The sequence below is a fragment of the Canis lupus genome, chromosome 29 (genome assembly GCF_003254725.2).
Source record: "Canis lupus dingo isolate Sandy chromosome 29, ASM325472v2, whole genome shotgun sequence".
Classification (NCBI taxonomy): Eukaryota; Metazoa; Chordata; class Mammalia; order Carnivora; family Canidae; genus Canis; species Canis lupus.
The window spans coordinates 30,630,965-30,703,053 of record NC_064271.1 but is presented as its reverse complement, the minus strand read 5'-3'; the positions used below and the strand labels follow the sequence as shown (position 1 = coordinate 30,703,053).

Below are 72,089 nucleotides of genomic sequence, written 5' to 3'. Positions count from 1 at the left end.
ATATATCTGTTGACAGCCTGCTGTTGTACAATTTCCTTTCACTCCAGAGATTTCTCTGGTTATTACTTAGGAAGAGAAAAAAATTGTTTAGAAAAGTGAAGCACTCCTTCACTATACCAGCTGCCCTTTAGGTAGGAGAGAAAAAGATTGGGCAAGACTGCTATTGAGGGAGGGCAGCAAGAGGAGACAGGTGGACACCGGTCCAGGTGGGCAGAGGTAGTATTGAAGAGTGAGTCTGACCTGCAGCCACTGGTACATAAATCCCAGATGGAAACCTCCACCACCCCTCAGCCCAAACATGGTGCCCGTGCTGAAATCTTAGTATGTGTTTGGTGACTCTTGGTCTTTTCCATTCTTATACAACAATTATGTGGCATCTGCATTACACTTCCAAAGCACATTTCTGGCAATAACATTCACTTTCTGGCATGCAAGTTTTCAAAAAGTTTACATTCTCTTACAAACCACCTGAACTCCTTAGTTTCATACCCAAGATCCAACTCTAATTCGCATTAATACATTCCTTCCTTGTTTCCTTGATGCTTCTTTCTCTTCTGTGTTTTCTCTCCTTTCTCTCTCTCTCTCTCTCTTTTTATGGCTTCCTTTCTCTTCCTGTTTTTCTTGTTCTGTCTTGGAGGCTTAAAATACATTTTAAAAATATCTATATAACTGTTTAAGCCACATAAATGAAGAGATAGATGCTATCTCTAATCCCATTGTATAGATAAAAAGACTGACATTTAACAGGTTTAAATTCAATGTCTGATGTAAATCCAAAGTGAAGCTGTCACCAGTATTCCTACTAGATATTTATGTGTACCCTTAAGAGCCACATTTAAGGACTGATATTTAGTAGATAGTTGGACATACATACCTTGATTTCAAAGGAAATGTTTAAGGTACAAATATAAACTCTAGAGCTAACCATGGAAAAGGAAGGCATCAAGTATAATTAGTGTGGACAGAAAATAAAGGAGATATTAAACCCAGGTGTCAGAATGCTGCTTTTTGAAATTTGGATCTATTTCTTAACCAGTAGTGTAACTTCTGATGTGGTACTTACTTCACTAAAATTTAAACTGTGAGAGCCAACACGTTATAATTCTTAAGAACATAGGTTTCAAGCTTCACATCATCGTCACCACGATGTAAAGATGAGCAAGTTATTAAAATTTCCTAAATATTATTTTCCTCATCCACAAAGTGGAAAAGACTACTTATAGTTACATCAGAAGGTTATTTTGAATTTTTATATATACTAATGTTTCAAAAAATATTTAGTGAATTTATGGCATCTAGTAAGTCTTGTACAAGTTTTAGACTTTTTATGCTTTCTAAAATGTAGTTGGTAATAGTACCTTCTCCATACTCTTAAGAATTAAATGAGATAAAATGCATATAACTACTAAAGAAATATTAACTTTTATATAAAATCTTTAATCATCCAGGTGATCACACTATGCATAATAGATACACTTTAAACATTATATTCTTTTACATAAAAATACATAGCTGTGGGCAGCCTGGGTAGCTCAGCGGTTTAGCGCTGGCTTCAGCCCAGGGTGTGATCCTGGAGACCTGGGATCGAGTTCCACATCAGGCTCCCTCCATGGAGCCTGCTCCTCCCTCTGCCTGTGTCTCTTCCTCTCTCTCTTTGTCTCTCTATGAATAAATAAATAAAATATTTAAAAAAATACATAGCTGTAGTTTTGTGTAGATGAATATTTAATTGTTTTCTTCTTTCAAAATATTCTTTTTATAACTCCTAAAAGGGGTATATACATGGCTTAAATACAAAGCACATAGTTTTTTAAAGCACGCATTTTTAATATCTTTTTACCTTGCTGTGAACTTCAGTACATGTTTATTTTCTTGATTCTTTCAATAGAATCACTCAGATATTGGAATTAAGTTTGTTCTAGTTGATGCATTATTCATTGAAAATGTCCAATATGTGATAAAATATTTAATTTAAAATATTGTAGACCTTTCACTTTTCCTTTTATATATCCAACATTTTTAGAAATAAATATATTTTCCTATAAGTGGTCTCCATTGCCAGGTTACAGATCTGGTTACATTAAATGCTACCCTTCTACAGACTTAAACCTGGTGGTTATAACAATCTTTTCACAAATTGGATAAATGTTTAACTTCTAAACACTTTGGATGTCTTCTCTAAATGTCTTCAAAGTGTATTCTCAATGTTTTTAGTTGGTGTATTTTGTTTTCATTGGAAAGCATTTTCCCTGCAAAGATTTTTTTTTTTTTAAATCCAAACTGTGACTAAAGTCATTAGCCTTAATGGCTCTTACTGGCCTTCCGACCACAGAACAATATCTCTTTACAACTGACAAGGGAAACTATGTAGTTGTCTAGAGACATATCTGAGTTTTCATTACTCAATACTAACCTAAATGCATAGTCTCAGAGTAAAACTCGAGGAAATTTGATTATATTCCTGAATAGTTAACACTGTAATCAAAGGCTGCCAAGAAATTCCAGGGAGATTTTCAAAGAAATACCTTGAAGTGAACAGTACTTTTAAGCAGTACCACTCCATGGATTAGACCAGAGAGTGTGGGCAGGGGGTTGGGGTGACTGGATGATGGGCACTAAGGGGGGCACTTGATGGGATGAGCACTGGGTGTTATGCTATATGTTGGCAAATTGAACTCCAATAAAAACATTAAAAATATAATATAATATAATATAATATAATTAATATAATATAATATAATTTCAAAAAACAAACCAGAGAGTGCCTAATTTCTTTGCAGTTTGAAAAGTATGAGCAGTTCTCCCCTAGCCTAGGCATAGATTGTCAGTGAAGGAATTCACTGGAAGGATATAGGAAGCCAGAGGGGAATTAAAAATATTGGAAATCTAGAGAAAACTGTGATTGCTGCTTTTGTCTACATCTAGGTCTTCCTTGGCAGAGTTAAGAGGCAAATCTGATTCTGCAAATTTACCAATACTTCTAAGAAACAGAGCAGCTGTTGGATTTAAGATACAAACTCTTCCAAAATGTCTGGTGTGGGGTCCTAATACTCCACAGAAGGAATTAGTAAAGAAAAAATAGATTTTCTTTATTATCCACATTTTCTCCCCCAAAGTAGCTTTTGAAAATATGAGTAATAAATGGACTGTGAAAGTTAATGATAAAATATCAGAAGTAATAGAAAGTGGGGAGAGTTTTAGAATAATGGCAAATAAAATTGGATGGGCATATATGGGTTCTCTTGAAGGCAACACTTGGAGAGATAAAAGAGTATAATGGAAAGACCATAGCACAAGGGAAAATCTCTATTTTTGACTCTGTCATTAAGCCAGCTGTATGACACATTTAAACTTTAGTTCCACAGTGGCTTATCTAAAATCAAGATGATTATTAAATGTAGTTCCAACTGTGCTCCTGAAACTTTCAGGGTTAGAGAATATGATTCTGAGGAGATCAGAGTAGGTTAACATTCTGGAAATGGAGGTCACATTTTATTTTTCTACCCATAATATCCCCTTTATAACTGTTATAACTCAAATGAGCAACAGTTTATTAAAGAACTCTTTTTCTCATATTATAATGTCCTCCACAGTGGAAGCATTCCCTTTATTAACATAGCGCCTAGAATATACCAAATGTCCAAAAAAACCACTCCATCTTTACGATATATCATAGTTTAGAATTTAGTGCAAACTAAAATATGTGTACTCATTCCATATACATTTATGCAAAATGCCAAGTGAATTTTCAATCAATATAGATTCTGCAAGATATTGAAGGCAGGATTACTAAATTGGTAATTATAATAATAGTAATAATTATAATGGCAAGAAATAACAGTTGATAGTTATACTTTTATAATATTCCAAACACTAAACTGTTTTATAAGACTAACTTGTCTCTCAAAATAAACTTAGGTTGTTATATAATATATATATATATATATATATATATATGGACACACACACACACTTTTTATTTCTATTTCAAGAAACAAGCTTAGATAAGTAAAATTCCTTCTCCAAGATTACACAGCTAGGAAGTGGTGATACCAAAATATGAACCAGGGTATATGTTTCTAAACCAATGATGTCACCCATATCCCAATTTATCTAATCTACTGGCCTGGTTTAACTAAGAATTTTAATGAATAGGAAACCATTTAGTGCTATATTACATATATATACTTTTTCTTTATTTTTACATATATGGAAACTTTCTAATTTAGGATTACCATACTTATTATCTCTAATTAAACAAATAAAGGTAGCCGGAATTGGACTAATTAATCTAGTGAATGGGACACCTGGGTGGCTCAGCAGTTGAGCATCTGCCTTCACACAGAGCCATGATCCCGGAGTTCTGGGATTGAGTTCCATATCCGGCTCCCTGCATGGAGCCTGCTTCTCCCTCTGCCTGTGTCTCTGACTCTCTCTCTGTCTGTGTCTCTTATGAATAAATAAATAAAATCTTAAAAAATAAAATAATCTAGTGAAACTTGCAGATATATATTTATATATATTTATTATATATATTTATTATATATATATCTTTTTATTTTTAAGAGATGGGGAGAGGGAGAGAGAATTCTAAGCATACTCCATGCTTAGCATGGAGCCAACTGTGGGGCTCGATCCCACAACCCTGAGATTATGACTTAAGCTGAAATTAAGAGTCAGACCCTTAACTGGCTGAACCACCCAGGCGCCCATTTGCAGTTTTATTTTCAATCAGTGATTCCGATAACATAGATTTTCATCTCCTTCTGACAAGTTCAATGACTGAATTTTTGAAAATAGTCTTTAGCTGTGTTTTAGATATTGGCATACTAATTGTTGCTGCATGAAGCTACTATATAGTTTCTGAACACTTACTATGCTAAGTACTTTAAATGTATAGTGTCACTTAATCTAATAAAAAACCTAGGTGATAAATATAATTATTCTTCTGATGATGACTATGCTGAGTCTCAGAGAAGAAAATTAAATTTTGCAAGGTTGCCCAGTTGATAGAAAACTGAGGTACCTCAGCTTCAAACTCATTAATTTTTATTTCTAAAGTTAATTTTCCTTTCTACATATGAAATATCTTTAAAAAACCTCATACATGTAGTTAGTTGTATAAGTAGTATATTAATTGAGTTGTGGTTAAATAGAAGACATATTTAATGGTCCCAATTTATGGTCCATAAATAGATGTTCCATAGGTGGTGGAAAACGTCTGCCATATGTTGCTAAAGATCATGTTCATGATGTTCATATATTATTATTATTATTATTATTACTATTATTTTTGCTTGAGTGATTAATTACTGAGAGGGTTGTTGACAATATTGATACTCATCCAAACTAATACAGACTCCTTAATTATCTTCAAATATCTCAAATTGTGGTGATTTCACTACCAACTGTTTTGATTCATTTTTTATTTAGCCACATAGGTATTGTTCATAGATTATGAGCTCCCATAATATAAGAAATACAATTATATGACTAGTTTTAAAAGCTACTTACATAGTACTCCATGAAAATAATTTATCATTTTTTCTTAATTCTTCTTCTCTAATCTTTCTTGGTTGACAATTTCTTATAATTCAGTTATCTTTTGAAATGCCTCAGATAATTTTAATGACTGTCCAGTCTTATGATTATTCATTCAAAACTCTACTACATCATTCTACTTGAAAGAAAGAAGAAAGAGAAAGAAAGAAAAAGGAAGAAAGAAAGAAAGAAAGAAAGATAGAAAGAAAAAAGAAAGATAAGAGAGAGGGAGAGAGAGAGAGAAAGAAAGGAAATCAATTTTTTTTCCTGAGGACTTATTGTTATCAAATTATTGTGCTTTGCTTTATTTTGTTGGTTTTTACCTGTCTCCTTCCTTTTTAATTTTTTTTAGATTTTTAAAAAAATAATTTATTTATTTGAGACAGAGAGAGACAGCACAAGCAAGGAGAAGAGTCAGAGGGAGAGGGAGAAGCAGACTCTCCACTGAGAAGGGACCCCAACAAGGATCAATCCCAGGACCCTGGAATCATGCCCTGAGCCAGAGGCAGATGCTTAACTCACTGAACCACCCAGGCATCCTGTTATTTCTCTCCTTACACTAGAAGATAAACTATGTCAGAACAGAGACTTTGTCATTCTGTTCATCTTGGTGGCCCTAGAATCTGGAGCAATGACCGACCACAAAAGTGTTCAATAAATTTTTATTGAGCAAAAAATGATGAATAATACTAATAAATCCAATTTTTTTCAGATTTTATTTCAAATTTTAAGGGGAAAATATAGTTTTGTATTTAATTATTTAATTTTAATGATTCCAAGACACATCCTGATTCATCATCACCTTCCTTTTTGCTTTGTATTTCTATTTCTTCCTTTTATTTTGTGCTTTTTTTTTTTTTTTGGCCTTTTTTCCGATTTATTTCTTTCATTTTTCTTTTTCCCATTTTTATGGCAATGGTGGATTTTTCTGAGGTTGGCTGATTAAACTCATTGTCATTTCTAATGCCTGTCAGTGGAGTTTGCAAAGGAAGAAATTAAAATGGCAAATTCAATAGCTCAAGGTCAGATATTAATGTTCATTCATATGTATAGGCACTGTAGATGCAAATGATGGTGTTGGGTTTTTCTGAGAGTATCATCGTGGAGCTTTTATTGTTTTGTTATTATGAAGATAAGTCATCATAGGGATCAACCTACTCTTTGCATTCACTTTAATAAGTTTCTTTATTGTTGCCCAGAAATGTGCATCAGCATAGAATGTAAGCCACTGCTCCCTTAATCTTCCATTCAGGAAATGAGTGTTCCTCAATGAAATATTAATACCTTTTCCTTTCAGCCCTAAAGATAGGGCCTATTTTTATTGGCCCCTTCTGATTACTGCTAATAATGAAAGAGTCTGTTTATTAAAATAAAAAAGACTTGCAAGTAGGGGTTCTGGTTATTAGTAACATGCCAGCATTGTATTTGACATTGTTTTGATTGGTAGAGAAAACATAAAGTAGGATAAAGAAACAACAAATTACAACACAAAAGCAGTGTGTGTGCTAAGACTAAAGTCCAGGACAATTCAACAGAAATTGATGATACATTTAGTCTGACTCCTGAAAACTAAGTGAGATTGTGTCTAGCTATGCCTAGATTGACATAAATTCTGCTTATGCGTATGAATAAATTTCCATAACAATAAATGTTTCAAGTTATGTGGTTACTAATCATAGAGAACTTCTCATTAGCATATAAGATCCTGTCATTAGCAAATTCATTCGTTCAATAGACAGCTATTAATCGCTTATAACAACAACACAATAGGCCATGTTTTAAGCTCTAGAAATATGATGGTAAACTATCCCAAACTCCTGTCCTCGTGGAAGAAGGAAGATGTAATAAAAATGAAAACAAAAATATCATCACTTCAGAGTGCAATAATGGCTTTGCAAAATGAGTATACATGGTGGGTGCTGTTAGAGCTATTTTAGTTACAATGGTCAGGACAAGCTTGTGTGAAGAGGTGACCTTTGAGAACAGATATGAATAATAAGGTAGCTATGCACACCACCAGAGAACAGCATCTGCAGTGAAGGGAATAAGGTACAATGGAAGTGGTATTCCTGGAATAGAAAGAAGACACACATGGCTGGAGTATCTAGATTGCCAAGGGGAAAATAATAAGAATTGAAGCTGATGGGTAAGTAGGCACCAGGCTATGTTGACCCCTGTAGAATAATATTTTAAAAGGTGAATTTTATCATAACTTTAAAACAAGTTAGCGGAATATTTTAATCATGAGAATGAAATGATTTTATGTACTTTTGAAGTTTTGTTTTTTTATTTTTATTTATTTTTTAAAAGATATTATATATTTATTTGAGACACAGAGAAAGCTAGAGAGATCACAGAGGGAGAGGGAGAGGCCGACTTTCCTCTGAGAAGAGAGCTCCATTCAGGACTCCATCCCAGGACTCTGAGCTCATGACCTGACTCGAAGGCAGATGCTTAACCAACTGAACCACCCAGGTGTCCCTGAAGTTTTATTTTAAGATCATGCTGCCTATTGTATGGAGAGTGGACTATAACATGATAAGTATAGAAGTGAATAGACCAGTTAAGAGGAGATATTGGTTGTGCAAGTGAAAAATAATGTTGATCTGGAGTGGTGGGAAGCAGTGTAAATGGTGAAAAGTGGTCAGATGGATAAGAACCAACCGAAATTAATGGTGGATGGCATGTGTGGAGGAAAATGAAAGTAATCAAGAATGACCATAGCCATTACAAAGTAAGAAGACTGATACAGATTTAAATTATATAGCTTAAATTCCTTAGAAATAAATTTGTTGTGTACCTTGTTTTAGGTATTATATATTTTCTTTAAATATTGGTGACCATTGAAACTTGTTTTCTGTGACCCCAGGGATAGATCCTGATGAATACTGTGTGTATTGATTTTTGAAGACAATTTGAAAATATATGGCAGCCCAACTTTTTGTATCCTGTTTTCCATATGTATGTCTATATCTATGTACATATATAGAGAATTTAAGTCTTGAGTAGCTTTTGAGGGTTTTTACCAAAACCCCTTATGTTGAGAATTAATGATAAATGCAAAATATCGAAGAATTATCAGCCTAAATGATTGGTAACAGTTCTGTAATTTTATGTGACATTTTATTTTATAGTGATAAAAGGAAACATACTGGAGCACTGGAAAAAATCAATAATAAACATTAATCGAAGGGCTCTGTAAAAAAAGAGGCTAAGATGTGCTTTTTAAAGTTCATTTATCAGAGGACAAAGAGAAAAAGATTTTATCTTACATAGTAATCTGTGTGGAACATTTCTAATGGGACTAATTCACAGATGATAACATTTGTCCATAATGGTCTGGCTCACTTAAAAAATGACTGACTACATAGTAGGTCCTAACATTTAATGTTTGCATTACACAGTTTTTCCAAGGGCCTATATGTCTCCAGATAATCTTGGAATTTACCTGAGTATTGTCTTATGCTTGTGCAACTGATATTGCCTGATTTTCATTTCCTTTCAATTGTGATAATAATTCACTTTTCTGGAATGAAGTAATATTTTATTTCCCCATTGGTGTTAATAAGAGCAAATCTTTGCAAGAAGCATATTTTGATTAAAGATTCAGCTCTTTGCAGCCCATCTTCATTTTAAAATTCAATGTTGTTAATCTACAATTCTTCCCTGTGGTATTTTTTATTACCACTACAAACTGGTATTCAAATCATTTTTTCTTAAACTGTGAAGACATATGGTGGTTTTAATAAATGGATTTTTTAAAGTGTGTTAATCTTTACAATGTACAATGAAACACAGTTTTTCTATAACTACTTCATTCCTTGTATATTATATTATGCTAATAGCAAGAGTTAGACAAACTCATTTGTATAAATCTAGATTCATATAATTATTTTATATAAAGTATGAATATCTCCATGTTGATATAATGCCAATTATATCAGCAATGAAAAGTCTATGAGGGAAAACCTCAAAATCTCTACAGTAAAACTAATTTGTTTTTAGTATAAGAGCAAAATAGTATTTGTAGACATTTCTTTTTTAATAAAAATTCAGATGAAGCAGATATGTTCTCATATGTCTCCTCTTGCATCTGAAATACAGCTTGGCTTAAATCAAAGGAATGGGAAAGGTAATCCAGCTAATTAGCATAAAGGTAGATTATAACTGTCCAATTTTCAGGAAATGCAATAAGGAGATCTGGAGATAATCCATAATAACAAGGATTAGCTGGGGCTCCTGAGTGGCTCAGTCAGTTAAGCATCAGCCTTTCAGTTTTGGCTCAGGTCATGATCTTAGGGTCCTCAGATCTAGCCCTGCTTGGGTTCCCTGCTCAGAGATATGATCTACTCCAGTGTAGCTTTCCCTCAATTATTATGCAAGTAGTGTGTACTAAACTCTGTGGTAGGTGTTGGAAATACAAAAGTGAACTAGATGGGAATATTTCTAGCCCTCATGGATTTTACATTTTAGTGCACTAGGAAAAGGAAACATGTAACCAATTAAAAATAAAAATGGTAAAGGTTTCTAACTAGAAATGATAAAGATTAATATTGGCTAAGACTACTTGGGATAAATGTTCACAGAAGTTTGGTTTAAGGAAAAGATAGTTAATCTGAGCTCTTCAGGAAAAGAAGGAGCCAGACATGAATTGTTAAGTTCAATTCAGTAAAACATTTTATTAGAAAATGAAAGAATTTGTAAAATTAAAAGCAAAACAAAAAGTTTCATTTGGTCTTAATTACTGTGAGATTCATTTGAAATGATCAGTTTAGAAGAATGTAAACTTATAATTTAGCATTCTTGCAAAAAATGTATATTCCATGTGAACTATTAAGCTAAGAGAAAAGTATGTTTACTGTTTTTAGCCAAATGCACTTGGCTAAGGGAGTCAAATAACTCTTTGTCTTTTCAGTGATTTCACTCTAGAAGTTAACAATGTCTAGGTGACACAGCAATCTGATATTAACACTTTGTGGTCAGTTTGACAAGGTGATATACTGTATTTTACACACAAAAAATTTTTTAAACCATTAGAGATGTCCACTTTTTATAAAATTAAGTTTGAAAATTTTTTCCTAGTTATAGAAATAATATAAATATTGTCAAACAATAAAAAGAAATAGGGAGAAGTGAAAACATCTTTTAGAAACTAATCCAGTGTCATTACTGTTAATAATTTATGTATGAGTATGCTGATTTATTCCTAGTAAAATATGAATATACTGATTTATTTTATAACCTACTACTATTCTCTTAAAAATATAATAATCCACACTTTTTTTTTTTTTAAGAGAGAGAGGGAGAGAGGGGTAGGAGTAGTAGGGGGAGAAAGAGAGAGAGTATCTTAAGTAAGCTGTATGTCCAGCTTGGAGCTCGACATCATGACCTGACATCATGACCTGAGCGGATACAAAGAGTCGGTTGCTTAAAAGACTGAGCCACCCAAGCGTCCCAATTTAATAATCTACACTTTTATTTATTTATTTTTAATTTTTATTTATTTATGATAGGCACACAGTGAGAGAGAGAGAGAGGCAGAGACACAGGCAGAGGGAGAAGCAGGCTCCATGCACCGGGAGCCCGACGTGGGACTCGATCCCGAGTCTCCAGGATCGCGCCCTGGGCCAAAGGCAGGCGCTAAACCGCTGCGCCACCCAGGGATCCCGATAATCTACACTTTTAAGTCAAGCTATATAATACATCACATTGTATCTGCACAATAATTTATTTATCTATTAATCGTCATTTAGCTTTTTATATTTTTTAATGATTGTAAACAATGCAGCATTCAGGATTCTTGTTATATATAAAATTTTGGTATATATCAAATCATTCCTTCTGATAAATTTCTGGACACGATATTTTCATTCAAAACACCCCCATATTATGTTTATATCTATGGCTAACTATCCTTTAGAAAGAAATATTTTTGTTCATTTATTTTTTAACCAAAAGAGAGTATTACTTTGTTTTTAACTAATTAATTAATCTATTTATTTACTTTGCCAATATTTGAAGTGAACTATGTACTTTTTAAAACTGTAATTAATTTCTAAAAAAAATATTGATGAGTAAGCTTAAATATCTTTACCTGGTCTGTCATGAATTACCTCCATATACCTTAAAGCATTTTTCTGTTGAGGTATTTCTTTGAATCAGGACAAATGAGGTTATGTGTAGTAATCCCAAAATCTCTTGATTTTAAAACAAGAAAACTTTATCTCTCTTTCATGTCACAAGGGGATGAACACATGACAGCATCCATTGGCCCTACTACAAATCTAAAAAAGGTCTCTAAACCCCACATTGTTTTCATAATGTAGTGATACAATATGAAACTCATAATTGTGAGGTTGCTAGGGAAGGGGAAGAGAAACCTGGGGTATTCCAAGACTGTTTTTTCAAGAATATGTTTAGAAGTGGTTTATATTTCACATGTCATTGGCCAGAAATAAGTCACTTGATCGTCAAATTTGTCTCAAGGGAGGCTGAGAAAAATGTGATGAGGTATGTCTACACTGCAGTTGTGGTGTTTTTGGTTCTATGCTTGCAAGATCCATCCTGCCTAAAGATTAAAGAACTACTACTACTACTACTGACAATGATAATAATAAGTATTATTACTGTTAGCCTTATAGTTTAATATTTTCTTACTCTTTCTACAAATCAAATGACTTCAGCATGTTCATTAAGAGAAGAACAATTCTGCAGATTTAGTTTTCCTACATACGAATGCAGTTATTTTAATACATTTCATCATAATAATATAAAATATGTCAGTTCACCAGATTCCTTCTTATTAATTTAAAAACTAATGCCCTGTGGCATTGAAATTTGAGCTATACCAAGAGAATAATTTGACACCAATGAAAGTAGTAATTTGTCATTTGTTACAATTTTACTGGAAATGTGATAGTTTATTATGTGCTAACACCTTTCATTGGTGCTCATACTACCTAGGTGAATAAGGCAAAATTTCTGTCTCCTGTATTCATGTGTAGTACATTGAATGGTGGCACCTTAGAAAGAGATGTTCATGTTCTAATTCCCAGAATCTATGCATGTATCCATATTTTGAAAAGAAGGGTTTTTACAGATATAATTAAGTGAACAATCTCCAAATGACACCATCTAGGATTATCAAGGTAGGGCCTAAATCTAATGACAAATGACTATAAGAGAAAGACAGAGGGAGATTTGACATAGACAGAAGATGAGAATATAAACAGAGGAGGAGGGAATATTAAGAAAGAGTCAGAAATTGGAGCTAAGAAGCCATAAACCAAGGATCAGCTGGAGTAACCAGTGCTGGAAAAGCCAAGGAAGGATTCTCCCCTTTAGAAGGAGTAGGGTCCTGCTAACACCTTGATTGTGTATTTTTGTCCTTGAAAATTGTTTGAGAACAATTTTCTGTCGCTTGAAGATATAAAGTTTGTGTTACTTTGTTGCAGCAGTCCTAGACAACGAAAATAGGCACAGTTCATATTCTCATAAAGCTCAGTGTGGTGAAGAATTCAGATATATGTATATATAGACATAGAGATAGAGATATAGAAATATATATGTATATAATATAACATTTATTGAAACTGGAAATATCACTGTGAAGCACTTTAAAAAAAGATTTATTTATTTGAGAGAGAGAGAGAGAGAGAGAGAGCATATGTGAGTGGAGGAGGGGCAGAGGGAGAGGCAGAGAGGGAATCTCAGGCTCCATACCCAGAGAGAACCTACTGTGGCGGGGCATCAACCTGGGATCCCAAGATCACCACCTGAGCCAAAACTAAGAGTCAGATATTTAACCAACTGCACCCACCCTGGTGCCCCTGTTTTTCTTAAATTACAATGAGTCGACAAGACAGTCAGTGCTGAGATTATTCATTAGCATTAAGAGATCCTTTGTTTTCGACCTCTTACTCTCACCTCTGTGTTCTCAGTGGTTGTAGATCCTTTATGATAGGCTTTTTGGATTCTTTTGTTGATAACCTCCATGTGAATCCTTGTTACTTGTTCTCTTTGTGTTTTAGTCTCTGCCATTTCTTAAGTATATTTTACTTATTTATTTATTTGAGAGAGAGAGAGAGAGAGAGAGCATGAGACAGCGAGAAGAGAGCATGAGCAGGGCAGAGGGAGAGGAAGAAGCAGACTCCCCACTGAGATGGAAGACTGATGTGGGGCTTGATCTCAAGACCTCAGGTTCATGACTTGGGCTGAAGGCAGATGCTTAACCAACTGAGACACCCAGGAGCCCCTGTCTGTACCATTTGTTACATGTGCGCACATGCACACACAGTACCTTGTGAAATATATAAAGCAGTTAGTGCAGTGCCTTGCACATAATAAAAGCTTAATGGAAGAGTTTTGTAAAAATATGGTTAGTGAATATTATTTATACAATGTAAACATATTTGAAGTGTGTGACATTTTTAAAGTGATATAAATTGTTTCGCTTGTGAATTTAAGTACAGTTTCAGCCTCCACTTAATCTCCACAATGGATAAATTTCTTGGACTTCTTGTTTGTGGCTTGTATCTTTTTCCAAATATGAGCAATAAATGACTCAAAGTGATGGGACTTCTTTTATCGAAGTTTGAAAAACTGCAGAAATTTTCAAGGAACTTGATTTTGATGCACAAAGTTGATGAAAAACTACTCTGCAGGAAACTCAATTTCAAGATGTAAAAGTGTTGCTAGGCTTATTGATTTGAACTGTATCTTCACCCTGGGATGCCACTTTCTTAACAAACTTTCTACTTTGTTTCTCTGTGTATAGAAGAAACAGAAAAAAATAAAGAATTCATTTTATAAGTTTAATAATATAATATTACTCAAATTATAGCAAGTTGTTAACTTAATGAACCCTTTAAGAAGGTGAAGAGGTAATAAGTTGTCAACTTGATATTAACTAACATAGTAGTAATGATAAGTAAAAGGAGATAAAACATGTTCAATTAGAATAAAACCTAATGCAAGTCAATACTCGAAAGAAGATATTGTTTTAATACAGTATTTAGTATTTAATACAGTATTTAATACAGTATTTAGTACAGTACTTAATATTTACTTATTTATTTAGTATTATTTATATATTAATACAGAATTTAGTACAGTATTTAGTATTTAATACAGTATTTACATAATATTTTATTTAACCTACCTGATTTCATAGAGAGCTTGCTTGACAGTTCAACAAATTGCATGAACAAGATCTGGCTCTACCTAGATTTTGAGTCATTGCATATCAAATATTCAGGAACTCTGTGAAAACGTCTATCACAACACTTCAGGATGTTCTTAAGCCCTTAGGAGTCTCCTGTGTAACTTAATAGTGGAGTGGGTAGAAATTTTAATATCCATAAACTTGGGATGAGTGCAGGGCAAAATATTACCCTCAAAAATAGGGCCAAAAGAAATGGATTCTCCTTCATAGTAAGCAGCCAGGGGAATGGATCTCAGAACATTAGTTTTAATAAGAAGTAAGTGATGAAGGATAAAAATTCCTGGTCACTGTCTTGCCTGGTGCTACTTCAAGTAGAATGAAGGCAGCTCTAGGGCACAATTAGACAAAGTTGCAAAAGGAAAGTAGTAGTGAAACCAAAGTCACAGTTAATCCATATCTTTGGTCTAATAGTTCTGCTTCAATGTACCCTTATGCTTAGTATAAATGACTGTTCTTTTCCAGGTCACAATTTTCATACGGTATGCTAATTCACAATATTAAACTCTTCCTCCCTCTCTTCCTTCCTTCCTTCCTTCCTTTCTTCTTTCTTTCCTTCCTTCCCTCCTTCTTACAACATATTTTTCAAGTACCCACAATGTGACTAGAAGGTCTTTGAGTAAATATCAGTGACACAAAGATAAGTAACACAGTCTTTGCTCTGAAGGAGCCTTTATTCTAGATCAGGAGACATATAAATACAAGTAAACAGATACTTTTTAATGGAATGTGGTCAAGGTTAAAATAAAAGCCTGTTCAGAAAGCTAAGGTACCAGAACTGTGGGGTAGGTATTCTCATGGAAAAAGAGAATTCAATGTCAAGGTAGGTGATCCTTATACAGTGATTTTCATACAAGGTTTTAATGCTTATACATGCTTTCCATTCTTTGGAAACTTATATGAAGAAATACATTGTAAAGGTGAATGGTTATATGTAACTGTAACTGTAGCAGAGCTAAAATGCTAACATTTAATTATTGGAAAACAAACAACCCAAAGGGACTTAGTAGAGTGTTCTATAAGCTTTAAAGTACATTACCACTGAATAAACAATGGGAGTTCCTAAACTGAAGTGAAATATTAAAGGACTTAATATTCAAAATACATTTTTCATTTTATTTTTCCTATTTCATTGGTTCAATACTCAAAGTAAAATTTTTATTTAATAATAGTCAAACATAATGAGAAAAAAAATCAAAGAGAAATATATTCTAAAGTCTATAGTATGCTAAATTGGAAATTTTTATCTTAAAATAAAACAATAATCCATTGTAGAAATAACTGCAATGTAGAATGAAAAATTATTAATGATTTGTTTAGCAAGTAAAATAGTCAATCCTCTGGTCTCATCGGATGATAGTGTTTATTCCAAAATAATCATTGTCATTCCCTAATATCTTTTGAAAATAAAATGGAGTTATGGTAAGATGCTAATAACTGAGCTAAAGCTTACATTCTTCTTAAGATAAAAACCAGCCAAACAAAGCAAAACAAGAAAAAGTGTTGTGTTTAAAATATACTTGTCCAGAGTCTCATGTATTTAATTTGTATAATGAATGATATCAATTTTTTCTAAAATATATTGGGGAGATGTTACGAGAGGATATTTATGATGTATCCCTTGCATGCAGCAGGTGCTCTGTGAATGCAGGAAGCTGATCCTCCTAAACTCCTACTGATTTAGATAGCCACACGTGCCATTCCAATGTTTTCCATAAGTATGGTATGTTTTGCTTGTCCTAATAAATAATGGCTTTGTACAGTTGTTGTAAAGGATGTAACGAGTAATTATGTTTAGTTATTATTAATATTTTGTATTTTCACACTTCATTATTCATTTTTATACCTCTTTACCTATAATTAAGGTAATTATTTAATAATAATAATTTGCAGAGGCTAGTTGGGAGAGTGTCATCCACTAAGACATATCGGCTGGATTTGACTTATTAGCTTGCTGTCACTATGCAGGCCAATGAAAATGAGGCAAGTATCTGTTAAAGAGTTTCAGAACAAGACTTTTTTCTAGTAAAATTTAAGCCTGCTAATCTTAGATTTTAGCCAATCTGTTTTTCTTTTAGGCAAATGAGTTAGATTTTTAGTAGGTATAACTCAATGGATAAACCAGGAAGTCTGGCTTTGGAAGCCTGGGAACCTTACATTCTAGTATAATGTATTATTGCATCACAAGAATATAGTCTAGTTTCCTTGGGTAAGCATGCAATATAATTGCTATTAAAATGCTTCTCAATAAGTTACTCTCTCATTCATGCCTACACATTTCTGTTAGTACATATCTTAAATGGCTCCCTAGGATCTCCAAATTGTTCATGGTCTTCTCTTTAAACTGCAAACTTTGTACAAGGTTTTGAAGTAAGCATGCAAAATCTGGCTCATATGTAACAGTAACGTATTTTACATTACTATTCTAGTCAATATTTTAAATTTGCTAAGAAAATACATATCAAAATATCCTGATGTGTGTGTATGTGTGCATGTGTGTGTGTGTGTGTTAGTGTGCTTTTTGGAGATTCAACAACGGCCTTGACTAAGTGTGAGCATGCATATTTTGACAAGTAATGTACTTTGTGGTAATATTTTCAAGAGCATACTGAGTGGTCAAACAGTGACTTGTAAAAACATGAAGATGTAATAATACTAAGGTATCTTCTTTGCAACTTTACCACAGTTGTGTGCAATTTCTTAATTTTAGCTTTATACTATGAATATTTCCAAGCATACACAAGGGTGGAAAAGTACAATGAACTTCCCTGTACCATCTGTCAGCATGAAGAGATATCAGCATTAGCCATATTTTCATATATGTTTTCAAGACCAGTGATTTCCCTATGAGAATCAATTAAAAGCCCACTTCTTTGATTTTTAAATCAATTATGCTATCCCTAGCTTGGAGCCAATCCTGGCATCCAAAGAAAAATGAATTGGCACAACATAGTCACTATTTGGGACTTCAGGTGTCAGCAAATTAGCCCTACACACTGAATAGTAAATATGCTCCTTTTGGGCATAAAACATCTAAAACTTGTGAACTCTTTTTACATTCAATGAAAATTTGTATCTGCTAACAGTAAGGGCTGTAATTTTCTTTTGGACTAGTTAGATTTTATATAATCATAGTTGTCTAAATCTTTGCAAATATTCTGTTGTCATAATTTTGGTTTACTAACAATGCAGCAGAAAAAAGTCATTACTTCTGTAATTCTTAAGTGTAAAATTTAAGGGTATACCTGGTGAAGCTTTTTTTTTCCTTCTTGTTTGAGGTAATTTTATGATATGTTACTAAGAATAGTTAATGTAAAATATTTAATGTATCAGAATTTTAAAGTCCAAGTAAATGTTTCCTTGAGTGACTATCTGAAGACATAGTATACTTGTGTCAGTAGTGTTGTCATCTTTAAAGATGTAATTGGGGAAAAATAAACATATAATTAAAATTCTCATTTTAGAATAATTTGAAAACTTTATTTTGCCTTCTCTTGAAAAACTTAATGATGTTTTAAGTGTAACAATACTCCTCCATAATTAAACCTATTACGTGCTGAAAGTTATGACTGTCACACTTTTGATGGCAATTATCTACTTCTCCGACTTGGTTTGCCACATAAGATGCTCCTAAATAGTAGACAGAAACCCAGTGGTGGATAACAGAGTTCAGACTTTTCTAATTTGAACAAAAAAGATTTGTTAGGAGAGATGCATAGCTCACGCAAACATTGTATTCACTGACAACGTTGTGTTCAGCACTGCAAAGATGCATAAAGCAGGAAAGGAGGATAGAAAATGCTCTTGGAGTATTTATTAAAACATAATAACTAGTTAAGGCTTCAGTGAGACAACAGCATTTAAGCCAGAACAATAAGGAAATGAACAAACTAGCTATGCAGATATCTGTGGGAAGATTACTGGAGGAAGTACAAGGAGTGGGTAGAGAGTGCCCGAGGGTCTGAACGCTTACAAAGATACCAGTGAGCTACAGTGATGTGAATCAAGCGCATAACTGTTGCACAAGAGGTTTGCAAGCCATTGGGATCAAGACCATGTAGATTATTTTAATTTCTAGTTTCACTGTGTACAAGAAGGGGTGCTATGGAATAGATCGAAAAGAGGGAAGAGAGGAAACAAGGAAACCAACTAGCAAACTACTCATAAGCCAGAAAAAGGATGATGTGTTTAGATAAGTTCTGAGAAGAGATTTGAGTTAGAATACACAACACTGGCTGATTGATTGAATGTGAAGTGTCACAGAAAGAAACAAAGGGTGGCTGAACAGAAGAGGAGAAGTTTGTGGTTTGGGGAAAATATTTGTTTTAACTAAATTTTGCAGAGGACTAGGGTAGAAGATCAAGGATTCTCTTTTGTTGTCCTCTTTGTACTTATATGTCTATGTGCACATTAATGCTTTATATTTATTCATACAGAAATGTTGGTAGACTGTTGGATATATAACCCCAGAATTAAAGGGAGTGGTTAAGGATATAGATGTAATATCGAGATTCATCAGCAAATTACTCATGCCCAGGAGATAAATTGGATGCAATTGCTAAGAGACAAAAACTTATATAGACAGAGAAGAGCTACAAACTCTGCTTTCAGCATTATGGACAAGTGGGCATTCCGAGAGGCTCTTCGGCAGAAAATGAGACCCTGAAAAAAGAAGACTCTGAGATATTACTTACATCATGCAAGTCGATAATAGGCTTACTGTTCTGTGGCAGTTATCCTGCCTTTCTCTCTCTCTCTCTCCCTCTAGCTCTCCCTCTCTGTCTCTCTCACACAAACACACATGCACAGTTAAATGAGAGCAAAGAGAAGAAAAGCTTGAGCCTGGGCAGAGGAGAAGAAACCAGTTTTCAAGAGGAAGGTTGCCTGATGATACATACTGATAGCCCCTGTAAGGAAATAGATCATTGATCCAGGCTCAGTGTGGTGAGAGGCAGCCTGGACTCTGTGTTGAACTCAGATCTGAAGTGGTCCCATGGCAAGGGACATGTGCTACCAACCAGAAGAAGCAGCAATTAATCCTCTGTGGAGAGAGGCATCTCCAAACTCCACTTTATGTCCATTAGACTTTCCCAGTCAAGGTCAAGCATAGATCATTGCAAGCAAAGATCATTAAACATATGAAAAAGCAGATGGATATGTTTAAGATTCAATAGAAAAAAAAAGATAGTGAAGATGAACCCCTAGGATTATAAATTCTAGGACTACCAGGTTCATGATAAGATCTATATGTATAAAATGGGTAAAGAAATAGAAGACCCAAACTCAAATATGACTAGTTAACAAAACCCTATTACACATGAATATGTGTATATATATATATATATATATATATTTATTTATTTATCTCTATATGTATACAATAAAAATAAATGTATATATATATTTCTAGCAATAAAAATTATAATAATTGAAAACTTAATGATAGGTTAATCTTCAAAATAAAAACAGCCCAAAAGTGAATTAATGAAATGGAAAATAAAATTTAAACTGAAGAAATTACCTGGGAACCCCAAAGGAGGCAACAAGGTGAAAAATATGGAATAATAATTAGGACATATTAAAGGTTGAATGAGAAAGCCTAACATATTTTTTTTTCTTTTTTTTTTTCTAACATATTTTTTTAACTAGAATATTAGGAAAGAAAAAACAGAATGAGTTTAGACTTTAACTGACAAATTTCTTCCATAACAATGAAAAGCTTAAATTTATAGAAAGAAAGTAATTCTAGGATAAATACAAATAAATTTAAGCCCAAGCACATCCTTTTGATGTGATAAAATAAGTTTATTTTAAAGCAATCAGAGACAGATGACATCATCTAGACTCAATACAGGTCCCTGCTTTTCAAAACTTCACATTATGCCATTTCTCCTTTAAGAGGACCCAGATTAGCACCTGCTTTTGCTAACCAAGGGAATCTAAGAGGATTTTTGCTTTTATGAAAAAGGCAGCAAAAAGCAAAAATAGCATTCAGTGTTTTTTTTGTTTCATTTTGTGTTGCTTTGTTTTTGCAGCAGGGCGTTATGGAGGCAGCGCACACCCCAAGCAGTGAGAGTGGCTTTCACCCCGTGGTCCTTTCCTGAGAACTACACTCAGCATCTCAGCATCAAGCTGCCATAGTTTAAACTGTGCCCCTAAGCATCTGTGCTGTATCTCGATTTATTTTGTCATTCCCTTAGCAAGATGTTCCTATGATATCAGAAAAGCCTAAGAGAGGATATTTTTTGGGTGTTGGAAAGCTCAAAAATTTTCCCATGTAAATGAATGGTAATTACTTTTTTGCTTTAACCATTTAGGCTTACCAAAATGTCATAGGAATGCTTTGCTCTCAGATATGAGGGGAAACCTGCGTGCCAGCCATTCAATCCCAGATTATTCATTTGAGAATTTGTGCATGCAATCACTTCTGCTGTCAATTATTACGTTGGTTAAATTTCTTAGTTGCAGAGAAGAACATCTAGTCTCATTTGAACAGAAATGGGTTTAAGATATAGAGAGAATTGTGGGCTTGCCTGAGGAAAATGACTCAAAGCTGAGCTTTTGTGGAATTACGCACAGATCCACAATACAGAAAGTTGCTCACCCAAGGGAACTACCGCCTCCTCTGTAATCAAGAATCTGCCAACGCAGAAAGCCTCCACAGCTGCCAGGTCCAAAACCACTTTGCCTCTGTCACAATCTTGCACCAGGAAGAAAAAAAAAAAAAAAAAAAGTCCTCTACTTTGCGTTTTCTTTAGTTCATTCAGTCCTGAAACAAAGTTTCATTCAAGTGCATTAGAGTGCCAGACGCTTATTCCTCTATCTGTACTGCAGGAGCCAAAGAAGCCAGAACACAGAATATATTTCTCTTTTAAATTTTACATTAGGATTTACACTCTGGGAGACTCAGTATCAATACATAAAGCACATTATCAACCAGTCTGAGGTTGTCATTTCCATCCCCTCTTTCTCGGGTCACTCCGTTTGGGACCTGCTGGCTAAAGGCTCAGTGAGGGTGACCTTCCACAAAGGGAGAAGGCCGATCTTCATCACAAGTGTGTGATTAACTAACACCCTCACTAGATTTTTCAACTGTGTAGAATTTTCCAAAACCAGGTCCAAAGCAAGAGAACTGATTATGATTCTGTGGCTTACACATGGGCTTCGAAGGTTGTTATAATAAAAAGAGCTCAAACTTTACAGATATCAAAGAATTAGAAAAGATACTATAATGAGGACGTAATGATATATAACTTGGATGTGCATAATCAGGAGAATATTTTAGAAGTAAGCCCGGTGGGTGGTGAAAAGACCTGGGCTTATTTCCTTGTTCTTCATTTCATGACTTCTAACTTTGGGAATGTGACTTGACTTCAGAAAGGAAAATAATTAAGATGGAAGCATTTTAAAAAAATCTTTTGGAAACTAGACATCCAATAAAAATCAGGAGACAGGTATAAGACTGGCTACTGTTAGTAACAGAAGGTTTTTTTTTTTAAGATTTTATTTATTTATTCATGAAAGACAGAGAGAAACAGAGACATAGGCAGATGGAGAAGCAGCCTTCCTGCAGGGAGCCTGATGTGAGATTCGATCCCAGGACCCTGGGATCATGACCTGAGCCAAAGACAGACGCTCAGCCACTCCACCCATGTGCCCCAGTAATAGAAGTTTCATTCAATTGCAATTTGCTGAATTCCTATTATTTGGCTGCCCTTTTACTAGATGTGGAGGGTAGAATTGAGAATAAGGTAGCTCCTGTGGCTAGTGATGGAAGATATGTTTAGGATAAAGGTATTATCATGAAAAAAAAAAGATTCTGAGATGTCAGGTCATGAGACATGTACTTGCACTATTGATGATGGATGCAGTTCAGTATCTGCATAGGTAATAGCACACACCTGTCTGTACAAGTGGGTTGTGACCATTTTTTTTGGAGGGCAAATGCCAGGTTGAGGAATCTGCACTGAATCTGGAATATTATAGGAGCCTTTGAAGGCTTTTTAAACTGAAGATAATGTGATCTTTACTATTTTGTAAAAAGATTATATTAAGATTTCTTTAATAATATCTGAGAGGCACAAAGGATATTCATTTCTAAAATGTTATAATAGGTATAATCTTATTTTATCTACATAAACTCCTAATGCCAGATAGGAGATTTTTTTTTTTTTTTTTTTTTTTTCCCATTTTACTGTTAGGAGGTTATCAGTTTTCTAAGGTCAGACAGTTCACAACACAAATATGTATTGTAAGGTAACTATGAGATCACATTTTAAAAATATCTTTCATAGGATTTGTTAAAGCCCAAAGAGGTCAAGCTGTATTTTCTTCTGAATAGCTGAAAGCTGCAGATCCTTCTGGTTGAAACATCAATTTAAAATCCACCGCAGGTTGGGGGTCCCTGGGTGGCGCAGCGGTTTGGCGCCTGCCTTTGGCCCAGGGCGCGATCCTGGAGACCCGGGATCGAATCCCACATCGGGCTCCCGGTGCATGGAGCCTGCTTCTCCCTCTGCCTGTTGTGTCTCTGCCTCTCTCTCTCTCTCTCTGTGTGACTATCATAAATAAATAAAAATTTAAAAAAAAAAAAAAAATAAAATCCACCGCAGGTAAACAGTTTTAAATATGTATAGGGGAAGAAAACGCTTCCTTTCTTCCCTTCTTGATTCTTTGGCTGGGCTAATAATTAAATTGACAGGTAGATTAACAGGAGAAAAAAACTAACTTAATTTTGTATGTTATAGGAGTTCATAAAAATATAAGACTCAAAGAAGTGACTAAAGCAGACAGCTTTTATATCTTTTAGACAAAGAAATAATAAATTTGTGAAGAACTGACAAGACAAAGAAGTTTGGGCTTGGGGCAGTAAATTAGTGAAGTAACAAGATTTGTTTATATAGCCTTCCCGGCCCTGAATTTCCTATCTCTGGTGATAAGGATGTCTCCTGATACAGGGAAGGTAGCTCTCCCATGGGAGATTTATTTCCTGCTTTCAGGGGCACAGAAAAGGGTCATGTTGCCCTCTTTGCACTGGCTGTTTCTTAAGAAACTTTAATTTAAAATAATCAATATGCCAAAGTGGCGTATTTTGGGGCAGCCTGCCCTGAACTCTATCTATGTCAACAGAGGCTTACAGATTATATGATCCACAAGCAGTAAAACAGATCCAGTAGTTTGGAGGGTTTCAAAATATGTGAAGGACTCTTCCTCCAAATAACAGTTATTAAAGCTAAATGTGCTGTGTTTACAAACACTTGTTTTTAAATTGGTTTTGCTCATCCATAGTGACTAGATTAGGTTTAAACTACTGTGAAATTATGAAATTAACTTTACTAATCGTATTTGTAGAAAAGATTTTCAATGCAGAAAAGTAAGGTCAAAAGGTTAATTTTTTGGCTTAGATTTCAGTAGTTACTAGTGAAGCATAACTGGATTTCTGTTTACTTGAATTACATTTCCATGAACAGAAATTGCTTTATAACAGAATCATTCATGGAATTATGCAGAAATCAGGAGAACATTAGACAATTGGATCATGAGCAAGACCATTATTTTTTGAGTTCTGCTATCACAGGAAAGGTCAAAAAATGAATTATTCTTCAGGTATGTTATAGTGTGTGCACGCAGGTATATATGTATGTATTTAAATATCTTTGTCGCATCAAGTAGGGGTTGCAACCTATTTGACATTATTCTTTATTTTTATTCTAAATATTAAATGAGTAGGCATATAGGTTAAAAACATTGAGGGATGCCTGGGTGGCTCAGTGGTTGAAAGTCTGCCTTTAGTTCAGGTCACGACCCGGGGTTCTGGGATCGAGTCCCACATCGGGCTCCCAGCAGGGAGCCTGTTTCTCCCTCTGCCTATGTCTCTGCCTCTCTCTGTGTCTCTCATGAATAAATAAAACACACACAAAAAACAATAAAAACAAAACAAACCCAAAGACACTGAAAGGCTCTGAGAGCCTAACTTACGGATACTGTGGAGAAAAATTAATATAATCCTGTTAGTGTTATTTAGAACTACAATCAAGCCCACTTCAATGCTGGTTTATTTTTTTTATTTTTTTATTTTTTTTTTCAATGCTGGTTTAAAACAAACAAACAAACATACAAACCAACCACAAATTTTAGCCCAGAACTCAATCGACCGACTAATAATAGAATCAATCATCTGATGGACCGTGAGGAGAAGCAAAATTCTCTAATTTATAAGCCCTTATTTTGGAATACCACTGGTAGGTATGCCATTGTCCCTGGAGTGCTTATATTTTCATGCCATTTCTTTTTAGAACAAATATACTTAGATAATTATTTGTTTCCTCACCTACTTTATTTTCATCACTTCTTTTTGTTGTTATTGACGTGGGAGAGAAATTATCTTCACTGTATAAGAAAAGAGTGAACATGTCTGATATTTTTTTGTTTTCGACAACATATTTGATTTTGATTACAACAATGGAATATTTTGAATTAATACATATCTTTCTTTTTTAAAAAAAGATTTTATTTGTTTATCCATGAGAGACACAGAGAGAGAGGCAGAGACATAGCAGAGGGAGAAGCAGGCTCCTCAAGGAGAACCCAATGTGGGAGTCGATCCCTGGACCGGGAACATGCCCTGAGCCAAAGGCAGATGCTCAACCACGGAGCCACTCAGGCACCCCTATATCTTTCTTTTTTGGCAAATGCTTTCCTTTATGCTAGCCTTTGGCTATTAATAATTGACCATGGTTGAAGCCTTATTGTCCTAGGGAACAGAGAATCCTAAAGGAATTCAGTTTGAAAATTGTGTGAAATTACTGTCCTTGAGTTCCAAAACTGTGTTGAAATGCAACTTGGATTTTGATTGCAAGACTGATACATTTGTAGGGGCACCTGGGTTAGTCAGTCTGTGGAGCATTGGACTCTTGATTTCTGCTCAGGTCATGGCCTCAGGTGGTGAGATGGAGCCTCAGGTCAAGCCCTGTGTCTGACTCCCTGCTCAGCAGAGAGTCTGTTTAAGATTCTTTCTCTGTCTCTCTTTGCCCCTCCACCGCAAATAAAAAAAAAAGTCTTTTTTATTTTTATTTTTATTTTTATTTTTTTTAAAGAGAGAGAGAGAGAGCTACACATTTGCAATGACTTTGAGAACATTTATTTCCAATAAGCTTAGCTTTGACTACCAAATTGAAGTTTAGTAAACTGTGTTGCCTAAAGCACAAAGTATGGAGAAATGCAAGATGGTACAAAGACATTTCCTTTTTTTTTTTTTTTTTTAAGACATTTCCTTTTGTGCAGAAAAAAAAAGGTATAGAAAATTACTGAACTAGGGCCAGACACGTTGAAGAGTATTGAAAAAGAAAATCATGAGAATTTAACTGTTAGTTTGGGTGGGGAGTACTGTCTCCTGTGTTTCCTTCGTTACAGAATTCTTAAAGAAGATGGTAGAAGTGCTGTAGCAGTAGAAATTCTAGAAGAGTTTAGGAGATCATCAGAAATTAGTGGAGTCATGCCTCACCTTTTAGTGTGCTCAAGGACATTTAAATATGACCAATTATTTAAACATGACACATAAGCCGAAGAATAGTAAAGACTTACATATCTAGAAAGATGAGACTTGGTGCAACTTCACAGAAGAGTGTGCATTATAGGAAATGCTAGAAAAGAATCTAAAAGCCCTTAATCTCTCAGGAAGAATCAGAAATAATCTGGCAAGAATATCTGTGGCCAGTATGAGGAGGAACAGAATGCATGGACCTGCTAACCAAAAGACATATATTGAATATACATGTCAGCAGAGAACGCAAACGCACTACAAAGAGCGCTAAAGGGGGAAAGCTACTTCTAAGCAGCAGAGAAAAGATGTCTAAAGAGGTAGCAAAGCACTTTCAAGGCCATGCCTGCCCCTTCGCAGTTTAGAAAATCACTGAGCAGAAGAAATGGTAAGCAGTGAGGGAAAGAGTTCTGCATTTCGAGCCAGTATTGTCCAAAAGAGGCAGCACGGGCAAGATTAAAGTTTTAACCACAAACACAAAAAGGGATAGAAAACCAGATTATGGTTAGTATGTCATGATAAAGTTAATGTTTGCACTCTTGATTTTTATAAACTATCAAACTGTGATGTGTATTTGCTTCATTAACAACCTCAGAAATGTATTTCTTCATAACATATGTGTGGGGGGAGAATATGGACTTAATGGGAAAATAATGTTTTGTTTGGGTTTGTACAAATACTTATGTCATCGTATTTATTAAACATGAGTTACTATAACACTCTCTGTCTCTATTTCTCCCTCTGTCACACACATACATATAACCCAAATTCAGTTTCCTAAGCAGACATAATTTGTTTACCATAATTTGTTTATTTTTGTCACATCTACCTACCACTGATTTTAATTGATTTAATATTTTATTTATGCTTACATTTAAAACATTTCTTTCGGGGCTCCTGGTGGCTCAGAGGTTTGGTGCCTGCCTTTGGCCCAGGGCATGATCCTGGAGTCCCAGGATTGAATCCTACATCAAGCTCCCTGCAGGGAGCCTGCTTCTCCTCTGCCTATGTCTCTGCCTCTCTCTGTCTCTCATGAATAAATAAATAAAATATTAAAAAAAACACATTTCTTTCCTAATTCCTCTAAGCCAAAGAATTACATAAATCAAATCTTTAGTATGTCTAGGTAGTTAATTTGTATTTATTTGTATTAACTATAAACATTATTATTGAAAGGATAATAAATCCCACATATCCCCCCAAATTATAATTAATATCATCTAGTAGTCACAAAAATTTGGAAAACATTGATCTCATTAATAATGAAGTGGAAAAATCAAATGAAAGTCTATTTAAGGGCCTTATATTCAATATTTCTTTTTTTGTTGTTTTTTGTTTTTTAGATTTTTAAATTTATTTATTCATAACAGAGAGAGAGAGAGAGAGAGAGAGAGAGAGAGAGAGAGAGGCAGAGACCCAGGCAGAGGGAGAAGCAGGTTCCCTGCAGGGAGCACTACTGGGGACTGGATCCCGGGACTCCAGGATCACACTCTGGGCTGAAGGCGGCGCTAAACCGCTCAGCTTGGTTCTTAATGAAGTAATATTTAGCATTTTTTGGTGGGGAAAGGAAACATCATTGCTCTTTAGGATTGTCTCTCCTTACATGACATTTAGCATCCCTGACTTCTAGGTACTAAATGCCAGCGTCATTATGAAATCTACCTCCTGATTTTTTCTAGCCACTTCCTATTAGATTTTGGTGCCAACAGTCTCTATATCAAGGATATGTATTCACTCTTAAAGTAAAAATTATTTAATTAACTCCATTATTATAATATGAGCTTGATGGTTATAAAAATATCAGAATTGGAAAAAAGTGTTTTGAAAAGAAAAAAATTAGTAAGACAGGATGGCAAGTCAGGAATATCTATTTTTAGTTAAGATACAGAAGACATTAAGAAATATGAAACCAACTAACCTGGTAGACTAGGAATTATATTTTTACCTCTTTTAAGTAAGAATATATTGAGGCTTGTTCAAAAGAAATAGAAAGTGCCTTATTTGAATAAAAGAACAAGTCAATTTCTTTCTAGATTCTCACATGCTGTGGCATGGAATTATAAAGAAATTTGAGGACCAATTTCATTCTTTGCATGTAAATCCATTTCTCCTCAACACTATTTATTGAAGAGACTATCCTCTCCTCATTGTGTATTCTTGGAGCCCTGGTTGAAGGTGGGTAGACCATATATGTGTGGGTTTATTTCTGGTCTTTTTTCTGTTCCATTGGCCTATATATTTGTTTTTATACCAGTACCATATTATGTGGATTAATGTAGCTTTTTAATATAGCTTTAAACCAGGAAATGTGATACCTACAGTTTTGTCCTTTTTCTACAAAATTGCTTTCACGAGTTGGAGTCTTTAGGGATTTTAGGATTCTTTTTCTACTTCTGTTATTATTTTGTTAGCTGTGGGCATTTTATATATGGTTTTTGCTGTGTTGAGGTAGAAATTTCTTCTGTGATGTTTGATAGAATTCACCTATAAAGTCATCTAATCCTGGGCTTTTCTTAGTCGAGAAGTTGTTGATTACTGATTCATTCTCCTTATTTGCTATTGGTCTTTTCAAATTTTCCATCTTTTCTTCATTTAGTCTTAGGAGGTTGTAAATTTCTATCTTACACCATGTACAAAAGTCAATTCAAAATGGATTAAAGACTTAAAAGAAAAAAAAAAGACTTAAAAGAAAAACCTGGAACCAAAAAATTCCTAAAAGGAAATATAGGGGGAAACCTTTTGACATTGGCCTTGGCAGTGATTTCTTGGATACAACCCTAAAAGCTAGGCAACAAAAAAGCATAAATAGACAAATAAGATTATATCAAATGAAAAAGCTTTTGCAGATCAAAGCATACAATCAACAAAGTGAAAAGACAACCTTTGGAATGGAAGAAAATATTTGCAAATCATGCATCTGATAAAAGATTAATATCCAAAATAAAAGATTAATATCCAAAATACATAAGGGACATTTAAATCTTACTAACAAAGAAGAAGAAAATATTTTAGAATGGGCAAAGGACATAAATACACACATTTCTCCAAAGAAATACAAATAACTAACAAGTATATAAAAAGATGTTCAACATCACTAATTATTAGGGAAATATCAATTAAAATCATAATAAGATATCACCTAACGCCTGATAGAAGGATACTATTTTTAAAAATCCTCAAAATATAGCATGCGTTAGTGAAAATGCGAAAATGAGAAAACTTGTACACTGTTAGTATAAATTGGTGCAGACACTATAGAAAACAGTATGGAGCTTTCTCAAAAAATTAAAAATAAACTACTATGTGATTCAGCCATGCCCCCTCTGGTATATCCAAAAGAATTGAAAGAAAGGTCTCAACAATGTATCTGATTTTCATGTTCATTTCAGAACAATCACAATAGCTAAGATAGAAAGGGACCTAAATTTCATTAACAGGTGAATAAAGGAAATGTAATATTTATATAATATAGAATATTATTCAGCCTTAAAAAAGAAGGAAATCCTACTATTTGTGGCAACATGGGTGAACCTAGAGGACATTATGTTAAATAGAATTAGCCAGATGGAGAATAACAATTACTACATGATCCCACTTACATGAGAAACCTAAGATAGTCAAACTCATAGAAATAGAGAGTAGAATGGTCGTTACCAGACATTGTGAGGAAAGGGGATGGAGAGATGGAGAAGTTGTCCATCAAAAGGTACAAAGTTTCATTTATGCAGGCTGGATAAGTCTGAGAGATGTACTATACATCATAGGCTACTTTATCGTATACTTAAAAATTTGCTAACAGGATGGTTTTCATATTGTGTTCTCCTCAATAACAAAAAATAATAATAACCCATGGTTGTGATGGATACATGTATGGCATTGATTGCAGTGGTGTTTTCACAGATATATACTTGTATCCAAACTCATCAAGTTGCATACCCTAAGTATATACAACTTTTTATGTCTATTATACATCAATAAAGTGGCTTTAAAAAAAAATCTTGAGATAAACTAAAAATAATGACCTTACATGTTAGGAGAATTTACCCCAGCATATACTGACTATTTCCTATAAGAATATTGATCTCAGAAAGATAAACAAATTTCATCAAAAGCTTTTAGGCCATCAAGTCAAGTTACTCTAATTTTGGAATTATTCTTTGTTCTTGAAATGAGATCCAGGAATCAATAAAGCCCAAATATATTTATTTCTGTGAATTATAACATATAAGAATATACATTCTACTATAGTGTTATGCAGTGGAGCTATTTTTTTAAATATGCACTATTTGAAAGTGATAGGATAAGAACATCTACAGTATCTGGGAAAAAGAAATTTATTGTAAAGTCATATGTTTGAAGTTCTTACCTCTGTTATGTATGGTGATACAGTGAATATTCATACTAATATAATTATTTTGTAAAAACGTATTGAATACTGATATAATGAGTTTGATGTATAGTAATTTCCTTCAATTTACCAGTCCTTAGATTACATTATAATATGAATTTATCAAACACATAACTAATTCTATAAATAATTGAATTCTATAATTTATAATTCTTTGCTTTGTTAGAAATATTTTTTTTGTATATGGTAATAAATATATTGAGAAATCTTATTAAAATATCTGTTTTATGAAAAATATTACTGTAAAAAATAATTACCAAGAGTTCTTTAAGAAATCATTTTCAAAAAAGTATATAACTCACATACATAATTCATTTATAAACCAACAACCAAAGAGTTGATAAAAAATTCCAAAGGGGAAAAATACAATTATTGATGCAGAAGGAATTGGAAAAAAATATTGAATGATACAAATCAGCAGAAAGTGTCCTGGACATATTTAGGTAAGTTCTCTTATTCCTCAAACAACTTCATGAGGTGAGAATTTTTACCTATCTTCATGTTGCATATTTTAACATGCTTTAACTGAGACCCAAAGAGTTTGTGTTGCTTAAAATCAGTTATGCCACTGTCTTTCCTTCCTAATCCAGTAAAATCTGCATATCTTTAATTCCACAGAAGCTCAAGTTAGACTCTGGACCAATTCAACTTGCCTTCATTCTAAAGCACAGAAATAAGTCTTCAATTCTTTTCTAAACTGGTATACAAATAGAATTTAGATACGTTATATTTAGAGTATAATCAAGAAAATTATTATTGTAACTTCTTTGCATCTTATGGTATAGGGCAAGGTTTATATTACCATATATTTAACCTTAAAATTAAAGAGTTGTGTTAAGAAGAGATTGTGCTAAAATTGGCAGAAGCTGTAGGTGGAGAGTCCATTGTAAATTTAATAGGCTTTGATGTACATTAAGGAAGGATAATGCTAATTTTCTGGGAGCACCTTGCAGCAATGTTACTATAATGATACAGATGAACACTATTCACATTTGAGTAGGGGTAAAAAAGGTTATCAAGACATGGATCCTAGCAGACAACATGTTATTTCCTCTTAATTTTTTTTTTTTTTAAAGAATAAGGAGAGAGGAAAAACATGAAAGGATGTTTTGCTTTCACTGGATCATAAAACATAGCCAACAACTGTAAGGTCAAGTAAAGATTATATGAATTAAACAATACAGCAGCTTAATAATTCATAATTGTGTGAATTTTTAATATTGTTTAATAAATATTGTCAGTCAAGTCCATTATCTTCTGCTATTAAAGAATCCATCTGCTCTTTGGATCTTGCCTTCTCCTAATGAGTTTAAAGTTTCTTCCACTTTGGTCATTCCATGATTCTGTGTTTGTTTTCAATTTTTTACAGTTATAGCTTTTAAATGATGAGTAATTATAAACCACGATGCATTTGCAATATTAAAAGTTTATCTGGTCTCACTTTTAAAGATTTATTTATTTATTTAAGCTAGAGATAGAGAGAGAGAGAGAGAGAGAGAGAGCATGACAGGGGGAGGGGCAGAGGGAGAGAGGAGAGAGAATCTTAAGTGGACTCTGTACTGAATGCTGAGTGCAGAGCCCAAGGGGGCCAGATCTCAGGACTCAAGATTACCATCCAAGCCAAAATCAAGAATCGGTTCCTTAACTGACTGATCCAGGAATCCCTTATTTGGTGTTTTTGGAAATAAATATGTGAATACAGCTATTTCCTAATTCTGGATCTCCTTATTTTTTATGTTAGTTTTAAGAAGTCAGTTCCATAAAAGATTATCTAATCAATCAAAGAAATTAACTGCTTTACTATTAAAGTATGAATCTATAAAACTCACACTGCTTAGACTATAAATATAATGACCTTTTTTCTACATTGTGACTATATGAAAACATTAAAATGCATATACTTAAAACTGATCATTTACAGATTCTCTTTTTCCTAACATATGCATTTTTAACTTAGTCATGAAATCTAGTAAGTATAGAGACACTGAAGATGGAACCTTTTAATTTAGTGGAGGAGTTTGCAACATACTAGATTAATATAAAAAAATTTTTATCATAGTATCTTTCAGAATAAAGTAAAACTGAAGTAAAAATATTGTATGCTATATGTTTCTTGCTATTCTATCAACTTAAACAAGTTTGCTTGGGCTAGAAATCAATTTAGTTCAACCATTTCGAGGTTCTTGTTTGAAATTAAAAAAAAACTGTATATATAGCAGACTGATTTGAATGCATATTGGAATCTCTTCTTAAACCTGAGTTGAGTCTCTAAAGCTCTCACTGACATGATAGCCTATGCAATAGCTGTGCTGACTTCATGGTTCCATTATGTAAATAAGGTAATACATCTATTTATGCTCCTCAGAATGTGACTAAAAACTGCAAAGAAATACAGCGGAGTGGAATGTGCTTGGAAAATTTTTATGGAGTTTTTATGTCCAGTTATCAAACTCTGCCAACTAATTACACTGAGAAAGGAAGGAAAAACACCCCTCCCTTACATTATGTCTAGCTTCACAAAATAAAATACAGAAGGAAAATAGCTATTTAGTTTTATAAAATATGTTACTTCATTTTAGTTATGTTTAAAGCAAAAAATGATTATTTTACCATGCATGTTTTCAGGAAAGAGTTGCATCAATCAAATGTCTATTTTTGGTCTATGTAATTCTGCACATTTTCCGTCAAACTATTATAGTGAAATATATGACTTCAGGGACTTAATCATAAGGCAATTTTACTTTGGTTTCCCATTCTTTCTTTACATAGATACAGGGAGCTCATTTTTCCACTGCTACTGGATAAAATATAGAAAACTCTATTCTTATGGCTTCAATTATCACATTTTCCCCCTGTAATGTAAACTGTATTTACTCTTAGAATTCCCAATGCCATGTCAAAATCAAACTTTGAACTTGACTCAAGATCAAAGAGCTTTCCCACTCCCACCTCTCAGTTCAGATGCATGCAGTGGGGAAGTCTGTGATAAAAGAACAGTTGGCTTTTTCTCCTAAGGTGCTACCTTGGAAACAGTTATTTGGAATCCATACCTACCACCAAATTTTGGAGTGGAGGGATGGGAGGAAGGATGAACAGAAATACTTTTATAATTGGTGATGTTGTGAGCTAGCATCACACTCTTAGAGCCTGATAGATTGTTAAAGAGTATTCTCTCATTGGTGTTTTCAAAGGATCCTTGGGTAATCTATGCATATTTTGGGTAGTATCTCACCTGCAATTCTCTTCCTGCTGGTGATGCTCTTTCCTTTGACTTGTTTGTTACCATTTCTTTCTCAGACTCTGCAACTTGGTGATTCCCTTTGCTCTTCCAGGTAGGCTTTTTGGAAAGAAACATGTGCTTCAATTTTCAATCAATGACAACATGTCGCCCAAATCCGGTCTATAGGAAAAACTCACCCACTGATTCCTCTATGGGAGAATGCATACATAAGGAATAGCATCATTCAGTGGGAAAACTATGAAAACTTCAAAATTATACTGAATAGAGAATTAAAAAATAGGTCTATATACAGAGAAAAAATGCTATTGATATGTTGGGGATTCCATTCGTTTTCTATTGCTGTGTAATTATTTAAAAACTCAGTAGATTGAAACAATAAATATTTGTTATTTATCTCATAGATTCTGTGAGTCAGGGATCCAGAAGCAGTTTAGCTGGGTGTTTCTAGTTTGGGTAATTTCATGACACACAGTGTAGAAGCAACCAGGATTGTAGTTATTTGAAGACATGACATTGTGCGAGAGATCCACCTCTAAATGGTAGCATCTCACTTGTGGGGTACTGGCTAATTTTCACCTGTCTCATGACATGCTCTTGTCCTCACACAGAAAGACAAAACCCACATACCTTTTATGTCCTACCCTCAAAAGTCACACTTCATCATTTCTGTAATACCCTATTTGTTACACATGGGAGACGGACTCCTAATGGCTATGAATATCAGCAGACAGAAATCCTCTGGGACCTCTCAGAGGGCAGATACCACAGAAATAAAGTTAAAAATATCCTATTTCATCTGAGGAAAGGAATGAATTGTGACTTGAGGTATATTGCTAAAGCTTTCCATTTCTTATCCTTTTAACCAAATAAATCAACCAACTAAGCAATCAAACAAAATCCTTCAAATAAATTTAAGACAACAAACAAAGAGCAGAGAAAGCCATTTTCCTCTCTCAATTTCTGTTAGGTATGATACACATAAAATAAAATATCCTCAGGTATCAATAAAAGCATTGATATTTTGCTAGAAAATATTGAGATTCAGAACATCAAAATTAAAAGTTAAAAATCAAGCTTGTTGAGAGTAGATCTTCAAAGTTCTCATCACACAAAAATTTTTACGTGTATATAGTGATAGGTATTAACTAGACTTATTGTGTAATCATTTTGCAATACATATAAATACTGAATCATTATATTGTAACCTTAAATTAATATATCATATATCAATTATATCTCAATTTTAAAAAGACTAAAAAATAAAATGTTCAGAATTATATTCTTCCATATAGAAAACCACAGTAAACTGGAAAATTCAATGCAAAAATCCAACTTAATTTACAGACTCCCTTTTTCTATGAAGCTACTATGGAATACAGACTTTACTATTTTGAAATCTCTATCACTACATCTTCATGAGGAACCCAGAAGGAAAGTGAGTTCATCATTTACCCTTCAGTTTATGTCGACAGAAGACTAAGGAAAGCAAAGGTGAAGATTTGAGTTTGCCCAGATCTCACCTCCTCAAGTCTCCTTCCTGAGCACTTGATTTCTGGGACAAACTACTCAGTCTTACCTGTGATTATACAACTAAGTTCTTCCTCATGGAATGTGAGCATAAGTGAATTTCAACCTTATTTTCTTAAAAAAAAATGCACTTGCTATGGATAGATCCCTTTAATTTTCTTCCTGCTGACTGAAAATGTGATGATTGGAACAAACTGGAAGTTGCATGTTGTTGATGATGGAGCTGCCCGACTGGTGATGGTCCCTGAAGTAAATCCCAGAGCAGATATTACCTACCCACAAGGATCTGTTACATGGGTGACATATAAACTTCTACAATGTTTGAGACAGTGCATTTTGGGTATCTTTGCATGGCAACTTAAGATGAACTACAAATAATTCTGGAATGTGAATGGAAAAGGAGGGAAACACCACAAACTGACTCATGTGAAGGAGCAAAACAAAAGAGGTGAAAAAGTAGAGTTCAAATCTAATAATGACTCCTTTTCCATAGTTAAAATTTTAGAATATTTTATTTATTTTAAAGAAAGAGAGAGAACACAGGGGATAGGGAGAGGCAAAGAGACAGGGAGAGAATCTCACACTGACTCCACACTGAGAGCATGGAGCCTAACTCAGGGCTCAATCCCATAACCCCAAGATTATGACCTGAGCCAAAACCAAGAGCTGGATAATTATAATACTGACTGAGCCACCCAGGCACCTCTCCACAGATAATTCTTAACGTTGCTTAAAAGGAGGAACTTGAGTAATTTTGTTTCCATGTTTATTTAAAGACCACCTTTGGATTGAACTTCCTGAATTACTTATTTGATTATGTCACTCCTTATAAATTTTCACAATACACCTTGGACTATATAAAAAAGACCAAATATCTTTGGAGAAGGGTCTTAAACTACTATCTGCAACTTTCTTTTATCAGCACTTTGTCTGAAAAACAGAAAATAAAATGACTGAGGCATTATCACCACAAACTGTATCATTGGTGTTGTCATATGTTGGCTTATTTACACCCTCATATTATATACTTGGTCCAAATATTCACTGAAGCTTGTGGTCTCTCCTAAGTCTTCCTTAATCTCCTCCTGCCAAAATGAAGGATAGACTCTGAATCATCTCACTGGACTGGTCAGTTCATGGTACTCCATCCCTCGGTCTGAATTCCTACCCTTTAAGGACACGTCAGCTTCCTAATTCCTATTCAACTGTTCCAGAAAATTCCTGATTAATAATCTTTCCTTTCAGTGAATTCCTGGAATACTTTATTTCTTCTTACTTATTAGTTGCATATCAGTTAATCATGACTATGACTTAACTCAGCTACTATGCAATGAGATCATAAGGACTTTGCTATTGTACTTCTGCAGGGATCAGGACATGTGATCAATATAGTATAAAATTACTTAATTAATTTTATTAATGAGGGTATTAATTTAATTTAATTTTTTAAAGATTTATTTATTTATTCATGAGAGAAAGAGAGAGAGAGGCAGAGACATAGGCAGAGGGAGAAGCAGGCTCCTTGCAGGAAGCCTGATGTGAGACTTGACCCCCGGACCTGGGATCAGGCCCTGACCCAAAGTAGATGCTAAACTGCTGAGCCACCCAGACATCCCAGTGGGGTATTAAGTTTAAATGTCTCTATTGATCTAAGGTCGTATGAAAGTGTATCAATCAAAGACATTGAAGAAACAGAAATATACTATGGTGGATTAAAGATAACTAGTATTATGTAACTAAGAACCTAGAGAACCAATTTCAAACAATTAAGGTAGAACAAAGGGAAACAAAAGGACAATCTGTTTATGATTTCTTTTTAGGATACCCACAGCAAGAAAGAGGTTTTGCAGTTTCCACAACAAGACAGGATCCCCTTGGGAAATTAAGCTGGTTGTAGCTGACACTCCAGTTCCTGATTCTTTATGGCACTACATATCTTTTTGTCTCTAGTTTTCAATTTAATATCCACGGTGTATGTGTCTACACAGAGTATCTGTTCAAACCAAAGCTGCAAGGGAAGCTGGGAAAGCCATTATCTGAGTTTTTCATCTTTGTAGTAGGATGTAGAATCTACTTTCCTCTAAATCTCACAAAAAGTTAAATGTCCCAGACTAAAACAAGAACCTCAACATAAAACAATAAAAATGGATGAAAAATGTAAACTCTTTGGGCAATTATTTGTTGGTTTTGTTTTTGAAAAGATTAAGGTGTTTAACATATGATGAATAGTTGGAAGAGTTCTTGGCAGGTAGTGCTGTAAATCATAGCTATTATTGTTAGAATAGTCAGTTCTTCAACAAACATTTATTGAATGACTACTGTGTGTCATAGAAATGAATCAAGGTAGCTATGCTGGGCCAAAGTCGAGACAGATATGCAAGAGTGTGGCATTAGGCAACAATGACACCTACCACATCACAATTTCCTCTCAGAGGTTATTCGCGTTATCTGGACAGAAAGAAAGATACTAGTAACTTCTCAGAGGATTTACTGACAGATATTTATATTCATATACTCTGATTCATCTTTGTCTAGGGAGAAGCATGTAAAAGAAATTTGGTTGGTAAATAAGGTTCAAGCATATTCAGAATTTCTGTGGCCCAAAATGGCAACCAATAGAAATATGGTTGCTTTCATGGGTATGCACAGAGAACCAATACCTGCCAGGCCTGCAGATGTCTGGCTTCTTAGAATATTAGTGACAAATTCTAAGAGTTTCAGTAGCATATTTCATTTTCATATTATCAAAATAATAAAAGAGGTTTTCTGTGGAGGAAATTTCAATTTAGGCTTATTAAAAAGAAAACTACAGGCCCAAGGTAGAATTGCTTATGCTAGGCCAAGTCACCAAACCAGGTCTTAATCCCCAATCTAATTCCAGTTTTCATCTTCAGAAATTAAGTTTTAACCTGGTCAGTCAGGTAAATTCTGGTCAACACCAATGAGACAATCTGTCACACAGGCCTTCTCTGTAGAAAAATGAGGTAATCTACCAGATAAGGCACTCTGTTCTTCCCCCCACCAAAGGGAAGTGACCTTGCTTGAAACAATCCTTTCTTTGCTTTGGCTAATAATTTTCTTGCCCTATCCTCCTTCCTATAAAGCCTTCCGTTTTGTACAACTCCTTGGAGTTCCACTCTACTTGCTAGATATGCTGTCCAATTCATGAATCATTGAATAAAGTCTGTTAGAGCTTCTACTCAGTAGAATTTTTCTTTTTTAATAGGTTGTACCACTAATTTTAATTCTTTATTGAATACTACCGTAAGGAACATTTTTCCTCATAACATCTTGTAATAATAGATGAAAAACTTAGTGAACAGGGAAAAGAGGTAATTTTGAAGAAAAGTCTTGAAAATTTTGGATTGAGGGGTTGTATATGGCTAGTCTCAACTAGAATGGAAATCAGTATGTTCCTCAATGGATCCATCAATTAATTAATAATTAATAATTAATTAATTAATAAACAAATATTGATTGAGCAATTTACAAGCCAGGGACTATTACAGGTAGTGGGGATACTAAAAAACAAAAACAAACATACAAAAAAAATAAAAAATAAAAAATAAACAAGAGAATGAACTCCTTGGTTTTATAAACCTGATATTCTACACGGGAGAAACTGATACAAGAAATTATCATCTCTTTGTGTCTTCCTCAATTTCTTTCAGAAATGTTCTATAGTTTTTAGGGTATAGATCCTTTACCTCTTTGGATAGGTTTATTCCTATCTTATGCTTTTGGGTGCAATTGTAAATGGGATTGACTCCTTAATTTCTCTTTCTTCAGTCTCATTGTTAGTGTATAGAAATGCCACTGACTTCTGGGCATTGATTTTGTATCCTGCCACGCTGCCAAATTGCTTTATGAGTTCTAGCAATCTTAGGGTGGAGTCTTTTGGGTTTTCTATGTAGAGTATCATGTCATCGGCGAAGAGGGAGAGTTTGACTTCTTCTTTGCCAATTTGAATTCCTTTAATGGAATATTACTCAGCCATTAAAAATGACAAATACCCACCATTTGCTTCGATGTGGATGGAACTGGAAGGTATTATGCTGAGTGAAATAAGTCAATCGGAGAAGGACAAACATTATATGGTTTCATTCATTTGGGGAATATAAATAATAGTGAAAGGGAATAGAGGGGAAGGGAGAAGAAATAGGTAGGAAATATCAGAAAGGGAGACAGAACATGGAAGACTCCTAACTCTGGGAAACAAACTAGGGGTGGTGGAAGGGGAGGAGGGCTGGGGGTGGACGTGAATGGATGACAGACACTGAGAGGGGCACTTGACAGGATGAGCACTGGGTGTTATTCTGTATGTTGGCAAATTGAACACCAATAAAAAATAAATTTATTATTAAAAAAGAAATAATCAGACTGAATTAAATGGACTGTATCCTTAGTCAGTTCTCCTCCACACAGCTGAAGAAAAACAACTATCACCATGACCAATCTACTTTAAATTCATTTCCATTGACCTCGGTTGGCCTCTCAATGGTATTCTTCCTAAATAAATTTGTTGTCTTTTCATCCTTTGCAATCTGAGCAGCCCAAGTCACCTCCTCAGTCTTGAAACCTTGCATATTATACACCCCACCCTTTGTCATCCTTAGCAGATATCCTTGGCTAGTATTTTCCTGAAGAAAGAGAAGCAATGGGAAAAGAATTTCCACATATTTTTTTCTCACCACATTTACCATTTCAACATGCAAACATGCAACTGTCATCTATTTCTTACTCTCCTTGTGGTACCTATGGGAGAACTGTCCTTTCTATCTAAGCCTAAACTATTCACTTTAGATTCCGTTCTTCTCATATCCTCAAGAACATTCCACTCTAATTGTTTCCTCATTTTCCTGAAACAACATTCCCACATGTCACCTGCATCATTTCTATCAAAAAACAAACTGTAATATCACTTGTCTTACAAATGAAAACTTTTTTATCCTGTGTTTCTCTTCAATTAGTCCAGCCTCTACCATATCTCTGTTATTTTATATAAAGTGTAGGGGAAAAATTTGTCTCATTGGCATAAGGATTATTTTAAGATTATTTTTTAAGAAACAGCAGACATGGGAAAACCTTTGAAAACTGAATAGATGTTACTCATTTGTAAGAGACATTTATATTTATAAGGGAAATTTTCATTTGTAAGGATCTCTCTCTCTTTCTCTCTCTATATATATGCGAGAGAAAATGATGACTTAATCTGTAGAAACCCCTAGCAATGGAGAAAGCAAGGACCTAAATCTACATAATAACCTTAACCTTTTCTGCTGTGCCTTGCTCAGTAGCTCCAAAGACTGGCTCCCCCAACCTTCAACATATTTCGTTTTTAGCTGGATATGATTTTAAGGTGGTGGCTTGGGCCATTTTGAGGAGTTACTCAGTTTTCCTGGTTATTTCCTATGTATACAGGAGGTATACATGTTAGAAAACTTGTTCGTTTTTCTCCTGTTAATTTGTCTTTTATTATAGGAGGGTCTCAGCAAAGAACCTAGGAGTATAGAAAGAAAATTATCTTCCTTCCCCCACAATAGTAAAACTTCTCTACAAATTTACTTTTATTGCCTCCAACCCCTCTCATCCTCTTTTCCCTAATATAGTTTAATCAAGTGCTTATTTTCAATATTCCACTGATACAGCTCTTGTCAATTTCAACACCATATTGCTAATATAGTGGTCAGTTCTCTGTCATTATATTACTCAACTTGTCAGTTGCATTTGGCGTAATTAATCAATCCATTATTCTATAAAACATATTTTTCTCCACTTGGATTCTCAGAATCCCATGGTTCATTTTCCTCTTCACATTTAATTAGTTTCTTCTCAAGTTATTTTTCTAGTTTCTCTTCATTTTCTGTTTTTAAAGATTGGTATGCTCAGTACCAATGCACTAACCAGAAGTTGGATTTGATCTAATAGAACTCTAGGAAGAGTTTATAAACATTGGACTGTTTGACTTTTGAACTCGTCAGCATGCTTGGCTGAATGAAGTTGAGATTCCAGATATTTCTTAGTATAGTATAGGAAAAAATCCAATGTCTTAGGGAGATGGAAATAGTAGAGTAGATTTATCATTTCTTTTTTATAAAGATTTGTTTTTCTTGAGAGAGAGAGTGAGAGCAGGGGGAGGGGCAGAGAGAGGCAGAGAGATAATCCCAAGTAGACCCCTCACTGAGCTCATGAGGAGCTCGATTTCAAGATCCATGAGATCATGACCTGAATGTAAATCACTAGTTAGATGCTAAACCAACTTAGCCACCCAGACACTCCTAGATTTATCATTTCTGATGTTGATCTATTCCCTGTCTATGTCACAGGAGAAGGCTAAAAGATACTTCCTTGATTATGGCATTGATAATACATTAGAGGAGGTAACAATGCAGTGAAAATTCCTTGCAGTGACTTTTGTTTTACATTATTATCTTCCTGAAATCTTCCTGTAATGCTGCTCTATTCAAGAATAGAATTGCTCTATTCAAGAATCTTATTCAAAGATCCCTGCTTTCAGTAGGAGTATGGGCTTCCAGAGTAGTGAGTTCAAGTATAGAAAATATCTGAATTCTTGGTAGGTATGTGTTGTATATTGGTTTGATATAATTTTACATCTGCTTTTTTATAATGTAAATAAAGTTGTCACTTGTTCATGACCAAGACAAAAGAAAAATGTTATTTTTGGAAATAAAGTTGTCGAATGATATAAGAATGAAGAAAGTTGTGTCAAATGTCATCATCTTTTCTGTTCTCCCCAAAAAGAACTCTGTAGCTCAGCTGCTGAGGATTCCTGATGGAGGTTTATCAATAAAAATATGTGGCAAAGAAACGATGGCAAGGAGATATTTAGACTATAAATACTAAGAGCTTGTGGGGATGATCTAAGAGTGTTTGGTTTAAGTAATGAGACTGCTAATCTAAAATAGCTCTCCAAAAGGAGATATTTGCAATTGTCATATCCAATAAAGGATTAGTCTCCAAAATATATAAAGAACTTATGCAACTCGACACCAAAAAACCCAAATAATCCAATTAAAAATGGGCCGAAGACATACACAGACATTTTTCCAAAAAAGACATACAGACGGCCAATAGACACATTAAAAGATGTTTAACATCACTCAACATCAGGGAAATACAAATCAAAATAACAATGAGATATCACCTCAAACCTGTCAGAACAGTTAAAATAAAAAACACAAGAAATAACAAGTATTAGATAGAATGCAGATAGTCCCACCTTATGCACTGTTGGTGGGAATACAAACTGATATAGTCACTATGGAAAACAGTATGGAGGTTCCTCAAAAAATTAAAAACAGAACTACCATATGATCTGGTAATTCCACTCCTGAGTATTTACCCAAAGAATACAAAAACACTAATTTGAAAAGATACGTGGACCCCCATGTTTATTGAAGCATTATTCACAATAGTCAAGATATGGAAGCAGCATAAGTGTCCATCAATAGATGAATGGATAAGAAAAATTCTATGTATATAATGGAATATGACTCATTCATAAAAAAGAATGAAACCTTGCCATTTGCAACAACATGGATGGAGCTAGCCAGTATTATGCTAAGTGAAATAGTCAGAGAAAGACAGATAATCATATCATTTCACTCATATGTGTAAGTTAAGAAACAATACAAAGAAAAAAAGAGACAAACCAAAAAAACAGACTTTTAACTATACAGAACAAACTGATCATTATCAGGTGATTGGAGGGATGGGTGAAATAGAGGGTTCTTATCAAGATGAGCACTGAATAATGTATAGAATTGTTAAATCACTATATTGTACACCTGAAACCAAATATCACTGTATGTCAACTATACTGCAATTAAAATTAAAAACCAATCAATAATAGCTTTATTTTTTTTAAATTTTTATTTATTTATGATAGTCACACACACACACACAGAGGGGCAGAAACATAGGCAGAGGGAGAAGTAGGCTCCATGCACTGGGAGCCCGACATGGGATTTGATCCTGGGTCTCCAGGATGGCGCCCTGGGCCAAAGGCAGGCCCTAAACCGCTGTACCACCCAGGGATCCCTCAATAATAGCTTTATTTGTTTCCAGTCTTTCAGGAATCACAGATCTCATTGACCAATGTCCAGTGTCTTGAGGTACTCGGTTCATAGATTTCATCCTTTTAGTTATTTTAGAGGAAGGTAGTCTCTGTTACTCTATCCTGGTCAGGAGCAGAAATCCTTTACTTAAGATTATTGCAATAGAGATTAAGACTGTTGCAATAGCAGGGAGAGATCTAATTCAACTCCAAATATACAAGGACACCTGGAAATTCAGGGCCGCGAGGAGGATGAAAAGTTATGAAGAATTTGGTTAGGTATCAAGGTTGGGGAAGAGAAACTTGTTTAGAAATCAAGCTTAATTAGATGTCATGGTTGTGGGGGAATCCTTGATCACTTGGCTTACCAGAATTCCTTGTGAAAATGGTTCTGCACACCATGGTTAGGATCAAGGGCAAGACCTAGTAGAAAGGAAGCTCAGATGAGTCTGACTAAAGGTTTAGTCTAGGAGGGAGTCCTTGTCAGAATGTACTGGTGATTTTTGAAGCATGCCATAGACTGCTTTAGAATCTTCTTTTCTTTTGGCAACATTGCAGACCTAGGCACCCTTCCCTAGATTCCATGCGTCAAGCACACTTCCAACTGGATCCCCAAACATACGTTATTATCATCCTCCTCTGAGACTTTCTAATGCACAATAAGATTTGAGAACCACTAGTAGTACAGTAGAAATAAAATTATATTGATAAAACATGCCTAAAAAAGACTGTAAATTGAAACGTCAAAGATCCTAGCAATGCATATATAGCGTGACCTAAATCATCTTATTCAACATTAGGCTCTATTTTTAAAAATCTTTCAGCATTTCTTACATTGGGATACATCATGGAATAGATGTATAGATTTTATGTAGTAGGTTTTATTTGTATTTCAAAAATTTTTTTGAATCAATAGTGTATTTTACAGATGTTACAATTTAATAAAGAAAGTAAGGGGTAAAATATATACAGGAATGTGCATATTTAAATAGAAAAGACATAAGGTGATTTATCACTTACGGCATTTGGGGATGGATGTGCCATTAGAAATGATTTTTCTGTTATTAATAATAAAAGCTCTTCAAAGACCTTGGGGGCAATTAGCTCCTGCCACAATAAAGGTGACTTTATTTATTTATTTGTTTCTCTGAAGCATAGTTGGCATGTAATGCTATATTAGTTTAGTTGTACAACATAGTGATTAGACAATTCTATACATTACCCGGTGCTCACCATGAGTATAGTTACCACCTGTCACCATAAAAAGTTATTACAATATTATCAACTATATCCCTATGCTGTAATTTTCATCCCAGTGACTTAATTGTTTCAAACTGGAAGTTTGTACCTCTTAATCCCCCTTTGCTTATTTTGCTCATCCCTCCAAACCTCTTCCCACTGGCAACCATGAATTTGTTCTTTTTATGAGGATTGTTTCTGTTTGTGAGCATGTATGTGTTAATTTTTTTTGTTTTTTAGATTCCACATGTAAGTAAGATCATTTGGTCTTTGAATTAGTTAATGTAGCATAATAGCCTCCTCTAAGCTCATCTATGTTGTCACAAATGCCAAAATTTCATTTTTTTTTTATGATAGTCATACAGAGAGAGAGAGAGAGAGAGAGGCGCAGAGACACAGGCAGAGGGAGAAGCAGGCTCCATGCACAGGGAGCCCGACGTGGGATTCGATCCCGGGTCTCCAGGATCGCGCCCTGGGCCAAAGGCAGGCGCCAAACCGCTGCGCCACCCAGGGATCCCCAAAATTTCATTTTTAATGCCTGAATAGTATTCCATTGAATACATACATATATATATATATATATATATATATGTGATATATAAATATATCACATATATATATTACATTATTTATCTATTCATCTATTGATGGACACTTAGGTGCCTTCCATATTTTGGCTAATGAGGTAATGTTGCAATAAACAGAGGGATATATATATATATTTTTTTTTTGAATTAGTATTTTCATTTTCTTTGGATAAATATGGAATTACTGGATCATATAGTATTTTTGTTTTTAATTTTTTTGAGGAACCTCCATACTATTTTCCACAGTGGTTGCACCAATTTACATTCCCACCAACCAGTTGACATTGATGAAAGCTGTGTAGAGTCCCCTCAAAGAAGGGCATCTTGTCTGTCAACACTGGTACTCAGTCTCTAGCAATATACTCTAGCAACAGAAGACTTCTACTTTTGTATTGGCAGCTGGACAACAGCACTTAGTTGGCTAAGCAAACTCTCCTGACTACAGACTTGTATAAAAGTACACCTCAACTAAATTTGGACTTTATTCCTTCTGTATCTTGCCTGATACAATAGTATGATTAATCTATCATTGATGTGTAGTGTGTTATTTCTTTTTTTTTGGCTTGTTAAGTTATAATCCTGCATGCTTTTGACATGTGCAATACTTTCCCTGAACCGGTGTTAAATAAATTGTCAGCAGAGACAAACTCAGTCCCAGAGCATTGATGTGGCTCCTGAAACAGAACAGCATGGTTACCGTAACACGGAATGAGGTGAGACAAATGGTCACCTCATTAAAATTAAAACCAAGGGGATCTGTGGCTATGACTAATGATTATGGGTCCTTTAAAGACTTGAGAAGCCAAATAAGATCTTACTTACCCGCAACAACAATAACCACAGCAATACAATTTCTCTTTGCCCAGGTGATCAAGACAGACTTGGCTTGGCATATAGGCATTAATCTGGCCACTGTTTTTTGTTTTTTCCCCTATCTCTTAAAGAAGAAATGTTGGCAACACTTTCCTTTGTTTATTTTTTTAACTGACAGATTTAACAATGCGCCTTTACAAAATAGCTCAGGTTTATATTAGCTATTTAGACTCATGGTGATTTTTTTCATAGAGACTTATCACTTTTACCTCCTACAGGGCATTGCATTAGTTTGCTGTATTGATTACTTAAAATATGTCCAAGCGCATAGGAAGTCACAGGTGCTTTAGATTCCTTGTTAAGTTACTATTGTGCTTGGAGAAAGGAGATACAGCACATGAAAATTCAGGTTCCTGCTGTCTCAATTACTCTCTGAGTAACCCTCCAAAGTACATTCTGCATCTTGTATCTTCTTCAACTTGAAAGAAGCTAAACTTGTAATGATTCTCTCTTTGTTTTAGAGCTCCCATATATCAAACTTGGTCTGTTGTATTTCCTGTGTGAACTGTAGGTTGTAAGCTATAGCAATTTCAAGGTGATCAAGGCTGAAGTTCAAGCAGCAATAGTACTGTATCCTGGGGATATACTGTTAAAATTTAGTGGATGTGCAAATTGTGACATATGCACAGAAGAATCTAGGCTTTTGTTGTGGTTGGTGTTTTTGTTTTAACAAAATAATGTTTTGTTGAGCAACTAACCATTTTTCTATCTATAGGCAATTCCTGGTTCACTATTGTGCCCATATAGAAACCCTAACCTGACTTCAGGTTATTCAACAACTATATGGCTTAAGGGTCTCTGGTCCAGCAAACCATAAAATCAATGTGTTAGTCATGATCTTGTGGCATTATATCTCAAGACTGGATTTGAAAATCTACAAAGAGTTAAACTGCTAATATGGTGATTTCATTGTCTCCTTTCATACAACTCACATCTGTAGTGAATTTTTATGGAAAATTCCTTATGATTTGAAGAAGGTGTAAGTGAACCTGGTTTATTGATGACTGTGCTTGGTATGTTAGGGGCAACAGAAGGGTAGATACTATAGATTTGTAATGACACACACAAGGAAGCGGGTGCTCAAAAATAGTTGAGAATGTAAATCTTTCCTGTCTACCAGCATGCCAAATTTCAATATTGACAGAGAGGAGAGAAGGTCTAAGGTAAGAATATGGGCTGACTCAGAGCAGTGGCTAATGATTCTGTAGTTTATCAGGGACTCGGAAATAAAAAGCCTGCAGGATGTGTAATAAGGAGATTTGGGAAAAGAGTATATGGAACCCTCACTTCTCAACATGGACATAGAATGTAAAGATGTTTTACTCAGCAAAGGATATGTTTCCAAAGGAGGCATTCAAACTCCAGCAGAACAGATGACATGCTCTGTGGTCTTCAACAAAGACTCTTTCCTCATAAACTGAGTGTTTATGATAAAAGGTACAAGGGTTCCATAGCCTTAACTCAGATTACTACCACTCATCAATCTTAACTTGTTATTGTCACTGCTGAGTACCCACATGGTGTGTGTATATGTATATATACACATACACATCTTTTCATTTTCTAGAAAATTTAAAATAAAACCTTTTTTAAAGATATGGTACAGAGGTGGCTGACTTTATACTTTGGTCAAAAATTTCTAAAACTATGAATAAAATTTCCTCTAACCCGAGAGAGAAATTAATATCATTTAGAAATAGTTATTATAATAATGAGCATTGGATCTCCTTTTTGGGGAGATAGTTGAGTATGATTGAATTTATATTTGTATGAGGAATAGTTGCAATACACTAGGCAGATTCAGATCATTATAGCTACGATGTGAACAGCTAAATGGTGTTTATATATAGAATTTGAATAGTCAAAAGGCAAACTGTATACTTAAATTTAGTATTTATTGCAATGCCATCCTAGGCCAGTTTTTTTTCTACCATAGTTTCTGAAAATCCAGCAACTACAGTTTAAGACTTGCATATGATTTAATTTTCATGGGATTGACTCTTCCACAAGACACTCGTCAGGTGAAAGGGGAAAATGTGAAGAGGCAGCCACATACTGAGTTGCTGGTAATCCTTTCAAGCCTTATGGCAGAAACACTAGGAACCTCCAAAGAAATAGTAGTGTAGTTTTAAGCTTTGGCCCCTAATGTTATAGGACCAGAGGTTGGACATTACTGGTAGTGGTATTTCAGTAGAACATGGGTGGTATCGTATTCTCTATGCAGTGCTATCTAGAAACCCTTGTCGGACTTCCAGGTGTGGGTAGCTATCAGCAGACGTCTCTACAGGAAGCCCTCTCCAGGAATCCCATCTATCTGCTGAAGAAAACCACTTCTTCAACATCATGGCCCCCATCCAGGGGCAAACTGCATATATTAATTTAACAATGCAGGGTTGTAGGGGGTCACGATACTTGCAAAGGGTCATCCCAGCTTCATAGCTCCTGCTGGAATTGGCTGAGGTCGTTGTGATGTGTTTATTCCTCTACTTAAGCCATATTCCTTAAACTTCATAAAGATGTTAATCCTAACAACCTTCTCCAATTAGTTAAATGAATGTTAATCTTCATTTTATCCTGGGTAACCTGACCTGTCACTGCTAGGTATTTTCTTGTACTATTTCTGAGTATGTGGTATCCAAACCCAGTTGTTGGGCCCTCTTGGATATTATTTATATTAAATATTTTAATACATAATATGTGATATATCACATGCTTTAATACCTTTTGCTTAAATTTGAAAGTATGGTTTCTATTACATGAAAACATGAACACTAACAGTATACTATCAAAATACATTTCTTCCTTTGACTTTTGAACAGGATATAAATATCCTTTTTATTTGATCTTTTAGAAATATTTAAATTTATATTTAAAAAATATACTGTCCTGAGTTGTAGATGTCTCTATCTACATGTAAGTTGATATATATGATGTGTGCTTATATATAAATATATTATGATATAATGCCTATATTTTTAGTGATGGCAAAAATTGAATATTGCATAGTGCAAATTCAGGCTTTTATGGAAAAAAACAGCCTCCTCTCTATTGCTCTTTACAATTATTTTTTAAAAATCGGCGAACATTATCAGGGTGCCTGGGATGGCTCAGTTGTTTGAGCATCTGACTACTCATTTTGGCTCAGGTCATGATCTCAGGATCATGAGATGGAGCCCCAATTCCAGCTCAGCATGGAATCTGCTTGATATTCTCTCTCTCCCTTTCCTCCTGCCCCTCCCCCAGCTCTCGCATGTGCACACTGTCTAAAATACATAAATAAAATCTTTAAAAATGAATAAAAAGAAAATATCAAATATTATTATTACATGTAGGACTTTTAGAGATGTAGCTATGATGTCTAATTGTAACTGCAATGCTATTAGTCCCCCCAAACAGGCTATTTACATTGGTCCTGGGCAATCCACCAGGTAGACATCACCATGAAGAGTTGTTGTTAATAATGTTTTGTTCTAGGATGGTAACCTGTAAAGGGAAACATCTTTTAATATAGATTTTTAGTTCAAGTTATTTGTCCTTGTTTGTTTTCTCGTTGTATAAATTGGCAATGGGATGTGAAAAAGAAAGGACATTTAAGATAGAAATAAGTGTTTCTATCCAAAAATGTCCTATTTAAAATGATGTTTTTGGCAGTTGTTTCTGAAATTTTAATCCTTTATAAATTACTACTTTAGCTAGACATTAACCTGTGGGTTCAAAATACGAGAGTGAGTGGCTAACAGAAGGAAAACATACAACTAATGAAAATTACAGACACTTTGACCAGCGGATAGCTGGGGACATGTTCTAAGATTTAAAGTGGTTACTTTGATGCAGTTCTTTCATGAGAACATCTGTATATACCCATTTTGATAAGAAGATATTTGCCACATGAAAGTATACAATTTTAGCTACTTTACTTATTTTCATTTCCATTTAATTTGTTAAACATCAAACTCTGAGGATCAGGCTTCGTGTAAAGATAGTGATGAGGAGTGCAGAGAGGAATGCAAATTCAGCACATCTGAAGGATATAGCATTTAGCCTTTGAAGAAAAGGACATCCATTTTGCTAAGCCTACTATCTGCTCAGTTTTAGACATCACATGAATTTGCAATTATTTTTCAAATTCTCAGATTTCTTACTTAAAGTCATATTTTAAATTGATAAACATATCTCTCCACTAAATGATTATATAGGCTTTTTTTTTTTCAATTAATAAATCTAGTGGCTGAGTGTCTTCATTTATTGTCAGCTGTCTACCTGGGTTAATCTTACCAGTCAGGTCAATAATACATGGATATAAGGTTAATGGGGAAGATATTGAGCTATAATATGATTTTTTATTCTCATTTCCACATTGTTGACTAAATCCTATAATATTTTCTAAGACCTAAAGTTATACTCAGTGTTGTGGAGATCTATACTATCTAGATATGTCTTTAATAATAGCCTTAGAGATTAGGTATTTTGGAAGGTAACTCAGTTATAAATAGACTTTACAAATATATTTCTTTTTTTCTTGTTTTCTGCTTTTACAAGTGTAAATGGGTAGTATAACGTTCTGTTCAAGAGCTTCTGATGATCCTAGTTCTTAGGAGTAAATATTCATGATCAAAATAAGAAAAAAAGGGAGGTTCTTTTTTCCTCATTAAAAAAAAATCTAAATTCAAGTTGATTGAGTTAAAATAGTTTCAAATCTGAAAGGAACCACAAGACTATTCAACATCAGATAGCTAGATGAAAATCTGGAATTGAAGAGGGGTCACCTAAAATGTATCAAAAAAGATTGTTTTGTTAAAGGACTGTCCAGTCAAACTCCTGTTGGAAAATAAAAATTCAAACTGAGGTAATTACACAATGATTAAAAGAGGTGAGTTAGATGAAGGAGCTTAATTATTTGTTTATATTCTACTTTTAGCGTCACCTCAGCTGTTTGGATATATGTTTATTTTTGAAATGTTAATTTGAGTTCATCTGTTGTTATAAACAACCTACATATATTGTCAGTAGAACAAATAAAACTATGTGAAAATCATCAGGCAAGATGCCTGGCTAGAGTCTGGCATTTCATATTGCACAAACTGCTATCTGATTTCTTAGTAGGAGTCCCACACCTCTTACTAGTGCGAAGACTGGCACTAATTGTCATCAACATTGACAGACTATGGGGACTGTCCAGTTAAAGTGAGTGGACATGACACCTAGAACTCCCCTTCCCAATTAGAGTCTTTTTCAGAAAGAAGGGGCTGTAGCAAAAGCTTAGAGTTACAGAAAAAAAAAAAAATTCTGTAACTCTGCTGCATATCGAGAACTTCTTATTCCATATTATCAGTATCATACTCAGGCTTAAATAAAAAGCAACAACAACAACAACAAGAAAAAAGCCACAGCAGCAAATTAACTTACTCCCCGCTGTTAAATCTAGACTCAAAAGGGTATTCAAGATTCAACAGGTTCAAATGAAACCACAGTCAAGAGGTCCCATATTAAATACTCGGGCTAACTGGGATACGACTCCTATTTCTATTTCTGATTTTATTTCTGTTACATAAGCCTAAATCCTTTTGTGTATGCATTTTTGCCATTTAGAAATTAGGACAGTGTATAACATGCAGAAATACCACGGAGATTTGAATGTAATTTGATATTGTGAATATCAGTGTTTCCAATTAAAAGAAGACATAACAGAACTCTTCAGAAGTGTTTACAATCTACACTATTTTCATCTTGACTATTCATTGTGCTCAGGCTTAATGCTTATTACTTTATGACACAAATAAATACGCAGGCCCAGTCTTTTACTTTTTTTTTTTAAACATGAAAATATCTTGATTTTAAAGTCATAGTTACTACTGCTTCTGAGTCAAAAAGCCATGACAGGGTAATTACCAGAGTTATAATATTATAGTTTATGACTGAAATAAGAGTAAATATTTGAAACAGCACAAATAAACAATCTTGTTACCTGTAGATTCTTATAACATTGTGAACACAATTCTAGAGAAACTGTAATACCTGTTAGTTCTGTGTTAGCTGCCTTCATACTTGCTTTCTTGTTGCTTCTAGTAGGAACTGGAGAACTGATCTTATATTTTCCTGATCTTATTCAGGTTGGTACTATTCACCATCCAATAATCTGCAATTAGATTCTGTTATTGTTTGTCAAAGACTACACAGGAGGGACCTGCTTTATGTTGCTGAAATTTTATTTATTTTTATTATTTTATGTTTTAGAAGATTTTATTTATTTATTCATGAAAGACACACAGAAAGAAGCAGAGACATAGGCAGAGGGAGAAGCAAGCTCCATGCAGGGAGCCCAATGAGGGGCTGGATCCCAGGATCCTGGGAGCTAAAGGCAGGTGCTCAATCACTGAGACACCCAGATGCCCCTGTTGCTAAAATTTTAAAAAGATTTTTAGTCAAACATTGAGGATCAGAAGAGCAAGAACAGGAATGGGTAAAACATCTTGGAGTAGATCTAGGTATGTTTCTTTCTTCTACCTCCATGTCTTCCTTCTGTAATTCTTTTTTTGTTTTGCTTTTTTAAGAGAGAGAGTGGGGAGGAGAAGAGGGATGAGAGAGAGGGAGAGAGAGATATTCTTCAGCAGGCTCCACACCCAGTGTGAAGCCTGATGTGGGGCTCAATCTCACAACCCTGAGATCATGACCTGAGCAGAAATCAAGTCAGATACTTAACTGACTGATGTCCAGATGTCCCTTCTTTCTATAATTCTAAAACAGCAAATCTCCTTTTAATTTGTCAGACTTTTATACCATATACAAAAATTAGCTTAATTAAATACTTAAACCTAACACCTGAAACCATAAAACTCCTAGAAGAGAGCATAGGGCAAAAGCTCCTTGACATTGGTCTTGGCAATCATTTTTTAGATAAGTCACTAAAACCACAGAAAACAATAGAAAAAATAAACGAGACTACAGTGACCCTCCTTCTTTGATGTGAAAATCGAATAACCACCAACAAATCTTAAAAGATGTTGTGCTTTACATTGTAACAATTTGACTTCTTTCTTCTAGATTACAGATAAATAGCCTCATTAATACTTTGTACTTCCATTAAAGAATTTCACTTCGATGTTACAGTGGAAATTAAATACATAAGACACACCTCTATAAAGTAATACGAACTTTTAAAACCTTTTTACCTTAGTCACATGACATAGGTCCATAAAGTTACATGAACCATAAATGTATAATGTAACGAATTGCCAAAAGTTAAGAGGGGAACCCATTCACATTACCATCCACATCAAAACACAGAATATTGTTGGCATCCTAAACCTCGTAGAAAGTCTTTTATAATCACCAACTCTTCCGCTCTTTCCATACCTCTCTTTCCTCTCTTTCTATAAGCCAGAAGTTTGGCGAATCACTACCTTGCTTTTATTTTTTTTTTAATCATGTAACAAATGCTATGGTATACTTCTCCTATTAGCCAGGGGAATCATAGACCATTGGCCCGCTGTAATTATAAATATGTTCTCCTTTTCTGACTTTTTCTTTCAATATTATACTTAGATTAATTCACGTTATTGCATATAATTGTATCTCATAGATCTTCAAGTATAGTATACTTTCCTTATTGCTTGACTATTTAGTGGTTAGTTAGGCTAGTTTGGAGTTGTTATAAATAATATACCTAAAACATTTTAACCTCTTGCTCTACACGTGTGTTCATTTCTCTTTGGTGTATACAGCAGAATTGTTCGATCATAGGACATATGACACTTGCCAACTTGGAAATATCATAATTTAGTAGGTAGTAGCAAACCATTTTATAAAATGGTTATACCACTTTATGCTTTCTCCATTAAGCATGTGAGAGTTCTCATGCTCTACATCTATACCAATAACTGACCCTGTCTGATTTTTATTTTGTTAGCGCTTCTTGTGCAGGGGGAAGCATTTCGTTGTAGGCTTAATTCAAATACCTCTGGGTTTTCTAATGGGGTTAAACAAAATTCATATGTTTATTTTCCATAGTATATTCATTTCTTTTGTGAATTACCCCCAAGTTTATTGCTTATTTTATTTATTTATTTTATTTTTTAATTTTTAAAATTATTTATTATTATTATTTATTTTATTATTTAATTATTATTTTTTATTATTATTTATTTTTATTTTAATTTGGAATGTCTGTTTTTCCAAATTAAGTTGAAGTTCACTTTTTGGATAGATAAAAAACTATTGGTTCAAAATGTCGCAATCACGTTCTTAACTCTACAGTTTGCATTTTAACCACCTTATTGGTTATGTTGAGGAAGAGGTGTCTTAAACTTATTTAACTATATCTTTATTTTTTGGCTGTTTTTTTGCACTTTCACAAGACTACTGACACTCTAGATTTTCTGTATATTGTTATTGTTTTTATACTTAGAGTGATCTTCCAGCTTGATTTTCCAGAGATGGACTTAATTTTTACTGGTTGCCTTGCTGTAATTATAAATATCACCAGCTTCACATTACGTTGACATTAGGGATAGGTTTAGATTTTCCCAGGTTTATGGTTTTGACACAGAAGTACAGTTAAGGAAAAGAATTGTAAAGGAGTTGAAGCTTTAGGTAATGGAGAAATTCTGACGACCTACTACTGAAATTAGGCTGGGCAACCTAGGCAGAAAGTGGCAGTCACAGGGAGGATTTAATGGAATTGGGAACAAAGCAGAGCTCTAGTTACTAGTGATTAGATGCTCTGTGTGATGACTCAGCGACAGGCTGAAAGAGGATGGAGGAAAGGAGTATAAGGAATTAAATACTGAGGTTTTGCAAAGGCCTCAAGTGCATGTAGAAGTTGTGGATAATGAAGATGCTGGTCAGTTAATTTTGCTTGTATAGACTCTACGATTTAGAAAACAAAAGCAAACCTGGAGAAATGGCTCAGCAAAGTTTACTTCTCACGACAGGCATTTACCAAACGTGGGAGTAAATGCACGCAGGGGCATCTTCTCCCCTCCCAGAGAATGGTGTCTCAGAAATGGGGCATATCCAGACTCCAAGGTTCCTTTAAGAAACTCAGCGTGCTGTCAGCCTTCTTCTAATAGGAGGATCCTTTGTTTCCCTGCTAGTCTGCAAAACCTCTGCATTGCTACTTCCTTTCTGGGCCAAGTGTTTCTAGGACTCTCAGGTTAACCAGGGGTGGGTTACTGACCAGCAGCATGTCTTTCACTCTCTCTGGTAAGCAAGTGTTTTGGAATCTATGCCAGAACTCTACTGACCTTGCTGAAGAATTTCCTATACCTGCGAAATTTCCTTCTTCCTCATTCCTTTTTGTTTCAGCTGAGTTGTCATCCTGTTCAAAGCTGCTGTGATGCTTCCAGAGCTTGGGGCCTGAGGTGCCCTGTGAGCACTGATCCCTTTATCAATGCACTCTGCTTGGCCCTGGGCCGCAGGGCACAGCAAGCATTTTTCCCCTGAAATGAGTGGGGCCTCTGGCATGTTATTTACCTCTGCTGTCTTGAAAGTCATTTCAGAAGGGTCTCAGTTGCATTTCTAAGAAGTGAATGCAGTTATTAAATTGGTCCTTCTCCTTTCCACTCAAAAACTAGGACATTTCAAAAAAACAACAAAAAACAAAAAACAAAAAAACTAGGACCTTTTGATGTATTTAAGTGCCTTCTCTCCATTTCCCTTATCTTCTGGACCAGATATTTGATCTTCTGACATACTCATCCACATTTTGTCTGGAAGAGGCCTCTGTAGTTTGAAATACAACCTCAGGAAATACCAGGTCTACCATGGTTCAGTTAAACTATGCCTACCTTTGCCTGCTTAAATGGGCAATCGTACTAGGGCAATCTCTCCCACTAGACTGTTATTGACCCTGGACTTTGGTTCAATCTGTCATTGTATTGCCTTTCTCTCCTGTAATACATCGTGGTGTGTGTTATTTTAGGCTGCTAAACCCATATATTTCTCAGGGCTTTCCTTCAGGATACAGACAATGCCTGTGTCTCCCTCTCTCTCACTCTAAGACATCCTGCACCTATCCTAGGCACCAGATTTCACTTAGGACCACATATTTGCTTAGGGCATGAACTTGACACCCAGCTCTCTAGAAATGGACACTGGCCTCTGTAAAAACAGCTACTCAATTCAGCTGTGTCCAAAGTTGAGTATCATTACAAGTTATTTGGTTCCCCAAATTTTATTCTGTATTTCTTTAGTTTCTCTGCCAAGTGAATCTGATGTTTATGGTTTTGTGGTATCTCCAATTCAGAAAAAAAATAACTTAGAAATACTTTTAAGTGTCCATATTTGGAGAAACAAATTATCAGTGTTATTACTTGATAAGTTTGGTTGGGTTAACATAGCTTAGTGCAAAACACAAAAATGGGCTTGCTGGTATCCTACCCTAAGTAAAGACCTGTGACTAGCCCAACTAATGTTTGAGTGTGCAGAATGGACACTGTGGCTGGAATTTTTTTAAAGATTTTACTTATGCTGCTGGATTTTTGATTCCCATTGACCTAGATATAAAAAGAAGGAACATCAATCAAATCGTAGATGCTTGCACTCCCACCACACATTAAAAGCCTCCTCCAGTCAAGAAATACAAATCATTCTCTCTCACCTAACCTCCAGATTAATCTCTGCACCTCCATGAGGAGCACCAAAGAGTGGGGTATGCAGCTGGGGTATGCAGATATGCTTACAGAACTCTTTGTCACCCAAACCAAGTGTGCTGGAATTCTCTTTTACTAAAGTACATCATTTAGACATTCCTTTGAAAAATTTCTTGATCTCTTATTATTTGTTTGAAAATAAATGCTTTCTTTCAAATTTTAAAAAGCCATTATTTCACTTCTGAGTACATCTTTTAAAATGAATGTATTCTGCTACATAGCCAGGTGATACTTTTAAAACGAAAGTAAAAGTAATTCCATGATATCCACTAATAACCATTTCATATGCACATATTTTAAGTTGTCCAAAATATGCCCCTTATGGCCGGGTTGCCCAAACAAGAACAAACCCAGGGTCATTCAGTTCATCTAGTTGTCGTGTACTTTAAGTGTCTTAATTTAAGACAGATCCTTTTATGCTACTGATTTGTTGAATATAGTTTACTAGTTTAGTAAAATAAAGTTGAATATAGTTTACTAGTTGAATACAGTTTACTGGCTTTTCTGACTGCCTCCTGGGGTATTATTTGGTTTATTCCTCACTCTCCATTACTTTTTACACCTTGATAGATAATAAAGGTTTGATATATTCAAGTCATAATACATCATTTTGTAATTTATGATTCTTCATTTAAGCAGACATGTAATGTCTGTTATAACATTGCAAGTGCTAAAATCGATCACGGGTTAGGGCACTGTCAGCCTGTCCCTTTCATTGTTCGGCTATATTTTTTTCCCTTAAACTCATTCTTGAAAAATAGTTTTCATGTGAGTAGAATTCTCATCAGATGGCTGTTTTCTCTCCTTTTTTGAAGATAATATTCAGTTCTCTTCTGGCTCTTGTTGCTGTCAATTTAATGTCCCACTCTGTGGATAATTTGTCTCTTCTTTCTGGATGCTTTTAAAACCTTCTCTGTTTCTGGTGTTCTGCGCTTTGTGCTAAGGACAAGGATTTTTTATTTGTTTCTTTTTCATGCTTGAGGTTCGTTCTGCTGACAGAACCTGAGGATTTTCTTTCCATCCATTCTCGAAAACTCTCAGCTATTGTCTCTTTGAATTTTTTCCCCTCCACTCTCTATTTTCTCCCTCTGCAATCCTATTAAGATAAGCTAATCTTCTTTCATTACAGCATATGTCTTTCTTTCATTCTTTCTCTCTCTTTCTCTTTTTTTGAAATCAAACTTTGACTTTTTCTATCTGTTCAACTGATTGTGATGTTCATCTTTTTATCTGTTCTCTAATTCTCAGATTCCCTCTTTAGGTGGAATTAGCTGTTTAAGAAGTTTTCAGAATGTCTAATCTCAGGAGTCACATTTTCTTTATCTACTTTGGTTTCTTCTCAGGTATCCCTTATATGTCTTGACAGATATTTTTATCCAAGTTTGCTATACATAGAGGAAAAAGTACACACATTAGGGTAAAGTTCAATGAATGATCACAACATAAATATGCTCATGTAACAATACCCCCACATTATCAATCCCCATTTTCAAGTCACCCCTAATTGACACTTCTCCCTTTTCATTAAAGGTAAATAATCTCCTGGGTTCTTATGCCATATACCAATTTTTCTTTTCTTGGTTTTGACTTTATTTGAATGGAATTATCACATAAAGTATAGGATTATTTCATCCAGAATTATGTTTGTGACATTATCAGTATTATATATTATATGTAACAATACTTTGGAAGGCTCCATCACTATAAGGTATTCTATTGTATGAATATCCCATAAATTATTGGTGCATTTTAGTGTAAGCGGACATTTGGATTCTTCAAGACTATTACAAACAATGCTTTTGTCATATGTATTCAGTTTGGTGTATCCTCAAGGATGAAGTTGGTTGTTCATTAAATATTTAGCCTATTGCATAATGCCAATGCCATGCAGTTTTCTAGATTGGTTGTGTGTGTTTTATCATTTTTCATTCCACTCGTCATCAGTGTATGATTGTTTCAGTTCCGCATTCTCCCACTGCTTGGTATTGTCAGTTTTTAATTTTAGCTATTTTCATGGTAGTGATTGCTAGCAGTGCAGTTTTATTTTCTTTGATAATGAATAATACTGTATACATTTTCATGTTTGGTCTCTTGAATATAGTTTTTTTGTGGAATGTCCATTCAAAAATCTTGCCCATTTTTAAAAATTGGATTCCCCGCATCCTTTTATCAATTCCTTTACTTGCAACTTGCATTATTTTAGTGTACATATTAGCTAGAAAGTTGTATAATTTTTTCGTATATTTTAGTATTTTCATTTACTTTGATCTGTCTCCAATTTCAGCTGACCTGCCACCCTGGTCTCCATGCTATTCCTCAAACAGGCCAGGCGATACATCCTTTCTCATAGCTTTGCACTTAGTGTTTTCTCTGCCTGGAAAATTTGACCCCAAGACACCTGCAAGACTGGTAGTTTCTCAAAAGTCACTCACCCAGTGGAGTCTTTCCTGACACCCTATTTAAAATCCCCAAACTATTCCTCTCCAACATTTAACATCCTTCTGCTCTTTCTATAATCTCCAAAGCACTTATTACCTTCTAACATACCATATACTTTGCTATGTATCTTGATTACTGTCCACCTATAACAGTTAGAAGCATTTTCCATGGGGTCACTTTGGTGACTCTGGTCACTGCTATATCTGCATCTCCAAAAACCATGCCTAGACTTGATAGGCACCTCAATAAAGGTCTGTTGTATGAACAAATGAAAAATAGTACATATATCATAAAAGAAAAAATATAGTGTATCTTTTTCTCAGGATTCATTTTCTCTGCATCTTAAGAGAAATCCTTCTTACACGTTAGGGAGTCCTTTGATATATTCAGGCTCCTCTATGTTTGTCATTGTTCATTGTTGATTCCTGTCAGTATTTTAATACAAAATAAATAAAGTCTGCATTTGTGCCCTTTATTATCATTTTTATTTTTCTCTTTCTTTTTCTCAACAATGCATGCTTTGCCTATAGCCATTTCTAGCATCCTCCTTTTACATAGTAAAAGCCAGAGTAAAGAAGTTGTGCTATATGTTAGAAAAAAAAAACCCAGATGATAATATTCTATGATTCATATAAAGGTAGAAAATTCATTGTTAAGTTTTCTGTTTATGTGAGGATGAATATATTTTTAAATACTCTGGGATATTTAGAAATTTTCTTTTGCCCTGAAGCAAAAGAATTAACAACAGTCTCCGATAATCCTTATGGTATATGTATTCTTTCTATTGTTATTCCTGTGTCTGCATCCCAGTGTAGAACACTTCATATTTATCTGGTAGAGAAATACTGAGATGTGTAAAGAAAAGTGTGGTTCAACCTCAGAGACCCTGACTGTAACTTTGGGATTAGCACCAAACAAGCCTCTACTTGCTAACTCATTTTCTTTCTCTCTGTGTTTCTATAGTCTACGAGTCTACCAGTAGAGATATTAAAATTTAGCTCCTTCTGTTTTTAAGTTAGTGAAAATTCATTTCAAACATTCACAAATTATGGATGCTTTTCTCCCAGGACTGTCATCGCAGCATCTCTTCTTTTACTGATTTTACTTCTACTTTAATAGTAGGAAGGAACAGGACAGCAAATAAGACATTTCAGTGAGTTGTGATTACAGACTGTTTCTGTTACTAACCTAGACTTATGTGTATTATTTTTGAGAGATGGTCAATATTTTGCTCTTATTAACTTAAAATATTATTTTTTCCTAATTATTACATTCACATAATATAAAAAAAGACAAATGGCAAAAGCTTATACAAATAATAACAAGAGGAACTCAACAAGCCCTGGCCACCACTCTGCCATACTTACCATTTTTTTCAGTTCACTTTAAAGTCTTTTAACTATCTCCAGTGTGTTTTTCTTGTACTTCTAACTAATATTAGCATTTTGCTATCTCTTGATTCAGGATTTTAGTTATTATCACAGCACCCTTCAACCACAACTTCACTCAGCCCATCTCCCAAAATAGCTATATTGCAAATTTGAATAAATACATATTCAGTGTTTTGATTTTTCTGACTTTTAAAATATTACTAACTGCTGTTCTAAGTGGCATGCCATGGGTACATTACCTTTTTATATATATTTTGCATTTTCCTGGGGTTAATAATTGACTCCTTAAAAATCTACTTGCTCTTCTTAGAATCTTGGACTTAGCCATCTTATATTTTATAAATTCTGTAAATGTTTTTTGAAACACTCCACTAGCTTCCTGAGAAAGGGGTAATGGGAGTTCCATTTATTTTTAAAACATTGCATCCCTAAAAATGTATCTAGTCTACCCTCACACTTGACTTCTGGTTTACTAGATTAGAATTCTAGATTTCAAATGATTTTAATTTTATAAGTCTGAAAATATTTGTTTCCTATTTATTCTGCCTTTTAATGTTGCTATTGTGGACTCAGATGTCCTTTGGTTCTTGAACTTTCGTACACTCTTCATCCCTGGAAGATGTAAAAATGTTATTTGATCTCCAAAGTTCTAAAATTTAACAAAATGAGAATTGTTTGCCACCACCATACAATCTCCCTGCAAAACTTTAATTTTTTTTTTGCTTTGAGAAAAACCAAAATATATATATATAAAAAAAAGAATTTTCTCACAATGAAAAAAATTTGTTCTTTTTCTGAAACCTCCACAGGTCAGATTATATATTTATATCTATGTTTTTCAATATTACTTGTGTAATGTTTATTATATTTAATTTCTTTAGTCCCTATATTTTGTGTTAGTGGCTTCTTTGATGAATCGGGAAAATTTTGTTCACTCATATTTAACAGTGAGTCAATGAAAGGCTCTCTGAACATGACGGGCTTGTTGCTGGTGAGCTAGTATAGGTTGAAAGTGTTGCTGTCAGATTTTTTTATTGAAGAATTTTTCAGTTTTTTCTCTTTGATGTTCATTTTCTCCATAGTAATATGAAGATTATAGAATAAACCTATCTCTTTGCCTGTGGATTAGCAGGCCGGGTGCAGATATTCTGAAGCTTTCGGTGAAAACTGGAGCCTCACTGTTGAGTCAGGGGACTTTTACTAAATTTTCAGGATTTCTGGTTTCTTTCCACCTTCACACCATGTGCCAGCCACCTCTGAGCCAGGAATGACCTCCTAGAAGATGTCGGAGAGATAGCTACTTGAGGACACACCGAAAATTATAAATTGAGGAATTAAATTCCTCTTGGTATAGACTTTCAAACAGTCTGCTCACTTTCTTTCTCCTAGATCTTTATCCTGCCTCCTGTGGCACTGGGTGCCTCCAATCAGCCTCCTTAATATCAATATCTCCATCTTCAGGAGAAGGAATGAGCTTCCAGGAGCTTACTAATTTATTGGAGAGATGGAGCAAAGTGGCTTTTTCAAAATATAGACTACAATAAAACCAGGGACATTTGAATAGATGGAAAAGTAATCAATATATTTGGTAGATGGAAATTGGGCACAGGAGGATTTGGAGGTTAGAATTAGAAGAGCAGGAGTCAGGTAGTATTTTTACATAATGGGTTCTTAAGCAAATTTTGAAGGTGGTGTGTGCCTTGTTTTAGAGAGAAAAACTTGGCTTTATGGAAAATAATGATTTTATATTTTCCACTAACAGTCTCTCATCTTGCTGAATGTGAGTCATATCCATCAAACCAAACCAAACATACAGACTTAGTAACAGCCCATTGCTTTTTTTGAGACCAACATGCTGATTTTGTTGACATAAATTATCTAAACAAAACTTTAGTTTTCAGTAGTAGCAGAGAATATTTGAACATGATGTTAATTTGATCTACATACATGTGAAATAACAACACTAAAATACTGAGTTATTTTAGGGATACACTTTCATATTTGCAAACAGAATTTAACAATCAAAAATTATTCATAGCTCTGACTATTGTCAACTTCTGAGTAGACTGAGTGGCAGAAGGTATCTATGTTTTCAAGAAATCAAATATATATTTATTTCCATGATTTATTGAAACATCATTTTATTTTTAACAAATTTTATAAAAATCCAACTGAGCTACCTTTATGTATAAATAAAATAAGTAAGATAGAACCACAGTAATATTAATCTGAAACAATTAGTACAATCGTTTTTGACAAGGTTTCATATAGTCAACTTCAGTTTTTCTGGGCAGCATCTAAAATTGTAATTTTATTAACATCATTTTCTCCTAATGAGACTGAGAGTGTTTGCAAGTATCTTAAAAGATGATTATGAGGCTCATTTTTGTAAGGAATTTGCACACAGAGCTTTCCAGGTATTAAAATATATGTACAAAAGATGATAAAATAAAAAAAAAGAACCTCAGAATTTGAGATAAAGTGATGGACATTCCCTCCCATAGGCTACAGAAATGCATGGGTAGGCATAAAAACATATTATCTGACGTATTTCATTACTGTCACCCTAAATGCAGCACATTTTAGTTTGGAAATAGACATTCTATTCTATGAAATGTGAAATGTGGCTTCATGATTCCATCTGCTTTGCTTAATTTATAAAAATACAGTCTATTTACTGCACATTTAAATTATGCTGGGTTAATTGCTAGATGCTTCTCCTTCATTAGTTGATTTTATCTTATTAAAAAATAAACCATATACTAACAAGCCTCTTCTGTAGATGAGGAAATAGAGCTCAGTATAACTGCTATACTATATGTGTCCTACAGTACTTCATACCACCACATAGCCATAAACATTGTAGTTGGAGTTTAAACTCAAGTGCCCTGACTCCATGGACCTTGGAATTATGCTTAATCAGTGATAAAGATCACTTTGCCTCCAGAAGGATACCATAAAATTTTGTTGTCATTATTAATGGTTGTGGTGAAGGGAGATGGAGAATTTTGAGGTGGGTAGGAGACAGAGCTATAAAAGTTTATTTCTAGAGTGAAATTGGATTTGAGATGAAAAGAAAAAGTATGGGCTTCCCCAGCTGGTAAAAAGAGGTTAAGAAACAGCAATTAAAAAAAAAAAAGACTTTACTTATTTATCTGAGAGAGAGAGAGAGAGAGAGAGAGAGCACGCACAAGTGGTGGGGGGAAGAGCAAAGGGAGAGGGAGAAACAGACTCCTCACTGAGAAGGAAGCCCGGCATGGGGCTCCATCCCAGGACTCCAAGATCAGGGCCTGAATCAAAGACAGATGGTTACCCAACTAGCCGCCCAGAAACTCCAGGAAACGATGACTTACAATAGAGCTTTCAACCTTTGTTAGACATTGATCTAGCTGCTTAAAATGTGCCATGTTGTTTAATTTTCAAGAGAAGCAGTTTATTTATTTTTAATCTGTTTTTATTTAAGTTCAATTTGCCAACACATAGTATAACACCCAGTGCTCATCCCAAAAAGTGTCCCCCCTCAGTGCCCGTCACCAAGTCACCCCATCTCCCCGTCCACCTCCCCTTCTGCAACCCTTTGTTTGTTTCCCAGAGTTAGGAGTCTCTCACGGTTTGTCTCCCTCTCTAGTTTTTCCCACTCAGTTCCCCTCCTTTCCCTTATAATCCCTTTCACTATTTCTTGTATTCCCCATATAAGTGAAACCCTATGATGATTGTCCTTCTCCGTATAAGTGAAACCCTATGATGATTGTCCTTCTCCGATTGACTTATTTCACTCAGCATCATACCCTCCAGTTCCATTCCTCAAGAGTTTAGATGGACATTAACATTTTTATTTTGAAGAAGCCCAAGATCAGAATGGGAACATGCCCTCCCAAAGATGAACACTTTTCTAAGAATTTAAGTAGTTAATGATTAGTTAGGTCATTCAAATAATCAGTTCATAACCTTTCTACTCACAATCTGGAGCTAGAACTCTCTCTTTTTGCCAAATCTCCCCCCGGGCCAGCTGACTATTTGTACTATACTTTCCTTTCTGCTTCAATGTCCTTGTAGTTTGTCCTCACATGCTCCGTGTATGGTGGGGACAGAACTGGAGAACCAATGTCACTGAGGATGAGAAAAAGAATACGTTTTGCCTTCCCCATTCCTCACCAGGAAAGAAACCACTTAAACCACAATGTGGGTACTGATTCTCTACTTCCCATTTCTGTGTACTGCCCAGAGCACCATGTGTGAAGCAGTCCTGAATACATGCTTTTGAAAGTTATCAGTAAACATAGGATGTAAATGTAAAGAAAAATTAACTTTGGTTTCACAGTATCATTTTCATTGCTAAACACATGATATTTCCAGAGGTCCTGGTGAGTAACTAATTAGATTTTGAAAGAAAGTTGAGCAGCTTGAGATAGCTCTGATTTAGTTTCTAGATATCGTTATTGTTCTTATTCTTTCTGATAAAGGATTAATTTCATGGTAGGAGAATAATATCATTGTTTATGATCAGATAAGTGTTCTAGCCACATGTTTGTTAGTCTTCCCCCTAAGTCCTGCTATTATTTTTAGTTTAAATTACCCAAGGCAAAGCAGTACATTTTCCTCCTTTATAAAATATACCTCTATCTTCTCTTTTTTCTCCTCAAAGGTATAAACATTTCTCTAGGAGCCCCAAATTTAAAGTTAAAATTATACGCACCAAAGCTAGTAATTCATTCTTTTTACTTTCTTGATTATTCTTTCCTCTCTTTAGTGTTAATAATTTCTCCCAACTCCACTTCATATTTTCTCCCTTTTATGCCTTAACATAAATTCCTTGTTGCTGTCTAATTCACTGCTATCCATTAGAATACACATTTCCAAGCTTAAAGATGCACCAGTATTTGTGAAATACTGTGTTAGAAAGCTTTTGAACATTATCAATTTATAAAAGATATTTTATAATACATTATGTATTAAGATGAATATACCCAACTATATAAAGCCCGTTTTCCTTCAGTTTATTATCAATTTAATAGTAAATTGGTACACTGTGTTTTGAATTTACTTTCTTAAATTTACTAGCACAGCTTTTGACAGCGTGTAAACTTCTCAATATCCATTCCACATTGAAAGTATGTTTTAATATTTTCATTGTATCAGTGAGACACCTCAGGCTGAGAGAAATTCTATAACTATTTTAGTGTGATTGACATTAAATCAGTGTAAAGCAAGACAACCAATTAGCTTTCCACAATTCTCACCATAGAATTAATGTCACTAGGGACACTTGAGTGGCTCAGTGGCTGAGTGTCTGCCTTTGGCTCAGGTCATGATCCTGGAATCCTGGGATTGAGTTCTGCTTCAGGCTCCCCACAGGGAGCCTGATTCTCCCTCTGTCTATGTCTCTGCCTCTCTCTCTGTGTTTCCCATGAATAAATAAATAAAATCTTAAAAAAATAGAATAATGTCACTGGAGTTAGACACTTTGCTGAGATATTTATCTTCCAAACTATTTATAGTAAAGACTTTAGGAAGTCCTAACCTTTTTTGTAAAACATATGTTAAGGATATGTATGCTGTTAAAGATATATATATCTATTCTATTTAAAAATACATGTTCATGATATGACTCATAAATATTCAGGAAACCTCTTGAGACATAGATATATGACATATATATGATACATGTATATGTATGATGGTTAATTGTATGTGTCAACTTGATGGGTCTAAGAGATGCCCAGGAAGCTGAGTATGTCTGTAAGAGTGCTTCCAGGAGAAATTTTAATTGATTAGATGGAGTAAAGAAGATTGCCTTCACCAACGTGTGCCTCATCTAATTTGTTGAAGGCCTGAACAGATCAAGAAGGTGCGGGAAAGGCAAATTTGCTCTCCGCTCGAGCTGAGACATTCATCGTCTCCTGTCTTTAGACATCAGGGCTCCTGGTTCTCCTTTGGAGTTCACTCAAACCAGGGCTTATACCAGTGGTCCCCTAGTTCCCAGATCTTCAGACTCACCCTGGGATTTTTACCATTGGCTTTGTTCTCAGGCCTTTGGCTTTGGACCGGACTGCATCATTGGCTTCATTGGCCCTCCAGCTTGTAGACAGTGGACTGTGGGGATCTCAGCCTCCACAACCATGTGACCCATTTCCTTATGATAAATATCCTTATATATCTATGTCTATTCTACTGGTTCTCTGGAGAACCCTGACTAATACTATATACATATATAGATATGAATTTATTGACTAAACAATAACATTATCTTAAAGATGGGATTTGTTCTGCAATGATAGAGTCTGGGAAATTTTCCAGGACATCCATTTGTCTAATTGTTAAGCTTTATTAGTTCAAAGAAATAATATTTAAAAAAAAAACTTGTTCTTAAACACTTTAATAAATACTTTCTAAATTATATACGTAATTCTAACTTTAGCATTCATAACTTTGTGTTTAATAAAGACACACACATATATTCACACATAGTCGATTTCACACAATGCCTACATTTTTTAAAGCTTTATTTCTGATTTTTCTTCTAATTGCTCCCCAGTAAGTATGGGTTGTTGAATGAGTCTGTGAAGTTAAGCATATATGTCAGACCACAAATGAGTAGCTAAACTTCAGCTAAACACTGAAAAACAAAATACTCTTAAAGTAGAGATTTTTTTTTAGGGGAATTCCATTTAAGCCATTCCCATAATATTCAGAAAGAAGCTAAAAACAACCAGTATTTTAATTACATCAGTTAATTTTTTCTGGATGATCTCCAGAAACCAAGTTAAGGGGGGGGGGGCGGGGGGAGGTAGTGAATTGCCAAAAATAAAAAAAGAAAATCTTACATTTCTAAGACCTTATTGAAATCTCAATATCTCTACATTCTTATTGGTCTTTACGAAACAAGGCTTTTAATGTCCACCAGAGCTACTTGATGTCAAGATCTTAAGGTCCATCTAATTTTTCTGCAAAAAAAATTATCTTAGTTCTTAGTTCTCTTAGTTCTCTTATTGTAGCCTGGAAGGAAAGAAAAACCTTATCCTGTCTAATTGCAATGCTAGTCTCTTACCAGAAGTTTTTGTTTGAGGACAGGATCTGATAGCTATATTAATTCATCTCCTCTTTTCATCTTAACAAATATTTCTGTATAAAGAAATATTTTTAAGCTTTTGATCAAGGAGTCACAATCACTTATTTACTCTTTTGGTAATGGAAAGGACATAGTTTTGTACATAGTAAAATGCTGGGCATCATACTTTGTTCTATAGGTAGAAAAGTAATAAAACCATGTTGTGATCTTCCAGAGTTCATGTCCTAGTGCTATAAAATAGAATAAGTAATATATGAATATTTCTGTATGTATATAACTTGCTTAAATTCAGGGAATTAGTTCACGTCCTTTAAAAACATTTTAAAAGTTAACTTTGTTGTTCTGAGGAGAATAACTTATCCATAATGGCTGTTTTTCTTAAAATTTTAGCAAGTCTAGAAACAAATTTTTTCAGATCTTGAATGCCTAAGAATTCTATTCTCTTGGCACCCATTTCCCACATTCTTAGGTAGGGATAGTCTGAAACTAGAATGCGATATATTAAAAGCTGTGGACTCTAGTCACTGATTCTAGAAAACAGAAAAATATCTCACTGAGCATCTCACTTCATCCAACAAAATAGAGACAGCAGGAATATAAACCTTATACCAACTATTGCTGCACAGAGAAAACCAGATCATATTCCTTTCCAGCACAACTAGAACACACTGTAGCCCTATAAGGTAGAGTCTGCCCTCTTCATGTCAAATGTGAAGGTCACATATAATCCCTCTTTTATGAAAGTTACATGCATATTTTTGAATTTATAATTTTGATAACAGACAAGAAGAGTTTGTGATGCCAACAAACATTTCTGGTAAATCACCATGTGTAACTAGCAAATGAGTCCAATGTTAATTTCTAGACTATTTCCAGAATCCTGTGAGTTTCATAGTTCCTAACTAAGGTGGGAGAGGGGATGTGGAAGGACAATATCCTTTTTCATTATGTTCCTTCCTCCCTGCCCCCCTCCCGTTTTTTGGATATCTCTTATCTTAGTCATTATTCTCCAGAGTAAAAGTATTTATATATGGATACAGAAAGTCAGAGAGAAAGAAATTTTTAAGACTTAGTGCATACAGTTTTGGAGGCTGATTAGAGACCTGGGAGGAGTCGATGCTGCATCGACTGAAGGAAGTCTGGGAAAAAACTCCCCTTTCTAGAGAGACATCAGTCTTTTTTCTCCTAAGGTTTTTAGTTGATTGGCTAAACATTATCCACTTTATGGTACGTAATGTATCTATATTATGGAGAGTAATTGCTTTACTCCAAGTGGGCAGATTTAAATGTTGATCTCATCTAAAAAATACCTTGGCAACATCTAGAGTAATGCTGACCAAATATCAGGGTACCATTGCCTAGCCAAGCTGACGAAACTAAAATTAACCATCATGTCTGACATTTTGTTATTCTCTAGTGGGACTATCTTTCTATGACGTCACTTCTTGAGTAATAATATTCTCTCTGCAGGCCCCTTTTTCCAAAAGAAGCAGGGTTTGAAACTATACAATTTTCCTATGTTATTACTGTTGATCAGTTCATATTCATTTACATATGCTACACCTTATGCAATAGAAGATTGACCTTCCTTTCTCCTTGGTTAGTAAGTTATGCAATGAGGATTCAGAAAAGAAGAAATCAGAAGATTGATGAAGGATAGAAATTGAAGTTAACTAATGAAGTTAAAAAAATATCTTAATAGATTTTATGCAGAAGGTGAAGGTGATTATCTCCCTTTTGACCAGTAGCAGGATAGTGTTGAGAACTTTCAGGCACTAGTAACTGGACAGTGTGTAACTTTTAACAAGAGGAAGGGGAGGATTTCCAGTGTAATTAGAGTTAGCTTGCTGACATGAAAATATTTCTGGGAATTTGATGAATTGTGTTATATATTACAATTCAATATATATAAATATATAATGTATATGGGAGAAGGATCTCAAGTCTTTTTTGTTTCCATACACTATTTTTCTTTGTACCTATCGATTTTACTTTGATTCAGAATATGATGATTTTACCCATGACAGTTAATTTAAAAAGTGATTTATTGCTATCAAGAACTATGATTTACTTTCAAAGATTTATTTCCTCATTTCTTTATTTAGAGAGAGTGTGCATTGCCAAAATGTGAATTGCCAAAAATAAAAAGTGCACAGAGTGGGGAGGGGCAGTGGGAGAGAGAACCTCAAAGCAGACTTGACACTTGGCATGGAGCCTTACGTGGGGCTTGATCTCAGAACACTGAGATCATTCCCTGAGCTTGAGTCAAGAGTCAGCGGCTCAACTAACTGAGCTAAACAGGTGCCTCAAGAACCATGATTTTTTATTGTTATTTATTTATTTATTTATTTATTTATTTATTTATTTATTTATTTATATTTTTTTTAAGAACCATGATTTTTTAACCAGAGTTAAATTGGTAAAATTTCAAGTAAATGCGTTTAGCTTTTAACTTCTACTTCCACATTAATTAAATAAATTCTCTGATTTTTTAAAAAATTTAGGTCTAAGAACAAATATTTTGTGACATGACTTACTAATTACAAATAACTAAATCCTCTCATGTTACCTTAACACACTAATTAAATCCACATTCAAGTAGATGCTTTTTAGTTCAAAGTTTTGAGTAAGACAGTGTGTTCAACTTTAATGAAGAGATTGCCTAGAAGAAGATTATAACTTATTTTTCGGAAGAAAGTAATCTAGACAAACAAAATTCTAATATAGTAACATTAAATACAAGATCTACAGGTTTTGCACAGTGAGATGAAGAAAGTGCGATTATGCATATGGCATGCCTTGATGACTGTAAAGCACATTCTTCAATAATTTTATTGAAGCTTATGGTTAAGGTCATCATTTTCTGTCCAAAAGTCTGCACATAGTCATTATTCTGTATTATACTTAAATTGGTTAAACACATTTCTTAGAGTGAAACAATTCAGGAGACATTTTGAGATACTTAAATATAACTCTGTCAATGAAATTTTATAGTGGAAATAGAATCTGAGTTCTACTTTTTAAAGTATAGCAGTAGATTATTGTTTGAATTCCACCTGCAACTTTCTTTTTATTAAAATAATAAAATACAATAAAACATAATAAAATTATATTTGACCTATTTCTTTTAGTGAAAACTTCATGGAAAAATAAATTATAGGCTGTTATGCATCTGCATTAAATTTCTCAGTTGATGATCTAAAACTTCAATGTATTTGAACATCCATGAACATAATCCTTATATGCTAGATACAGTGAGAACTATGAAGGAGTATATGATGGCTTCCACTTCAGGTTATGACTGAATAGCCCATGTATTAGTTTTCTATTGGTTCTGTAACAAATTCTCACAAACTTGAAACAGCAGAAGTTATTATCTTACAGTCTGAAGGTCAGAAATCTAAAGTAGGTCAACAGGGCTGTGTTCTTTCTGAGGACCCAAGGGAGAGAATTCATTTCCTTGTTTTTTTCTAGTTTCTAAATATGCCCACATCCCTTGGCTAATGGACATATCTCTCTCACTTCCCTTTCTGTTGCCCTATAAACTTCTCTGATCGTCTGCACTCAATATTCCCTAATATCATACAAATTCTAAGCTGGCTATATTACATTTGACTCAGTTGACCTCTAACAGCTAACATGGTTACTGTTAATTCATTTGACTTTTGCCAGTGTTAATAAAAGATGATGATATTGCTGGTGTGAGGTCATTTTATACTAGACTGCATGTGTAGTATGTCATATGCCAAATAATCAGTAACTTTCTTCTTTAATAGAACTTACTAGAGGATTAACTGCAAAATATTTCACCTGAATTTATTTTTTTGTGACATTCTCTTTCTGTCTGTTAAGAAGTGGCAGATACCGAGGAACATATCTGTGTAGAGTAGGTTGCTCTCCTAGAGGACTGAGTGCTTTTAAAAAGATATTCCACAAAGACATATTATCAGTAAGTGTTTCTGAAATGGTCTCTAGAAATGAGAAGACTTGTAAACATTTAAAGCACATCAAAGAAAAATTAGTATGCTTCTTTCAGACCATCATAGAACTTTTATGAAACAACTACAATTTCAAATAAAATGTTGCATGAAATATTTAAAATGTTTATGGTGATCCTAAAATATTTTAAAACCTTGAAATAAAATCTATGCCCAGAAAACAGTATAACTCTTAGAAATTTTGGTCAGTGCACTAAAATAATAAATATAATTATGTACCAACTCTTTTTAAACCTAATTAACTTAGTGAACAAAATTATATTCTATTCCAATTTGGCTTTGTGTTATTTTACC

At 34.5% G+C, this 72,089-nt stretch overlaps 1 long non-coding RNA gene across 2 annotated transcripts; it reads left to right on the top strand.

The window, feature by feature from the left end:
* The first annotated feature begins 16,945 nt into the window (after nt 1-16,945).
* LOC112650783 (uncharacterized) lies at nt 16,946-37,617 on the top strand. Of its 2 annotated transcripts, none has more exons than XR_007407067.1 (4): nt 16,946-16,970; nt 23,056-23,154; nt 28,331-28,472; nt 37,294-37,617. It is a non-coding gene; the product is annotated as an uncharacterized LOC112650783 (long non-coding RNA). The 2 variants fall into 2 exon arrangements; XR_003130439.1 differs by lacking the exon at nt 16,946-16,970 and adding an exon at nt 16,980-17,131.
* The last annotated feature ends 34,472 nt before the right edge of the window (nt 37,618-72,089 follow it).